The sequence below is a fragment of the Argopecten irradians genome, chromosome 5 (genome assembly GCF_041381155.1).
Source record: "Argopecten irradians isolate NY chromosome 5, Ai_NY, whole genome shotgun sequence".
Taxonomy (NCBI): Eukaryota; Metazoa; Mollusca; class Bivalvia; order Pectinida; family Pectinidae; genus Argopecten; species Argopecten irradians.
Window position 1 is genome coordinate 43,004,265 of NC_091138.1, and position 63,437 is coordinate 43,067,701.

The 63,437-nt window shown below is 34.2% G+C and overlaps 2 protein-coding genes across 3 annotated transcripts; one reads left to right on the forward strand and one right to left on the reverse strand.

The window, feature by feature from the left end:
- Window positions 1-565: 565 nt before the first annotated feature.
- Window positions 566-10,772, forward strand: LOC138323942 (mitotic checkpoint serine/threonine-protein kinase BUB1-like). Its single transcript, XM_069268893.1, has 8 exons — window positions 566-944; window positions 1,735-1,856; window positions 2,814-2,900; window positions 3,203-3,292; window positions 3,498-3,652; window positions 7,002-7,191; window positions 9,121-9,227; window positions 9,497-10,772. Exons 1-8 carry the CDS (start codon window positions 593-595, stop codon window positions 9,675-9,677), a joined length of 1,284 nt encoding a protein of 427 aa, XP_069124994.1. The 5' UTR covers window positions 566-592; the 3' UTR covers window positions 9,678-10,772.
- Window positions 10,773-13,247: 2,475 nt separating this feature from the next.
- On the reverse strand, window positions 13,248-57,248 carry LOC138323943 (inositol polyphosphate multikinase-like). Of its 2 annotated transcripts, none has more exons than XM_069268894.1 (6): window positions 57,060-57,248; window positions 32,817-32,930; window positions 21,667-21,849; window positions 19,834-20,006; window positions 18,572-18,656; window positions 13,248-17,954 (listed from the first exon to the last, which is right to left on the reverse strand). In XM_069268894.1, exons 2-6 carry the CDS (start codon window positions 32,914-32,916, stop codon window positions 17,470-17,472), a joined length of 1,026 nt encoding a protein of 341 aa, XP_069124995.1. In that variant the 5' UTR covers window positions 32,917-32,930; window positions 57,060-57,248; the 3' UTR covers window positions 13,248-17,469. The 2 variants fall into 2 exon arrangements, with proteins under 2 accessions (XP_069124995.1, XP_069124996.1); XM_069268895.1 differs by lacking the exon at window positions 57,060-57,248 and adding an exon at window positions 46,695-46,927.
- Window positions 57,249-63,437: the final 6,189 nt, after the last annotated feature.

Below are 63,437 nucleotides of genomic sequence, written 5' to 3' on the forward strand. Positions count from 1 at the left end.
ATAGAATTACCTTTGCCTGTGTTATATGTGATGAATAGCATTCACGACCGGAATGCATGAAGCATGATTTTTGGTTTGACAACTATCTGTAAATTCATTTTCATTTTATATTTAGAATTTCCCAGATATTTTATTCAAATAACCAGAGGTCATGTAAAAAGTCTATTCAAATACACGGAGTTAAAAAACAAAGAAAAAGAAGGAAAAAATCGGGACCGCAGAATTTTATACAAATAATCGAAATATATTCCAATAACCGTTATTCAATTAAGTGGAGTCCTCTGTACCATGATTTTCCTTGTATTACACCACACTGGAGTATAGCCTGCATGAAGTAAAATAATATTTTCTATGATTTTGTGGATTATTGGTATGAACCTTAAAGTGCAAGCGTAGTGTGCATTAAAAATAATGGCATAGGGGTCTGTTATGATAAAATGATTTCATTTGAGAAAAAATGGTGGAATGTATTTCCTATAAGAATTATTTGACAACGTTATAGTGGTCAACAAGTATTTCCTATAAAATGATTTGATATTATTATAATAGCGTTGTATATTGATTTTATTTTGACGCCTTCTACAGTCCTATTATGGAAGGAAGTAACGAGGAATCGTCAGTTGGAGATTGTGTGATGCCGTCAAACAGGACACGAAATGCCTCCGCTGACCAGAAACCGAACAGCCATTACCCAACTGACATGGACAACCACAACGAATCTGTCCCCCATATTGATACGTCTGGTTACATGCCTCACGAACTGGATGAGAAGACCGAGGCACTGCTGTCCATGTCTATACGCATTGACCCACAGAATCCATTCGACAGTGACACCATTCAAGAATTTCTATCAAATTTGCCCCAGCCCCTGAGTACCTTTTCCAACTATGTTGACTGCCATGATGAGGAAATGGAGCCTGTCACACAAACAATTGTCAGCTTTGGTAAGGAGATTCTTGGTAATACAGTAAAACCTGCCAAAACCGAGCATTATCTAAATCTGGATCCCTCTCTAATCCAGCCTAATTGTACATTCTTTACCTCCATATTTCCAATATTTAAAACCTTTATAATCTTAACACCTGGCCTTACCGGCCAAACATACTGGTCCTGTTGACGTCATAGACACTGGCGCGTCGGACTCTTTGTTCGTCTTTCTCACCAGAAGCTGTGACAAGTTTAAGATTGCGGTTCCGGTAAATAAAACAGTTGTTTCATGCCATTTCAGTCAAAACACTTTCCCCTGGGTGTTGGGATCAACTCTATAAGTTCCCTGTGGCCTTGAGAAACAGTTTATTGGGTTGGTCCCAACATTGAGGGGAAAGAGTTTTGACTGTTGACTGATAAGGCATGAAGCAAATGTATATTGTTTTAATATACCCCTATACAATCGTTTCTATATAAACTCTATTGACAACAATGCAAATAATTAAACTGTTCCATCAAGCGGTCCAAAGAATTGTTAAAATTGACTGTTAAAATATTCTGTTGGACCGGAGTGACGTCACAATGAGGTATAACAAAACAATTATCGAATGGGTTTTCGGGCAACAAATGATTAGTTGGACCCTCATACAAACTGTTGCCCTCGGCCGACAGTTCGTCTTCCGGTCCAACAAATGATCTCTTGCCCTCAACCCCAGTCAATAACTGTATATTGCAAACTTCATTTGTTCATTATATCCACAGGAATACCCTATTAAGATTTTTTTATGTCCTTTTTTACGGTGACAGGTGGCGATCTGTATTCGGTGGAGAAATTGATTGGGAAGGGAGGCTATGCCACTGTCTACAAAGCCTCGACAATGAATTTTTCATCCTCTGGGGATATGCAGGAAGATATATCTGCTATGAAGGTGAGATCTTTAATTTCCTCCCTCTTTTGTAGCCACAAAGGCTTACACTGTTAATAAAATGTATCTTATACTTTAGAAAGTTTTGTTCAGATGAAACTTTTAATCTGTTTAAATCGCCAGGCAGCCATTTCGATTTTTAGTGGTTTGTGTTATTTTGAAATAATTCAGCTCTATTGGTAAATGTAACAGAATTGTAGCATTTGAGATTTTCTGTATTCATCAAATCAGGCCAAAAAAAAATATGTCTGTTCAGGGTTACCTGACTGACCCTAATTTTTTACCCTGACCCTAATTTTTTTTCCACTTTTCTACGAAAAGGCCATCATTTTGTCTTGACATCCTCGAAACCATTAACCTCCTTTCATTGCTTTCTAACAACTAGTTACGTCATGTTGACATAATGGATTTCCTTTCCCTCAGAGCTAATTATAGGTACTCCAGGTCATAACAAACTTTTCATGTCAAGTACATGACATTGTTTTGTGTATATTAAAGATGCTCCAATGCCAACAGAGCATAAAAGATACTCATCATTTGAAGCAGTGAACAATAATTTGTGTTTAATTATACACATATATGTCTAATAAACAATACAAAAAAAATTAAAATGAAATGATTTATATTGCTTTTCAATTTGGTGAATGCGCAATCAGTACTTCATTCCATATAGGACATAGTGCCATGGAATTTTTTCAGGATGCAATTAATTATTTTTAATATTTTCATCTTAAAGTAAAATTAGAGGCTCAGATTTTTCAATTGTGGTAATGTTGTAAAGTAATATGTTTAACTGAAATAATTACTAAATCACCTGTTCCTGTTTTTGATGGAGAAAAAATACCATTTGTCATTGATGGTACATCTTTAACTGTCTTTACAATTTTAAGACTCCTTATCAAAGTTTTCCTTTGTGCCGTTTTATGTATTAACCCTTAAGTCAAACAATTGTCTCAACAGATAGAAAAGCCAGGGAACCCATGGGAGTTCTACATATGTTCTGTGATATCAGAAAGGCTGAGAAATCTCTCATCACTTGTCGATGTGGTGAGTCATCAGAATCCTTTGTTAATAAATTCAATGAAAAGCTCAGGAATCACCCCCTCGATAGATCACATAGGTTTTCAACGGGCACTCCAGTTTCCTCCCAATATAAGACCCATCATGTATTAAAGTACAAAGTTTGTATAAGTTATATAAACTTCTTTTCTTTTTCCATGTAAAATACTGGTAAATAAAAGTTTATGTTTATATATTTAATATGATAGAACCCATTACAAATATTTATTTAAGTTGTTTAAAACCATCCTAGATAAGATTTATGTGTTGGTTGTTTTTGCATTTTTCAGTCACAGGCAATGATGTCGATTCAGAAAGGGTATTTCTTCCAGAATGCTAGCTGTTTGGTCACAGAATACTTTGCACAAGGCACAATGCTGGTAAATATATTCAATATTTTTTGTTTTTAAACCAGAGGGGAAATAATTCTCAGATGAAAAAGACGAGCTGCTGTATGTTGAAAGGTTTTCTTTTACATGGAATTTTACCACCTTTTTAATCAGATTGTATTTTAATCACTCTGATTATGATATGATAATACCTATAAATACATGATATTTTCAATATGTTTAACACTTTTGTCAGGATCTTGTGAACTTGGTGAGGAAGTTGAAGATACAGGTTCATCAGAGTATAGCTATGTACTGGGCTATCGAGTTGATCCGGGTGGTGGAAAGTCTACAGAAATGTGATATTATACACGGTGATATCAAACCAGACAACTTTCTGGTACGGGGCCTGTAAGTATACAGGGAAATGGTTGGTTTATTGATAGTAATTGTAATTACTACTGTAAGTTCTGTTAACTGTACCTCCATCATTTATGTCTATTAGCATATAGTTCCAAACACATCCAAGTTTTCAAGGTTTAAAGTCCCAACTTCCGTATCTGTCTGAATTTTTATTTTCCTGATTAAGAAGAATTTTGAGAGAAAAAATTGTTGTAAAACATGTAAAAATAGGACTTAATCAAAGTCGATAACGATTCGGAAACTTTTGATAAAACATCAAATAGATATTGAAAATGGCTTAGTGGGACCCATTTTTCAATGATAGCCGACATTGTTACGTCGTTGCCGAGAACAGCATGTGACTGCATAAATATGTCTCTCCGACCTCTTCTGAGAATGGGTCCTGAACTTTCTAACTCCCATTCAGCAACAATCACAACGTCTATGGCAACCAGTTTCAAATGAAGGGATGTTTACAAGCATCGACTTTCAACAAATGTTATACCAAAGTTGTTCAGAAATAATAATTCAGAAATAATAATGTGGTCAAATCTAACTTGACTTTTTGCAGCTAGTTATGTATAGTGTGATTTTAAGAAAAACTCTACAGGCCAAAAGTTTACACTACATAATGACTCTGTTTTGGTTGATGTAATGGTAACATGATTCATTGGCCTCTCGATAGTCCAGACTCTTTCATATAAATGAATGACCTTGACCTTTATTCAAGGTCACAAGGGTCAAATAGGCTAAAATCTTTTCAGTAACAAAGAGTCCTAGAGACCTGATATTAGGCCTGTTGCTTCCAAATTTGTTAAAATTATTGACACTGACCTTCATTCAAGGTTACAGAGATAAAAAAGGCTAAAATCTTTTAAGAGACGGACGGTCTATAAAAGAAGGCTAAAATCTTTTAAGGTAGACGGACGGTCTACCTTAAAAGATTCCGTCAAAAAAACGTCCGTTAAAAAGTTGCCGAAAATGCCGTTAGCCTTATTCGTGAAAAAAACGCTCGGAAAAGTAAATGATGAGATATTGCAGTGTTGAAATGACATATATCACTGAAACAGCTTAGATTGCAAGCAAGAAAAAGATGTTTATTCATATGACTTTATTTTATTATTTAAAGAAAATTTTCTCAAATGAAAAAGCATATTGCGATGTGTTTTTTCGTTAAAAATTAACGTTTTGTATGTATTCAGAGCTGGAATATATCATATCTGTTAAGATTATAACTTCATGAAAATACAGTGCAGTTAATGCCACAGACAAATTTCTTTACAAATCAGCTTTGAATTGAAAATTGGTTTTCTTCAAGAAACGAAATTATCGCAACTTTTTACTTTACTCCTACTCAAACGAAAATTCGCGACGTTACTTACAAATGTGTTAACAATTAGACGTTACGTTTCATTTACGTTTACTCGTAAACGTTATGATCATGATCCTGGAGAGCACATTGATGATTTTTATCTTTTCCAAATAAATTTTCATACGGTATATTAATCTAATGCTGCTTAAGCTTACAAATATACCAATTTAAAAGATAACTACTCAAAACCACTATGTAATCTGAAAAATATTCGCCTTCAGATTAATGTTAATGTGAAATTTGGTGATTTCCTGACCCTACGGCCGGTCCACGTTGCGGCCCCGGAAAGTCCTTTTTGATGGAATTAGAGGTAATTTATTATCACTGAATTAATCCTTAAGCTAAAGCGTCTGTGATGGTTTACTTCGTCATTCTGGATCCACCTAGTAGTATGTATGAGTTAAGCCTACATACTATTCCAGCAATGCTGTTGACAATGCTTAATTTTATGATCTATGTTGAAGTTTATACTATGCAAAAAAAACATATTACATAACAAATGGTGTAACATAGTCTCAACGTTCCCAAGGATTAAAATGTTCTGACAAACAAAATTTTATTGTTCTGCAAATCTCAATTAATACAAAAAAGTCAACCACTTTTTATATATACATGTACATACTACATACATTTTATGTCGACTTGTAAAAATAAACATGTCATCTCTGTAATATGAATGGAAACAAAGTCTTGCGACGAAGATGTTACACCATCTTCATGTTCCAAGTTCATGACAAATTGGGAGTAAATGCAAACGTTTCCTCAAAAAACAATTGAATAGTGTGCACGAATATGAATTACCTCCCTTGTGTCTTGCCGATGTACATATATAATAATATTAATATTATATACATGTATTTTATTCTTTATACTACTTTGATTTTTCAATTACCGTAGGTAACTCATATCTTTATCAATCCAAGGTTTTACTATGTTATGTGTAACTACTTACTTAATCAATACATGATTTTGCTGCCAATATTGTCATTTTAGCTGCTATTTTCTTCAAAGGTCACAATGAATGATCTCTAGTGCAAAACTTTGTTGATCGTAATAATGGGCTATCTAATCCGGATGACCAGAATTATCTGTAAGAGTGCCTACGTTTGTTGTTGGAAGCGCCCGTTTAAAACAGGCGAAAAGCAAAATGACTTTATTTTTTCATTCAAGATGTATTTTGGTGATCCACTTTGACCTTTACTACCTTGGTTCACATCAGGTGATATACTAGATCAATTGCATAACTTTCTATGAGCCAATTCTGAATATAAAGATATACCAAAAAAGTACAAGGGTATTTACAGTCCGAATAGGAAGGTGTTGTCAAGGATTTCATCATTTTTTAGCTCACCGGCCAGCAAGACAACTGAGCTCATAGCCAAGCATCTGTCGTCCATCTGTCGTCCGGGTCTGTCGGCTGCCCGTAACTTTTCCATTTAAACAACTTCTTCTCCAAAACTTGGAGACTGTTAAGGAGTCCTGAAAATTTGGACTTATAGCTATGCTGGGATGAAGGGCTACCAAGTTTGTTCAAATGAATGACCTTGACCATCATTCAAGGTCACAGGGGCCAAATAGGTGAAAATCTTTAACAGACTTCTTCTAAATAACCAAGAGGCCTAGAGACCTGAAATTGGGCCTGTGACATGCTGGATGAAGGGCTACCAAGTTTGTTTCAAATGAAGACCTTGACCTTCATTCAAGTCACAGGGGTCAAATAGGCTGAAATATCTTGTTAATACTTCTGCTTCATAACCAAGAGGCCTAGAGAGATACTTAGCGTGTAACATGCTGGGATGAAGGACTACCAAGCTTGTTCAAATGAATGACCTTGACTTTCATTCAATGACTCAGACTTAATTGACAATAACAAAGAGATCTATAGCCTGATAGTAGGCATGTAGCTTGCTAGTCTGAGTTCATAATGAATTTGAAATTGAAGTTTAAAAATAGAGTTTTAGTATCAAGACACTTCTGTATTTACAGACAAGCTCTCCCTATGAGTTCTGACCCAGATGTAGTATTTGGAGGTCAGTTTCGGCCGTTTCATCTGATCGATTTTGGACAAAGTATTGATATGACCAAATACCCCCCTGGTACCACTTTCATGGCCACGGTGAAGACGTCAGGATTCCAATGCATTGAGATGAAGACTAACATGCCTTGGACTTATCAGGTAAAATTGAATTATTGTAGAATTGTTTTGTTGAACAAAGGCATCCTCTCACAAGAAACTTAACCTAAATGTATAACATTGATCAGACCAGTAAAGGAAAATGGCTCCTTAATGAGTTTCAATATAACAATGCAGGTGGACTTTTTGTGCACCTGAGACGAAGTCTCAAGTGACCTATTCTAATCGCCTTTTGTCCGTCGTCGTGCGTCGTCTTTAATTTACATTTTCGACTTCTTCTCAAAAACCGCTGTAGCAATTTCAGTGATATTTTGCATAAACCTAGCTTCTAAGGCATAAGGCCAATCACAATTGAGAATCATATGACCCCCACCCCCCAGGGGGCTGTGGGAGGGGCCAAAAGGGGTAAAATTAACTAAAACTTCAAAAATCTTCTCAAGGCCCTCTACAAAAATTGTGAATTATATGACCCTTGGGTCTCGGGTTTCCCCCTGGGGAGGGGGTTAAGTTTACTATAGTTCATATAGTGAAAACACATTTTGGAGCATTATTTGGTCATTAAGAATAGAAAATTAGTCAAATGTTGTCAGAATTATCCCTATGAGATGGCCATTGAACCATATTAACAAATTTTCCATGACTGACCCCCAGGGGCCTTAGGGGCGGGGCCAAAAGGGGTCAAATAGGCTAAAACTTCAAAAATCTTCTTCTGATATTCTAGAACTGGTAGAATCAAATACTCTTTATAGATGGAAAGTTCTTAAGGTTCTTTACAAAAATTGTGAATTATTTGACCCTGGGGTCTCATGTTCCCCCTGGGGAGGAGGTCAACTTTACTATAGTTTATATGAAGAAAAAAACACATTTATGAACGTTATTTGCTTTTTTTTATAGTCAAACTGGGTTAGAATTTTTAGCCTGAGATAGCATTTTAACATCATATCCATATTGGTCCTGGCCGACCCCCGGGGCCAAAAGGGGTCAAATTGGCTAACTTACCAAAAATCTTTCTTCTGAATTCACAGATACGATGGAACCAAATAATCTTCATAGATTGAAAGGTTTTAAGGCCCTTTACAAAATGTGTGAATTTCATAGCCCTGGGATCTCAGATTTTCCCCTTGGAAGGGAGTCAAATTTACTATAGTTTATTCAGGAAAAACACATTTATGAACATTATTTGCTTAGTTTTAATAGAAAATGAGTCAAACTGGGTTAGAATTGTTAGCCTGAAATAGCATTTTAACACCATATCCATATTGGTCCTGGCTGACCACCAGGGATCAGAGGGGTGGGGCCAAAATGGATCAAAATGGCTAAAATTTCAAAAATCTTCTTCTGAATTCACAGGTTTGATAGAACAAAATACTCTTCATAGATTGAAAAGTGACATTTATAAAATCACTGACACTGACTAACTTCTAGTTTGGTTTTGTTGTTTAACGTTGGCGAAGCAAATTGGAATTTTAAGCATAAGGTTTGGTAACATAATACACTAACTATATCAAAATGAAAAACAAAAAATAGAAATTCTAATACGAAGGTTCAACTTCAAAGTTTGTTCTAATTCGTAAATACTTTTTAATACAACGCAACTAGCGTTTGTATTATTGCTATCCGGTTTACCATTATGTGTAGGACTTTGTAGGACTTGCTCTACAATGACATCTAGTGGTGACCTCTTAAACCATATCATTCATAAACTTCCATTCATTCCTTACAGATAGGTATTGATTGTAACGTCGTGTGTTTGCGAGCGTAACGTCATACTTTTCGGAGAAAACAATGTGAATTGCGTTCACAAATTAATGACATAAAAATTGATACCTTCTCGCAAGGGAGCTAACTCTGTAATATGCAATGACCGAATACAACTGTTAAGTTTATACATTAATGTCAGGTTTTGTGATCTTTGAATAAGAAAAATAAATGTTACAATTAAACATGTTTCTGTATCCTATCCCTCTACAGACGGACATGTTTGGCCTGGCCGGTACTCTACATGTGTTGTTGTTTGGGCAGTACATGAAGGTGTACAAGACGAAGGATGAATGGCGGATGAACAGCACCATCAATAGGTCAGTGCATAGGATGTGTTTAGATCATCTCAGGGCCACCATTTTTTTTATCAGTTATACCTATCAAAACGACAGTCAGGTTCTGCTTGTGTCCAGTTGTGGCAATTGAAATTCTGGAAAAGCCTTGTATTCTAAAAAGTATAGTTCTAAAAATAAATTCACTATTTCCAATTAATAGAGTTTTTGTGATAATTACTTAATAAAACATGCGAGAGATACAGGCCCCCTGGGCCTTTTATTAATTTTCAATATATTTTTTGTTCTCACAGGAGCTGGACTACTTTGTGGAAGTCGTTTTTCCACACCATGCTAAACGTCCCAAGCTGCTTTGAGTTACCTGATCTGGGTGAGATTCGACGCCAGTTTGAATCTTATTTCATAGAAAATCTTCTGAAGGGCTTCAACAAACAGCAAGGTGATTTACAAATGCTACTGCTGAACCAGGGATAAACTGGAGTAGAACTTCAGTAAAACAAGCCAAAAGGTTGCTTTTGTACAACGGATACCTTCAGGAAACATCTGCATTTATGAAAATATCGAACCAAGCACGTAAAAAAATAACTGTTTAACTCGTTCACCCCTGAAATTGAAAAATGGACTAGTCTATTTTGTGTTTCAGAAGAGCCCAAATCTGTCTTCAGGGGTGGATGAGTTAAAAAAAAAGGATTAAACTGTTATGTCATAACTATAGAGCTGAAAAAAAGACATCAAGCAAACCAGTTGACTATGAGATTATTTGACAATATCTTTAGAGTCAGATCTATCAAAGTAAGGTCTGGGCTACCTTTCATTCAACCATATTAGACTATTCTTGATTAAAGACTGGACCAGTCCATTACGAAATTTCAGGGGTGAATGAGTTAATTATATTGGTTTTCAGAACCAAACTCGTTGATTTTAAATGTTATTTTTATCCATCATGCTTACAATTAAGAGAGCTGAGTAATTTATTTTGTTAACGTAATGATCATGTTACGTTGTATTATTAAGGATTTCACAGATTAGTCTATAAAGGTTGAATAGATAAGAGAAACATTTACAAGTATTCAGAAGGAGAAAACTGAATGAATGGTGTGTGAATTGTGAGTGTGATGAATGGTAGAAATGAATGGAAAATGTTGTTCATTTAAAGTATTTTAACATGTACCTCTCTCCAAAGCTTGTATTTTAAGTTAAGTTTATATTACAAAATATTATGTTGTATGTAAACAATATTATTGAACTGGTTAATGTTGGAAGCAGATGCAACATGTTCTTGGAATTGAGTCGATCCATATATATTGACAATTACAAAATAAACCAGGTGAATAAGCATTCTGGGTATCCAGTATAGGATATCTTCTCGTTTCAGTTTATAGTAAAAATGATTAAAGTATAAGGGGAGAATACTCTTAAAACAGAATACACTTTTCCTTTCTAAATCTTTTGTCTTTCATTCTGTTTTTTCTGAATCTTCGGTCGATGTACTAGCCTTCCACTTCCCTTTATCTGTCACTGGTTTGTATAGGTACTTTTAACGTAATGTAATAAAATATAAACTGCTAACTGAATTGTTGATTGTTCTTTAGCCTCAATAGATGTCATTGAAGTCAAAGTCACAGTTGACCTAAATAACTGGACAGTCTCCCAGGACAGGCACCTTGCACTACATACAAGCTACACACCGCATACGTGGGAGGTAGACCCTTGCTGTTGATAGGGCGTTAGTCAATCAAAGAAACAAACAACATTTTGTGAAGTGTTCTGTATCGCTCGTTGTGTATTACCAGTAGATACACAGTGCATCTAGGCAAAGAAAAGTTTGAAAAAAGCCTAATATTATAGGCAGGTTTAGCAGACCACTTGGCCAGGGGATATATCTGTATACTCTATAACATGAAATGTCTGTGGTTTAGAAAACTATTGTTTTTATGGTTGCTGTAAAACTACCAATCTAGAAACCACTTATTTTGTATTACATGGTACATGTATTGTCACTAAAATTGCTTCATTTGCTAATCATGAATATTTCTGTCCATGAATTGATATCAAATCTCTGAACCACAAGAGAAAGTACATAAATATTTCATGATATACACGTACAGCATGTGTTCTTCACAAATGTGAATGCTCAACTCAAAGCTGAGATTGAATTACAATTTTAGAGTTTGTCTGGCAAATCAAAACAAGAATCATATTTTAGTACACCATCTCAGCTACAATGAGAAAGATTTAGACTCGCTTATAAGTTTGATCACAGGCTTTTGACTTTAGATAATTACAATTTAAGAGTTTGTCTGGCAAATCAAAACAAGAATAATATTTTAGGACACCATCTCAGCTACCTTGAGAAAGATTTAGACTCGCTTATAAATTTGATCACAGGCTTTGACTTTAGATATACAAATACTTCTATATATATGTGTGTGTGATTAATACCTTATTGACTTTCACATGTGCATTACGACTTTTTTTGTTCAAAACATTGTCTGATTTTAGCTTTTGTCCACATTAAGTCGCACTGGAAGGCACCATTTCCAATTTTCAAGGAATAAAGTAGCTGCTTATACTCCGAAAAATATGGTAACACTGCACAGTATTACATATATAAGGAGGTGCCTGTATATCTATAGAGTCAAAAGCCTGTGTTTAAAGCCCCACTACTTATCCGAAACAAAATTAAAATTTTCTTAAAAAGAAAAATAGCATAAAAGTATAAACATGTATATTGATAGCCTATTATAAGGATACAGCACCAAAGAAATGCAATATTTCCTGTGTAATCTATGTTACCAGTAAAGATTCATTTTGCTGTTTTGTCGTCTGACGAAGGGATTGTCAACTAACACACAGTGATTAGGATTACGGAGGGAAACATAAAATGACCCGCGGTCAGCGCCCGAAATAAACGCCTGTCCGTCTACCCATGGCTGGCAATTTTATTGTCGGGCAGACAATTTTTACAATGTAACTGGTCCTTTGACCGGAAACTTTTGGTCCAGATAGAAGATATATATTACATAAATGGCAGAAGAATCGTAGAAAGGTCGGAGATCAACCTGTACAAAACAAATTTTCGTAATATTCTGGTTTTCAGCCAATTTTATTGAAAACTTACGATACTAATCCAGATATGCAGATATATTTTGTTAGTAAAAATATTACTTTGCAAGTAAATATATAAACTACAAAGATGAATTGTAACTTTGTAAGGACCATGCCTTTTGGGGTTAGCCAGTCCTTATGACCAGCAGGAAAAAATCTTTTAAGGGAGAACACTGCCTGTGGTATAAAAATAATATTTAATTTTTAATTAATTGATCAGAAGGTGATCATGAGTGTTGTATTAATGATAAGCTCATAAAATTTGTGAACTTGATTTGCCCTCTTCTACTTCTAGAATATAACTTGTATTCTGCTATACGAGATTTGTTGCTCTTCTGCTTCAGGAAGCTCTCTTCTTAAAAGAGCACAAATCCAGTTGAGCTAGTGGGCCTTAATTCAGAAGGTCACAGTTGTACATAGCTGCAACATTGTAGCTCAAAAGACTCTTGCTGTAGGGTAGAAAATGGTGTTGTCTTTAGAGCTATAATTGGTGCCTATTACGTACTGCTAATGGAGCAAAGTAATGATTATGAAAATCATTATTAAAATGTTTGTATGCAATTTATCATACTTATTTTACATCGCTTACCTACTAGGCTGGCAATAGAATTGAACCGCATAAAATATCAAATTCTCGTCGAGGCTTAATTTTTTTACATAATACATATGAAGGTCTTTCAGAGAGAATTGATACGGTAAGTCCACAAAAATTGAATCTGACGTCTTGTGAGCGGTACGGTAGATATTAAGAATGGTAGCTATGTTTGTTTTGGACAATATTAATATGTAAATGGACATATACCCATAAAATAATTGGAGCCCCTCAAAAAAGTAAAGAAAATTGTGGCCGAGTGATTTTCGGAGGCAGTGCTCCACCATTTTGTACCTGACCGAAAGTATATTCTTCTAGTTTGTACAGATAACAACACAAAGCAATGTATTATTGTCCTATTTAATGGTGATACCGATGATATCAGATTTAGCCGAGTAGCCACAAGAACACAGATGGACAGTACCTGGTAAATATAAATAGAGCAGTATATGTATATCATCGTATTAAAAATAATCTCACAAATATTTACAAAGAATTTATACGGTACAAAATATCATCTCTTTGATAATTCTACAAAGGATTTCATAAGGTATAAGTCTATTAAACCATTATACAACCACATACCTTGAAAATTGTTAAAACTTCAAGGTAGATCTGTTAAAATGCGCAAAATATCCTCAAGTATGAATGTAAAATAACTATTTTGAACATTAATTTTTCACATTTCTTTCCGAAATGAAAGTAAACTCAACACAGCCATATAACAGAGAGTAATTAAACAGCAGTTTTCATTATGAATATCCAAAATTTATACACAGTATATATCTATTCATGATACAACATCTTCTTGATCTCCCGATCATCAGCAGAAAACTTCATTCATTCACACATAACTCCCAAAGGTCAACTACCATACAGTACAAGTAAGCACAGTAAATTTTTGTTATACCAATAACTGATGGGCTGATCCGAATCTGCAGTACAGACAATTATTATCCACATATTATAATGTATAACTATTCATGCAGTATTTTATTAATTTTTTTTTACAATTTTAGAGGGGAAAAGATTTTCAAGTATTTTCCTTTTTTTAAACATTTGCAAAAGCGTCAAAGCTGCAATATCATACAATGAAATTGACCACAAATTAAAAATTTGTGGCTATGAGAAGATGATAGGTAATTATGATAAGCTACAACGTCGGAAACCCACAAGTCACCGGTCTATTGTTTGTGATAGAGTGGTGACTTATTAGTTTCCAACGATGGGTAAGCTACGGTTATGGAATAGGATGATCTTTCGTGCATCTCTCAGTTAAATTACTTTAATTAAATTAAATTTTAATTTTTTTTAAATAAGTTTGATTTAGACAAGTCTTCTGTTTAGTATTGAGTTATCTCCCCTTGCAGAAACATTGGGACATTAATTGTATTGTCATGTGTTTACAGGTTCAACTTCATATTTTCAGTGACCATGTTTCACTCAAAAAGTAATAACATCACAGTCGACACCTTTCTGCAAGGGCAGATAACTCTGTTACAAAGACAGAATAAGATCTATTCATCAATATACCTAATATGGACCTCGATACCCAGGCCTTGACAAATAAAATAGTTGTTCCCTTTCCCTTTTGAGAAAAGTCCCAATAGGCCTGTCACAACACCTTTTTGTATGGTGACATTTATATGGTTAACTAACAATAATTCTAATATTGTTTTAAAGATGCTCCACCACCGACACAGTATAAACCATACTCATCATTTGAACAATATTTGGTGTTTAAATAATCGTGTATATGTCTAATTAACTCAAAAAATAATAAAACATAAATCATTTTGATTTAAGTGCATGCACGATCAGTTCGGGCATAGTGCCATGGACTTTTTTCAGGACACAATTCATTATCTTTGATATTTTTATCTTGAAATTAAATTAGAAGCTCAAGTTTTTCAATGGTGGTAATGGTGTAAAGTAACTTTTGTAAATGAAGAAAAATACTAATTTGTCTGCTACTGTTTTTGATAGAGAAAAAATACCATTTGTCAGTGGTGGAGCATATCTTTAAATGATATTTGTACAAAAGTCTTTTAACCCCTTTCTACACAGACACTGATTTATATGATAACTAACAATAATCCTATTAGATTTTGAAGTGATATTTGCACAAAAGAAATCTTTTAGGTATATTTACAGTATTCTTACTGTAATCAATAAATTTACAAATACAGTCAACATAATGCCCGATTGCAGTCTGTCATGTCCAACAAACATCAAAATCAACGCTTAAGATTGTTTGAATTATTAAATTGCCTTTTATCCATTGTAATGTGCTCCAAGAGCTATCATATTAAATTATTTTGGCAAACTGTATATTTAATTTTGCAATTCAATATCAAATTGGTGCACCGATTATATTTTCATTGCAAAAATACTTCTAGAAAGACTACAATTTTGGTTAAATAAATACACTTCAAAGTTTGAAGTAATATAACATATTCAATGTTTAAAAATATATGAAGCAAACAGCATTAAGTTTATATAATGTTATTTTCACAAAATTATCTTCGTTTTGCAATGAAATAGCGAGGTACATGTATATATATATGGGGAATGATATTGTCTATTTTTCACAAAACACTTGTCTAAATAAATGAGAAAAACAAGAGAGCAAAATCCTTATAAAATTTCCAAGAAATTTCAATTCTACTAAAATTGACAGAAAAATGCTTTAACTTACTTGGTATTAACTAATACCTATAATATCAAAAATAAATCCATGACAATATATTGTAATAATAAAGGTTCTTAATGTACATTTAGTATGAAATCCTCATTTGGATTGCTTACAAATTACATAATCTTCAGCCTTCTGGTATCTTCCCAATACAAAAGATCTAAGTTGGAGATAATCTTTTTCTTGATATTACGACTTTCATTCAACACTGAAAACACATTTGAACTATTCAAGTTCTATGCATGGGACATCTCATAATAAAATTTCAGAGGTGAACAAATTACTATTACAATGTAAACTTACATCTTATATTAATTTCTTTAAGTCAAATAATGGAATTAATATCTATTTTACTATTTGAGCAAATGAAATACATATTCTTTTGTAAATTAGACATAAAAAGAGACTTCTGTCTCAACACAATTCTACAGTACAAAATACATAACTACAAGGTGCCATTACTCAAAACACAAACTGAAGAAAAAAAAATGTAACTAAAAATAGTTTTCCTGACCTTTACCATATTTGCCGTACTTAGCGCCCCTCCCCCCCCCCTTTAATCATCCCTTTCCCTAAAAGTACCACTCCCTTCTCTTGAAGGAAAGAAGGCTATTTTTACTGTGACACATTAATGAATTCAGAAAGAGTTAAGAATGGCTGACTTTTAAGAGGTTTTTCGTCCACAACTAAATCCCAAATAAGCGTCCCCTTTTGTTACAATTTTTTAAGCGTCCTGGGCGATAATTATTTGAATATGGTATGTACCTACACCATATATAAACACACACATATAACATTACATACAAGCTGTGTGTCGTAACAGCTATAAAACAATTAACAAATGAGTAGTCCAATCAACATATGAAAAGTTATTTGTAGATTCGTTCATAATTATCCTTAAAGCTCTCTGTTTTATTGTGTCATATACTCTGACTAATTGTCATTGGAATTCTTATCATTGAAAGTAACGACTATTTCAGAAATGAATATAGAATCATTTTCCTTCCAATTAATTCAATGAAGAATTTGTGATGGTAATTCAAAGTTTCGCCCTTCTCTTATCGAAATGGTAATAACTTCATTTGTTTGCACATTTCTCATTTGTGAAATTCCTCAAATTGACCAAAGTGACTTAAAAAAAAACCATACACTGCGTACGACAATGGTTTTTTGAATCCAATTTTAAATCTTGGTAAATGTGTATTTCAGACAATCATCCGAATTTGGACCTATAATCAATATGTAAAATGATACAAAAACAATAATTATTTAAACGAAAACAAATGATACGACTACGGTAATTTAAAGCTAAAAATCCAGCAGAGATCAGATTTGAAGTAAGTCATATTACACCTAATTAGTTTACTGATGAAGTCTTGTACAGTCAAACCTGTCTTGACCGTCACCTCTACATAAAGATCACCTGCATCATAGGACCATTTTATACATCATTCACCCCTGATGACGCATTTAGACTCTTCTAAATCAAAGATTACATTTGTCCATTGTGAAATTTCAGGGATGTCCCATTCACCCCTGAAGATAAATTTAGACTCTTCTCAATCAAAGACTATACCAGTCCATTGCGAAGTTTCAGGGGTAAATGAGTTCAGGTTAGCAAATTTCAACACCATTTGACCTGTATACCAAGACCACTTGGTGATACATGTATAGTTTTTAAAACTGGGTTGACTGTATTTATTTTTCATATTTCAAGAATTATGATAACAAAATAAATAAAAAAAATGATAGAAGAATAAAATGATTCTTATTTATAAATATTTAAATAATCACATAATGGATTCTACCACTTAATAATCACAGAAGAGTTATCCATTCTTGAACACTATTGGAATGTGCAGAATCCAACCTCAAGATGGCATATCCAATAGACACTGGAAATGTTTAATTAAGTTTTGTAAACCAAACAAGTAATTACTGTCCTCTTCTTGCGAGGGAAAGACGTGAGTGAAATCTATCATTCTTATCTCTACCAAAGGATTTTCACTGTCCTCGTTTCGTTTTAAAGGAATTTTGGCACCTATATCTCCGTTCACTATGTGCAAAGAGTCTATAGATTTGGTAGTATCTTCAGCTTCATTTTCCGTGAGAGGAGAGTTCGATCTGAGAGTGTTTTCTCTGTTTTTCTCCGAACTTGTTTGGTCAGCTTTGACACTGGTAGTGCTGTCTGGTTTGTGTCGGACCTCGCCTTCATACACTATCAGAATTGAGCTCGCATAAAATGCATAAATCCGTTGTTCTAAAAACCAGGTTTCGAGTCCTTTAAGCTTTTCCACGACAACTTTCAGAACATCCTTTCTCATTCCCTTGTCAATCAAGAAAAACTTGCCTAGCCCTGAAAATAAATGATATTGTTATATAGTGTATGAAGATGTACAGGAGGGGGCGGTGGTTGGTTCAAGATCCCAAAACGACGTGGGTAAGGTACAATTTACAGTCAATTAGTCCCACCTTCCGGTGATTCCGACGTCACAATCCATAAATTGTTCTTTACTCACATCATTTTGGGATCTCAAAACCCCCTTATTTATTTTTCGATTGGTCCTAAAATACAAAATGCACAAAGGGACCGAATTAAAGGTTACTTTAGAGATTTCTAAGAAAGATTGGAAATCAAAAATTGTGATGGCTATAAAACCAAGAGGCCCATGAGCCTTGGTAGTCACCTGAGATCTGATACAGAGTGTAACAGGGATGTGTAAACGTTATATCATGGCCTTTTGCATATTTAGGTCAAGTCTGCATGAATACAAAATAAAACTTATTCAAAAGTCTCTTCAAACTAAACTAAATTCAAACAAATTAATTTGGTTTCGAATTATAATAAAATGTGTATCTCAACAGCAGTAATATTTCGGATAAAATATCATGACCTTGGCCAATCAAGACCTTGATCAATAACAACTATGACCTTGAACTTTGCAGTTACTTCAATGTGACCTTGACACTTACCCTGTGTAACCATGGTGTCCTCAAACAGCTTCTTACAGTAGTATTTGTCATACTTTACAGTCTTATTTAATACCGGGTCAAACACCTGAGATAAGATAAGAATATAAATATACCCGAGTAAATAGATCAATCTTTGTATAATCATCATTGCTCATTTTATCTAGATGTTCCAATTATCAATTAGTCAAGAATTCTTTTTGTTACTAAGTTACATTATTTATAAAACAGTCAAGTTGCACCAGTTATAGTTTTGTTTTTTGTTTTGAAAATAAAACATGATTGACATATCACAAACAGAAATGTATTAAAAACCCTCTACCTCTTGGTTTGTATTTTCTACTAGATAATATACAAGAAAGAAATTACAATACTAAGTAAACAAATTCTCCAAAAGGTAATGTCAATCACATAATAAATGGTGCCCATTAATGTTCCATACCGTATGTTCGGTAAATTTCATTTTTTATCAATTGTTTTTTGCTCAGATATGGGCTTTTAATTTAAAGCTTTATAAATGAATCTAAATCAGTAAGACTACATGTAACTTATTCACATCTGGGCTCATTTACATACAAGAGATCCCAGAGGGACTTTGGCGCCCACCAAAGAATGATCTATGTCTGACAAATGAAAGAGGGATCTTTTCTCTGCTATTCAAACTTAAACTTCTTTTCTCTGCTTTTTAAATTAAACTTCTTCTCTATGCATTTTCAAACTAAAAAAGATGTTGGCCGGTCAGCCATCTTGTTGACTGATCGGTCCCAAAATGCAATAGGCAGAACTTAGGGGCCCTAGAAGAACCTACAGGAAAATATTTGATAAAAATAACTCCTTCTGAGAAATAGGGGTAACAAACTGGTATCAAAATCCAGGATTGTGGCCTGTCAGCTATCTTGTTGAGGGATTGAACCCAAAATGCAATATGCACAACTAGGGCCTTAGGGAAACCTACATGTGAAATTTGAGAATGATCCCTTCAGTATATCCTGAGAAATAGCGGTAAATAGAATTGTTAACGGACGGAAGGATGGGCGGACAGACCACAGACCATGGACGAAAGGCACAAAATACACCTTTTAAAATATATCATGTACCACAGTACTAATGTTTCTGAAAATCTAACATTATACTCACAAACATATAACACAACAAACAACCTACAAGGGCAGACAACTCCGTAATAAACAAAAAACAAAATGCTTGGATTACCTATTCAAAATTTAATTTCTTTTAATTCCCTTACACAAGTTCAAGCTTCCTACCTGCATGCCTGAGAGTTGATATCCCAGTTTCATAACTGGAGGAAACTTCGCAACTTCTAGGGCGATTTTTTCCGGAGGTGCCTCTGGATCGTATGTTCTTTGTCCCATCTTGATGTCAAGGACGCTCGGCTTACTGAGGCGATGCATCAGATTCTCTAACTTCAGGTAACTCACTAGAAAATAAGTCACATGATATTTAAATAAGGAAGTAAATTTTACTGTAGATTACAGTATATCTTAATACCTCAGATGCATATAGAAATATCTACGATCTTAATTGTCGGAGTTTTCATTTCAAATCATGAAGTTTTATTAAACAAGTTTTCATTTTTTCAAGCTTTTGCTTACAAAAATATTGATTTATTGTTTCTGTCATAATTTCACAATGGATTTCCTGGCTAGCACAGTAAAGTGGCTATGATATTCACCCCGGAATGCTGAAAATCAAATTCATTTAATGATGCTACATCGCAGATGAGTGGTATTTTTTCTCTATCAAAAAAAGGAGCAGATGAATGAATATTTTCTTCAGTTACAAAAGTTACATACTTTACATCATAACTACCATTGAAAAGTTTGAGCTTCTCTTTCTAATTCAAGATACAGATATTAAAAATAATTCATTGCGTCCCGAAAATAATCCATGGCAGCTGTGCCCTATATGGAATGAAGTACTAATTGTGCATGTAACAAAAGCAAAATAAATTATTTTATATATATTTTTGTGTTAATATATATACATGATTGCACATCATTTAATGTTCAGATGATGGGTATCGTTTATGCTCAGTTGGCGGTGGAACATCTTTAAGGTACATTTTGTATTATGATTGTAAACGTTAATGAGAAAATGAAGCGAAGCTGCGTATTATATGTCATGTTTACATACAAACAGATCCGCAATGTCTGCAAGGCGGAAAAAACAACACAAAGAGCCTGTCATGTCCCACCCCTGTGATTAACTAGAGTGACTAAACTGCAGAGGTGAAAAGTTAAACAGAACGGTGACAAGAGCGTGATCACCCGGGGGAATTTGGTAGCTTTCACAACTACACTACAAAGACTGGACACTATACTGTTCCTTTAGGGCAGAAAACATTGCAGGTTTACAATACTCCACCCTAACTCACTTATAAGGCCAGAAAATGTCTCCCTTCATAGGGCCAGAAAATATCTCACTTTATAAGGTCAGAAAATATCTCACTTCATAAGGTCAGAAAATATCTCACTTCATAAAGTCAGAAAATATCTCACTTCATAAGGTCAGAAAAATATCTCACTTCATAAGGTCAGAAAATATCTCACTTCATAAGGTCAGAAAATATCTAAGTGGTCTTAAAGTTAATATGTAGTTGCACAAAATCTTCTTTAAACTGTACGTGTCTCTGTCTTGTTTCATATCCATGATATAAACCTTAATAAATACCGCAGAAGACAGATCCTAGGATTACAATTTGTGTCTTATCCCAATTGTAGGTAAAATATGTTTAAATCAATAAATAATGTAAATCTTTTTCTAATTACGAGCTCAACATGGTACTCATACACCAACTTACTTTTGCGAGCAATTCACTTTCATGAATTTTGCATTACACGTAAATATCGAAAGTTTACTTCTGCGAATTACCCAATTACAGTATATTTATTGATAGGAATTTCCATTCAATTTTTCAATCTGTGAATTTTAATCTTTACTAAATTGTTTTGAAATGAAAATCATGAAATTCAGTAGCCGTTAAAGAAAGCTATGTGCATGATGGAAAGAAGGGCTTACAGAAAGACAAGAATTAAGATCTCTCTAGACACAACAAATTGTTTCCACATTAGACCTACCATTTGGATTGTCAGAACACTGCACTATGCCAGAGAATTTGGGGACGAACTGTCGTAGGTTAATTAAGGTTTTGTTGGAGCAGTTCTCATCGAAGGCTGTAGTATAGAAGTCCATCTCTCTCTGGCCGCGAGGCGGACCCTGGACCGGCTTGAGGACTGTCCCATCTTCATGTTGTAGACAACCTGTAACATAGAAAACATGACGCTATCAACTGTACTGTGAAACGCTCTGTATTCATTAGGATCCTCCTGACGACCAGAAGATGAACCACAACACACATGAACTTGTAGCAGGACGTTGGTTCTTAAGAATTTCTCCTTTTGGAGTTTTTCTTTTTGTTCACCTAAAGCATGATAAAGTTTGGTCCATTACTGCACACTTGCTAATATTCGCAGGGTTTTCAATTTCGCTAAATTCACAGATTCATCCGAATTCTCAAAATTTGATACCTCACAAAACTGATCAAATTAAAATCATGGTTTACATATTATTTCCTATCGTATGATTGACAATTTCAAAGGCTATATTAAGATGATTCATGAAAAATAAACTCCAGTGAATAAGCTCAAACAGAAAATCTCCAAAATTTGCGGCTGCAAAATTTTACACCTATATGGTACCTCATAACATGATGTTGTACAATGCAGCTGATAAGAGGGGAAGCTGCATTAGCCATTGTTCTTCAATTCTAATTTTTTTTTTTCAAATTATGTTTTTAAACAATAACAATGGAAAAGGCTGAATCATATATGTCTTCAGTTTAAATTCATGTAGCCTAAAGTATATGTTAACGATGTTAAATAGTATCCAATGTCTGAATGTAGCCTTGAATTACTGTTTATGAAATTGTTATCTGCTTTTTGTTTTTAACTGACAAAAGAGTTGGCCTGTGAAATAAAGCCATGAATCGGCATTTGATTGTAATATATGTTCCAGTTCTGTGTACAGTCAAACCTGTTCATAAAGTGATAGTCCACCCATAAGTGACAAAGAAGAAATGAATTTTATAGCCATTAAAAGGACAATTCAGTCTAAGAGAACATTAAAATTTGTACATATATCGAAAAAAACCCAGTTCTAATGGAAATTAGATCAGTCGATTTTACTGTGATATGCCAGAAACACCCATGGTGGTGAAATGCGTGTGAAATGTTCATACTCGCTCACTGTCCGCCATTTAACATTGTGGTCGAACATCTCGTATGCCGAACCCTGTCCCTTGCTCATAGAGTAATGCAATTTTTGTCTAGAACTGCTCAAATTGCTCTGACAGTAGTGTGTTTACCTAAATAGGTGAATTGTCTTGTCTAAAAAGTCATTTTATCACCTCCTCAGTGGTTATGTAGTTCATTTGTTTAACGTGCGCAACTTTAGCTCGGGTATGGGTACAGCGTACATATATTGTGCCTGCTTAATCATATTGATCAACGATTTGTAATTACAACGGTATCAATTAAAATACTTAACAATGACGTGGAATTTGTCAATATTTTGTGTTATATATGTTTCATAAGAAATGTAGAACAATACATTTATGCCATATTTTGCTTCTTGGTTATGTAAAAGAATTAGCCTGAGTGAGTTTTCCCTTTAAGTCTTTATGAGGAAACTTGAGTTGATATTCACCATTTTGAACCCATTTTGTTCCTTTTAAGAAGGTTACGAGTGCTAATATACAGAGATGATCACTTAAAACAGATGTTACAGTATGGATATTGCAATAATTGTACAAACAACTATTTCACCAAATTATATGAATAAGTTAACTCAATAACCCCCGAAAATTCATAATGAACTGTTCCAACCTTTGTAACAGAAGAGTCCAAATGTGTATACAGGGGTCAATAAGTTAATGACACTTTTTAGTAACCTTGTTAATGTCACAATAACTAATGATGCTAGTGAAAACTAGAACACTGACACGTCAGAAAGGGCCCCGCTATGTGTCTGACGTGCTTAAGTGGAAAAGTAGTATTTTGACAACGAATTCTTCCGTGTTAGCTATATGTTGCTAATAAATAATTAATGTCAACATTAATTGGGAAACCGATGATGGTACATTATTATAATTCTTTGGAAAAAGTCTTCCAAGTATTTAACTTGAATCCTGATTCCAAGCTAACATTACATTAAGAGCATACAATTAACTCAAATAAATTTGACCTTGACCTTTGACTTAGTAACCTTGGCCCATGACCTTACCTTTGGACAGTCAACTCCTTGTTTAATTCTGAACAACTTTGCATCATAATGTTATAACAAATGTTTATCAGTTAAGAGCAACAACATTGTGATTTTTTTAAATGTTAAAATCCAAGATGGCCGATTTTTTAATTTAATTTCAGCCTGAAAAATTACCAAGCAGATCTAGGATGGATGGGGAATCATCATGTAAAATATGGGGAAAATACTCCACTCCCTTCCATCATTAATGTGCAAAAGAAAAAAAACGGACAGACGGACGGACGGACAGACAGACAGACGGACGGACGGACGGACGGACAACCTGATTACTATAGGGCACCCACATCTCGATGCGGGGCCCTAATTAAGAAAGGGGAAAAATCGTCTAAGAATAGAAACTAGATATGAACTTGTTTTGCTTACGTTTTCATAAAATCAGTTTCAGAAAAGTATATATGTAACAGGAGAGAAGAAAATGTAGCGACCAGATCCGGACTCAAACTCAGGACCTCTGAACACTAGTCAGATTCTCTACCAATTATAAGAATTAGATGATTATAGATTTCAATTTCAACGGGATTTTATTGATATTATACACATCAAATGGATAGGAGATCAGTCTACATGACATTAATAAATGATATATGTATCACGAGGTATGTGACCATACGAAACGTATCACTATATTTTGATAGACACTTCGAATTTTGTCGTTGTAAATGTGTTGTTAGTTTGATTGTATTAATGGAATATTTTTACTTTTGCTTCCACTCATTACAAAAGATGGCTACTTTTATTCATATCCCATGTTCCATTACTAGATTTAGTAGACAGAAACTTGAAATAAGACCAGCAAGTGACCTTATAAGCAACAGGCGCTGACACAAGTTTAGCATTTTGCTCTTCATGGGATTCCGCCATTTTGTTACTAACCAACATTCGGCCGACGTTGACCAAGAGTATCTAGATAATCCAGTGCTCAATTTTTGTTTTTAGGTATTGATACTAAATTGCACACGTTGCATCGATGCACCACCAAGCCATGTAATACATTGATGCATCTGTGAAATATTACACCTCTACATATTTATAATGAGTCTAGTAATATAATAAATGGTTTATGTAAATCATCTGAACTGCTCTATTAATAGATAACACTACAATGAGTCAGACAAGCTGAAACTTATTTATGACCCGATATTGATAGGATATGTACCTCATATTTGGACAACACATACACGGTTATAAAGCCGTATACAAATATTGTACCCCAGGTATGAATTAAACCAATAACTAAACAAGAATTGATCAAACATCCAAATATATATGACACAGCACACCAAGAAACACATATAGGTCATGGATTCAAATTTACCACACCAGGCAAATTACCTTATGTGAAATCAATATAAACGATCAGAAACCTTTCTGCTCGGATGAATACATTAAGACTTGGAGTTATAGCTGAAGAATCTATTCATGCTAACTTTCTATAAGGCACAGAGCTATACTAACAGGAATGTAAGAACAGAATCATAATTAAGTTGGTTTATACCAGTTTTTTATGTGAAGTAGTTCCTAGTTTGATATAGTGTATAATAAAGGCAGCTAATATTGATTCCCTATAACGATTTAAGTGATCTGTGAAAAACCTTCGGCTTGAAGGTAACAATGTCAGCAAGGCTTTAGGTATAGCATCCAGAGTAATTTCAGGCAAACCTAATTGTTGCTTCATATTATATAGTTAAAAACATTTTGGATTGATAATCAGGGATTCTTAATATTTGACAAATAGGCATCCTTATCCCAATAAGCGTCACTATTCCAATAAGCAAAAACCTTCATTTATAAAGCCTAAGTTTCACTGATCTCGAATTAAATGCAGACTGAAAATATGAAAACCTTACATTGAATGTATATATTTAATTTCTTTTGCGAATTAATTATGGCTTTCTTTGTGCCATGTTTTCTAAAAGGCTAATCCAAATTTGGTTCTATCAAATGCCCCCTTATTTTTTCAATGTTTGAAGCACCCTCTGCGCTTATTGTGTCAAACATGTTGATGGTAAAATATCATTTCATCCTTCGGAATGAATTTCACCCCCGGAGTTTAATAATGGACTGTTCCAGTCCTTAAAATTAAGTCTTAAAATGAGTCCAAATATGTCTCCAGGGGTGAATCAGGTTGACAGTTGACTAGCACCAAAGAAATTTAATTTCCATTAAATTAAAGTTAATGTAGGGCCATATAATAAGATCCAAATGGATGTTTAATTTGACCTGTGCGTTAATTCTAAAATTATGTTTGTATTATTTCATCAAAACGTATGGGATCAGTCTGTGAATTTTCACAATTTACGTACGTATTATCAATCAAATTGTCACTCAACATTGATTTTTAAAAATTTAGCAAAGAGATAAAATCGCACATTCGCAATTATATAATAGCTTAATATAAAGCAACATACAGAAATTGCAATTAATGCCATTTAAATTTCAGCACAAAATTTCTGATTAAAATAATTACGATACAATCATATAACATGATTGTCATTAAATTGATATGTACATTTAGAGTACTTCAAAATCATACCTATGATTTAAAAAATATTCCATCTTTCCTCGGCCGTGAATTTATTATATAATCTAAAACCTGTGTCAAACTTTTAAAGTCACATCTAAGTGTTAAAATTAAGCCAAAGTATTCGATCTCCGTTGTTGGAACATTCGGTTTGAAATCTGGACTCCAGGGAATCAACCTGTGTTAATTTAAGTTAATTCAATGGTAGTTAAACCTGTCTATAAAGACTACTCGAGAGACAAAGAAAGAAAGGTCTTAATAACAGAATGGTCCTTGTACAAAGGTCAAATTGTGTTGAAATTGAACATTTGGTACCATCTGTGAGTAAAGCAGTCTTTATGTTTATAAAGTGGTCTTTATACAGAGGTGGTCTCTAAGCTATAAAGCATTCAAGGGACAGAGGACAAAATGGTCTTATTAGCCAGGCGGTCTTTATACAGAGTTCAAATTGTGTTGAAATTGGTAATTGGGGTCCTATAAAAGTAGTCTTATTAAGCAGGTCATCTTTATACAGAGGTTGTCAATAAGCTAAAAGACATCCAAGGGACAGAGGACAAAATGGTTTTATTAGCCAGGTGGTCTCTATACAGAGGTCAAATTGTGTTAAGTTGGTAATTCCCAGAGATCCCAGAAAAGTGGTCTTATTAAGCAGGTGGTCCTGTGCAACAGTCTGGTTTCCAATGTCCAAGAAAGACAGAATACAATAACCCTCTAAAACATCAAACGCTGCGCCACAAGTCTAGTCCCTGAACTAAGAGATAAGATATATGAAGAACGTCTCAAAAGCCTCGGTTTATCATCTTTGGAGTATAGACATGATAGAGCTAACATGATAAATATATACAAGATCTGTAATGGAGCAGTTGCCACTACACCAGATAAACTCACTATCATGTTAGGTTAAAATGACCAATCTACTTGAGAGCACAGTAGTAAACGATACAAAAAGCGGTTCAGAACAAAGCTTGGTGAAAACTCCTTCTCCAACCTTGTCACATACAACTGGAATAAATTATCAGCAACAGTTGTAACTACCAAGACCCTGAACACTTTTCAAATCACATCTGAATACAGACTAGAAACAACACTCTTCAAAATGAGCCCATCATGCTATAATGCAGGAACCATCCGAGCAGCCATACCGGTTTAGTATAGTATTTTGACCCCCATGGTAGAATGACCCTGTGGTCAAAATACCATTATGGGTCAATATACCTTGATCCAAAATACCATGCTACACTGGTACAACCAGTAGTAGAAGATACGTCAATAGTAATCTCAGACTAATGGTATGACCTTAACAAAGGTGAGTTAACGGTGAGTTTTATACAGAGGTGGTCACTAAAGTTTAGGTTTTATTAGTTTAATGTCCTATTATAACAGCCTGGTTCCTGTAAGAACATGCAAAATTTGTTGGTGGAGGAAAGCCGGAGTATCCAGAGAAAAACCACTGACCAGCAGTCAGTACCTTGCGAATGCCCCACATGGGATTCGAACTCAGCGACGCAGCGGTGAAAGGCTTGTGGTAATATGTTGAGACATTTTGTCAAAGTCAAAGGGCAGGTTTAACCCTAAAATGGTAAGTATTTTACATTTACCTGTACAGCCAAGCAAAACCTACTGTGTAATTTTTAGCGGCGCATTTTGATTGTCAGCTGATAACGGGGTCTGTTTGTATAATGATTCACCTTTCCCACCCTGCGCTGCACCTTTTGTCACATAAAGTACCCATGAATGGCTTATTACACTACACAAGTCATGGAAAATCAATGGCACAATCTTTAAGAAGTGAACTTTTCTCTGCTGCGTATACTTTCATTCCATTAGCCTATAAGTTTACAATTGTGCAATCAAAATGAATCATTCTGTTCATCTAGATTACACATACTACATTATACAAGGAAAATTTCATCCATGTTTCATTGTAATTCTTCTGGCATTTCTAATAGGAGTAGCTTAAGGTTTTGTTGAAATCCCTCGAGTACATTATAGGAATAGTAGTTGGTTTATCATTGATAGACAACCTAAATCCAGTACAACCCCCCCCCCTTCCTAACTTCATTGTTGGGGGTGGGGGTATATAATTACCTAACAGCTCTTGATCACAAATTCATGTATTTGCAGGGATACCTACTATGTTGAAATTAACAAAGAAGTGAAATATAAACTACAGTCTGTCTGATATGCAAACATGGCCCTGAAAACTGTTGAAAGCATAATATCTATATAGAAGAATTAAGGTTTTTTTAAAAGCTTCACAATTTAACATAGACATGAATGAAGAATTTTCAAAAGAACATTAGATAGCACTGTAAGGCGTGGGTAATAATCATGGTAATTGTAAAGATATGTGAAATAATAAGATGTCATAATTTACTACTGACAGTAAAATAATGACAACACTACTCGACCTTCTCCCGATAATCAACAGGTATTCTGTAACGCTTATGCTTATGCCTCTAATGTAACCTACTTTTATTGTCATTCCGCCATACTTGAAAATAGCGTTCTCCAAATTCACCTCAGTTAACTGCTCACCGACTGACAACCTCGAGTTGACCTCCTGGAAATCCTTTCATATCTTTTTGCGAACATAAAAGCTAAATGAATTGGATAAGTCTTTCCCATAATTGAAAAAAATAATGTACAAGGAAGTGGCATTTACTTAGCTCAGTCACCCCAGAAAACACATTTAGACTCTTCTAAATCAAAGAATAGAATGTTCAGTTCCTTGTGAAATTTTAGAGAAAAGTAAGTCCTGAATTATATACCTTATCTACAAAAATCGTTTCTAAATATTTCTTTTAATAAACTTCTGTGAATCACGTTTCACTTATTAGCATCAATTATATACAAGCACGTCTAGTCTAATTATAGAATATCAATACATTTTTCTTTGACTGCATGTCATTGGATCTAAATACGCTGATAAAACATACGTGACTACGAAGGTATATTGATTACAAAGGAAGTTTTAGAAATCCATTATACCATATAGAGATGATGTATTAATATATATAATGAACAAAAACAGTCTTTAATGAGCTTACATTTCTTCCTGTACTATTAGTACAGGTATACAGTCGAGACTGTCTGAGCGACCCCCTGTATGTAGCGACTCCCTGTCTTATGTGACCTTACTTGAGACCCCCTACGTATTACACATTAAAAGTCTGTCTTGAGCGACTTTTCATTCGCCTTGGGCCATAATTATGATCAAGACAGAGGCATACACTATCATTATACCACAAGCAATTTTCTATCAAATTTTGTCTTCCATTTGAACTCCAACAGTACCTTGAGGTCAATACCCGGCCACTACAGACGTCAAACTCATTAATTCCTCATCTCGTGCAATTTCTGCATATAGGTATAACCTGTGATGAAATGATGATTTTCTGACAAATACATTAATCATACCTTCCTGGCATGACCAGATAATATAAAACCTGCTCCCACACAGAAAACCAATTACATGTCAGCTAGTAACTTGAATACGTCAGTAATGAAACTTGTAATTCCGACAGATAAGATGATGTAGAACTCGACCAAGACTAAGAACCGATTCATGCCTTTCTTACTTACAATTAGCAAGCAGAAATCCTGCTTTAACTGTTTTTTGTTGGGTTTTTTTAAACAAATTTCTGACTTTGAACTTTGGAGGGTAAGGAATCTTCCCTCACTTCATAGCAGGGGTGTTAATAGCATGCCTATGATATAGGTAGCTTAGGGCCCAGTTTCACGAAGATTCCTTAAATTATAGGAATCCCTTAATTTAAAATTCTCTATAGGAAAGCATTACAGATTTCAAGGATGGCTACTTTTTTCCTTAACAGTAATGCTTTTCTAAGGGGAAATTTAAGATAAGGAATTCCTTAAAGTTAAGGAATGATCATGAAACTGGACTTAGCTGGGATCAAATAACCAACCCCACTCGAAATAGAAAATACCCAGAATTTAAATTCTGTCTAAAAATTTCCATTTGATAACTATAGTTGGTCTTCAAACACTTCCTGAAAGGATCAATTATATACATTATGATAATTTTTAATGAGACAATTTATGCGTGGTAAAGTTGTTTTTGATAGACAAAATTATACAATTTCACTCAGGCAGATTTGGCAAAATTGCTGGGAAAAAACCCTTACCAAAATCCCAAAATCAATCCACTCAATACCCCAGACAAAACTTTAAAAGCATTGTTCATAGGATGGTTTCTATTCTAATATTTGATGCTCATACTGTACATCATTCGCAGGCGATGGTGAACGGCATTAAACTGATTAAATAATAATAAATAATAAATTGTTTGTGCAACAATCCCAAGTGGTTATGATGTCCTGACATATTATTACCACAAGCCCACCACCTCTGGGTCGCGAGTTCAAATCCCATGCATGGGATTTACTAAGCTGCTGGTTTTTTCTCGGGGTACTCTGGCTTTCCTCTATCTATATATAAAGCTAGCATGTCTTTAATGACTATATATATATACATATATGGCTATGGGTTAAGGAAGTAATATCAACGGTTGTTTTCCATATAACACTAGATTCGTATAGACATTTGTCTGTAGGATGCGGATTACTTAAAGAAGTAAATGTAGGGCAAAGAAGAAATCTAACAGTGTGGGGTATATATATATATATATATGGCTAGTTATAGAACATTCAACCGAACAAACCAAATAATCAAATACATACACATATATTTATCCTTAACAAATAGCCAGGTTTTTATCACTAGAAAATGATCTTTCTTAAAAGCTCAGTTGTGTCGAATGACTCTGCTTATGAATTACATAATAAATTTGGTAAACCAGGTAGAATTGTTTCGGAGAGCAGAGACACACCTCTATAGTCGACTTTAAATAGCCTTGACTCTAGACAATGATACCCTATTGTCTCATAAGTGCCACAATCAAGTCAACCGTACATTAAATTGACTTATTTACAGACTTAAGCAGGAACCTAACTACTTCACCCTGTTAGATTGACACAGAAATTTTGTAAACTGTCACTTAGATAATTACAAACAATTTTAAAATAATTTTGTTTTCAACCCTTAAAACAGTTAATTACTGCAATGTGTTCATTATCATAAAGATTACGCTTTATAAGATTAAATCAAAAGAGCTCTTCTAAATCATTCATACGTTCATGTAACTTGTAAGATTTTATTCTACACCGAGTGCATATTTTCATATCTATGAAACTTTTACCAACAAAAGTTATCTAACTACACTGGAACATAAATCCTAATTAGAAAACAAGTAAATCGAATTAAGAATAAAATTTTTCAATTTGATATTTTCATCATTAAAGAAATTGTAGGCTCTGACTTGCCTTCCTTCCTCCAAACGTAAGATAACAATACTGAAATCTTGGCCAAATATTAAGTACAGCAAATTCAAGTACAACTATACTACAGTTCTAGGGAGACTATCAGATTATCAATAAAACTATAAATTAAACCTTGTGTTAGGCCTTTTGAGATTCCATTGATGGTATTGTTTTTTATCATTAAATAAATCACATTTATTAGGTCAATCAGGGCCATTACAAGCCGAGTATTCATAGTAAATATGATTCACAACTGATTCATATCAGTGACATAATTACTACAGGGTTTTTAAATGTTGAGGGAGAGGGGGGGGGGTTTTTAAAATATTCATTTATTTACCAGTATTTATTTTTATCTATTTATTATTATTTACTAGAGATATCAGTATTTATTTATTGATTTGTTATGTTTGATTCAGTTGCATTGATGTTAGAAGCAGTCAATTTCAACATTTTTTTAACATTGAGGGGGAGGAGACAGGGGTTAAATTATCTATTTATTTATCTACTTACTGGTATTTATTTATTTATTTATTCATTTTTATTTATCTTTATTTATTTGTCATGATTGGTTTGAGTCAGTTACATCATATTATAGGAACAATCAAAATTTTTAAAAAAAATCTTGATTTACAGTGAAATCTGCCTTAGTGACTACCTTTATATGAGTACCACCTGATTATTAAGACGACTTTCTTAAGATATCTATATAATGGTCATTTATAACACAATATGACCTGTGTATAAAAAGCCACTTGGCTATAGTGACCACTTTTCCCTTGTCCTTTCACTGGTAGTCTTTATAGACAGGTTTGACTGGATTTATGGAATCTGTTATTTAATGTTCAATCTTTGCCTCTTTTTGTGCTTTAACCCCTGAAATCATAATGGACTGGTCTAGTCTTTGATTTAGAAGAGCCTAATAGTGTCTTCAGGGTGGAGGAGGGGATAAGTGAAGGGGCAAACTTTAATACTGTCTTTTTCAGTGAAATACATCCAAGTATGGTGGTCTAATGAAATAGTATTGAATATTTGACCTTACCTAGCTTTGTCTTGCCCTCCCCATACTTGTGTCCAGCCACCTGATTGGCTAAGGGTTTCGTCCCCGGGGGTAGCGGCGGAATAGCCACAGAAGCTGACATTCTTGTTCCTTTATCTGGAATAAAAAATACAGAAGTTTGATTTATCAATATATGTAATTATGAACGGATTTCTTTGACCAAAACCTCTCAAATATAAATCAGATTTATAATATGACACTACTGATCGAGCCCATATTCTATTAATTCAGCAGATTACATTGCATTATGACAACTGTTCATTCTACTTTAAGTTTGAATTATCAAATATATATTAGTATTTCTATCATTAATCTCTAAAAAAACTTCGCTCTACTTTTCCAGCTACACAAATCACTTCAAAGTACTTCACAATATTCTGTAGCTAAGAAATTAACAATATAGCCTTTCTTCCGAACTTTGGTACACAAATTCATTTGATATTTCCAACCCTGATATCTGCGATATTAGTAATTTCATTGACACCTGTTCTTTTTAATCTAATCATATTATCTATGCCTGGTCTGAGTTCTTTTCAGTTTTATAATATGATTTTATATTACATAAAGGCAAAGTGATATCTAATGCCAAGATAAACTTAAACTTCTATACACCCCTGATGACACATTAGACTCTTCCGTTTTTAAGACTGGAACAGTTCATAATGAAAACTTAGGGGTGCAGAATGGGTTAGATAATGCAAAACAATCTAATCAATACTTTGAATTTAACTTGTACAATTATCAGTATCTCCAAACCAATCAATAATTGATTATAATCAATTATCAAATTTTAAATGCAAGACTGCGGTTAAGCTCATATTGTGTCTCCATTCCAATATTTATATTAGTTTATTAATTATAGTGCTATCTTACAGAAGCATACTTATATGAACTGCCTAATCAGACTTTTTTTTTCAAAATGCCCCCACCTGGTCAAATTATATACTGAAAATGAACATGTTGATGGAACATAGAGGTATTCTTAATAAGCTTGTATGCAGACATATTTTAAAGAAATGAAAACTTTACATGACAAAAGTTTCTATGCTAAACAGAAGCTGCATTCAGGTGCCATAATACACATACAGTCATGAACTTGGATTGAGTGTACTGTGTATATATCAATATTGATAATTGCTGCATCTATTCTAACTAAAATGCTTGATTGATTATCTGTGTTCATACATTTCCACCCGTGAAGGTATACAAATTTCTTATATTCACAACTGAAACTCGATATAAAGATTTTCTATCAAATTACCGGTAATTTAATATATAATTTAATTCATATTTTTAATATGGAACCTAACTTGAAATATTGGTGTTCTGTTTGTTCCAATGATTTTAAAAAGAATGTACACCTTTCAGACCATATCAATATAATTTGACTATAATGACATTTCATGAAATTTAAAAGCAAGATAAGGACTATGTATGGTTTGTGCCTTATTTGGTGCATTTGCATATCTTTATGGTTACCATGGCACTTAAAACGGTAAAATTAGAAAACTTTCATTACAACTGAATCAGGGATGTTCTAATTAAATATTTCAAAAACAACAATTTAATGTACTTTCTAACACTTAGTTTTAAAAATCAATGAAAAATACCCAAACCATACATTAGTCATTTAAATGATGAAATATGAAAGTCTTTTGGTATCTACCTTAGCTGTTGTAAACAAGCCACTCATTACCATACCATATATCATTGGTTGAAGGATATCATTCTTCAAACAAAATTTCAATACATCATGTAGACTATCCCCTAATACCTTAAACAAATACGCTCTATATACTGCAGCAAAGCAAACCCTTAAATGTAGGGGCGTGTCTCAGCTATACTTCAAGTGTGTAGACTAAAATACATAATGCATGTCAAATACCGTATTTTCCCTAATGAGGGCGCCGGGCGCGGGTAAATGGCCTAGGGGGGCGCCGTTATTTGAGACCATTTTTAGATGTTTTTTTCTGAAACAGACTATAGTCATCTTGCTTTTAGTTTCGTATTTTTCTGAAACTTACTATAGCCAAATTACGTTTTGAAGTCAAGTAAGTATTGAAATTACATAATTATGAAGAAATGTTTGAACCAGAAGTATTAAACATTGGTTAAATATGTATGTTTCACGGAATTTTGGCATTTTATGCTAGCCTGTTTGTTTACCATGCGTACACAAAATGGCGGACGGTGCTTTCGATCGCTACTTTCGTTTTGTGGCAGATGGGAAATACCGACAAGAGCACACAATTAAATGCTTAAAAATGATAACATGCCTGTTATTTAGTAACCTTTATCATAGACATACAGTAAGTATTCATAAAACCTGTATAGACATCGCTAAAATGTTGTTGCCAGTTAGTCTTCATCCATACACGTGTGTGGGGCATTCAAGTGACACGTTTTGTTTTGAACATGGAATTCTCGCTGTTTCTATGTGTAAACACTTGGCAAAGATGTCCTAAGTTACCCAGTGCAATACATTTATAGCTGATCGGATATCTGTTAAGCATCAGATTGATGTGAAACAGTATTTTATTAGCGTCTGCAAAGACAAATCGTCACAATCTGGCACAAAAATTGAATGAAATTAGCTGATTTTTTTCAGCAAAAAACGTGGGGGCGCCCTTATTAGAGGAGGCGCTCTTAATAGGGAAAATACGGTAATATCCAGTCATCCATTCCTTGCAGAGTAAGCAAATGGAATAAGATAGTAACTAGAACTGTCAGAAGGCCTACTTATATCCCCATCCCCACCCCCCACCCCTCATTCAGGCGGCCAATTTATGTCCCTATCCCAAACCCTTCATCCTCATCCAACATAGCTTGCCCTGTAAAGAACGGTGTTTCACTTGTTAACACATGACGTCACAATCAATATTACTACCCACAAGGGCTGATAACTATGTGATTTCGAAATTGAATACATAATAACAGCAGGAAGATAATTATAGCAGTTGTGGGCTTGTTCAATAAAGCAATAATTCATTTCATTGTGTCCAAGTTGAAATTAACTAGTAACTGACATGGATTCAATTTGACATTCATAATGGTGTAATTACCGATTATCTAACACACTTCACACTAGGAAATTACATGAACACCTTATGTTGGAATATATATCTAGAACATTAACTTCAGAAATCTGCATAGGAAAACCAACCCTTAATTTTTCAAAAATATCATAATTTTCCTAATTAGGAAAAAAAACTTTACCAAACTCATCAATGCTAAACAAACAGACAATAACAATACAGTTTGATTACAGGGGTTTGTAAAGATAAACTGAATGAAAATAACAATTATCCAGAAATCAATATATATATGTTTGAGATCAATATACCTGTGTATAACGATTACCTGTCTATAATGACCATTTCCTTGTGTTCTCAAATGTTAAATTATTGTATAATAAACCCTTACATAACAACCACTTGTACAATGCGACCAACGACTGAAACATTTATCTGTAGTAAACATAACACAAACAACAGTCATTAATCATTTGAAATCTTTTGTTGCCGACCTCGTGTCACGAACTCGCGGAACAACACCTCCAAATGATACTAATCACCTGACAGAATGTATATACAGCTCATCTCACCCTTAATAATTAAGTCTGTTGTTACACGAGACCATACAACACCGGTCTATTAAACTCTAATATCCCTCAGGAGTTTTGTCAATGACATCTCCGCGACAGGGAGTAACCTAACCTGTATCACACACAAAATGAAACAATGTAGTGCAGCACCCTGCATGCCTCCCTAAGAATTATTAATCGTTGTTAGAATCAGCAGTAGACCAGAATTAGAAATATACAATATCAACCAACAGAACAAATCAGGAAGTATATGGATGTTATATTTAATTAATTACAGTAAACATACCACTAATTATTTTAGCGCAGTCAAATATTAGTGAAAATGTGTGAAAATGTGAATCATTATTTATGAGCATGGATTGACATTATAACGCAATTCAGTGATTTAATATCGGATATACCCTTTTACAACAAATATTTAGAGCTGTACATGAATAACTGCTTCAACGACAGCGTGAAAAGTGCTGTTAATAAAACTATATATACAGTTAAAATAAACATGTTTTAAGATGCTCCACCATTGAAAATTGGTATTTTTTCACTATCAAAAACAGGAGCAGACGATTTAGTATTTTTCTTCAGTTGCAAAAGTTACTAACTATACACAATGACAACTATTGGAAAGTTTGAACTTCTAATTTTACTTCAAGTTAAAGTATTAAAAATAATAATTAATTACATCCCGAGAAAATCCAATAGGACTATGTCCTATATGGAATGAAGTACTGATTGTGCATATACCAGAAGCAAAATGCCTTATTTTATATTACTTTTTGTGTCAATAAAATATACACGATTAAACATCAATTATTGACCAAATTGATGAGTATCATTTATGCTCTGTCAGCGGTGGAGCTTCACTGCATTTTTTTGACAATATTGTTTTATCTATAACAAGAGGCCCTGCTGTACAGAGAATGAAACAAAAACATATAAATACTAGTAGAGAAGAAGATTTTTGAAATTTTAGTCAATTTTACACCTTTTGGCCCATCCCACAGCCCCCTGGGGGATGGGGACCATTTAATTCACAATTTTGATTGGTCTTATGCCTTAAAACGTTTGAGCAAAATTTCATTGAAATTGCTTCGGCAGTTTTGGAGAAGAAGTCCAAAATGTAAAAAGTTTATCGTTGCACGACGGACGATGGACGACGGACAAAAGGCGATTAGAATAGGTCACCTGCAATGAGACGAAAGAGATAATTCAGTCTGAGAGTGCATTAAACATTGTGCTTATATCTGCGATAGATCTGTTATTTTAATGGAGTTACATGTATTTTAAGTTGATATCAATGTGACTTGTCTCCAAATGTCTACAGAAACAGTTTGTATCATATAAGATATATATATAGTGATTCCAATATATTCTGTAAAATCACCAGTATATTATTTAGGAACGCTGAAAAGCATACAGTCTGTTAGAAAGCTACCAGTACATGATAATTAATTGCTCTTCAAGACCAGTTATTCATATTTCCCAGCCACAAGACAATGTATTGAATTTCTGGAAAATTGATTTATTTCTTCCTAACAGGTAGTCGACACATTGGCTCTATCGACAGAAATGAGTTGATTCGGCCCTGTAAACAGGTTTCTGTTATTGACGAACATTTCGCTATTTGACGTCAATAGCTACAACTATTCTCTAAGTTAGAAATTAGAATACATTAAGGACGCTCTCATAATGAACATGGCTTAATAAACATGCTGTCGTGATGTGTAAACATCAATAATGCTACTGGCACAAACACGTACTACACGGCATGAATGGACAGCTACAGACTTGATCTTATTCCAATTCATAGCTAGTTATCACTAAATCACAAATCCCTGTGTCTCAAAATTACAAATCCCTATGTCATTCAATCACAAATCCATGTGTTTTTGTCTTTTTGAAGATGACAGTAAAGAACATTTAAAGTTCTGAATATAGTATATTCACCCCTTAAGAAAAACCTTAACCCTTCATAATACTCAGGAGGTCAATTAGTTCATTATATTTTAGAGATTAATTAAAATAAGGCTCAATTTCCTGAGTAAAAAACGGATATAATTAAATCATTTTTTCTTTATTTTTTTTTTAATTTTTGCAACAATAATGTTCAGGGTCAAGTTTTTTCCCCTTACAAACTTAGCATTGACTACATAATAACATACATAATTCCATGCAATAATCTTTTCTTTTTCTGTGGCATCTGATTTGCAAACACAATCAATGTCGCCAAAAAAGCAAATAAACCAATGAATATGTTCCATGTTTCTTGAACATATTTTTTGTGTAAGAGTATGTAACCCTGTGGTGAATACTAGCAGTAATATATACCTCTCGGCTAGAGATATCTTCTCTTTAATTAGCTTGATCCGTTTAAAACATCTTGTGAGCCAGAGGTCATAAGTTTAATCCTTAAGCGGAAGCAGCGATTATTTGGAAATTTACATAAAACCATTTGCTTTGTTGTTACAAAAATAAAACTGTAAAAACTTACTGTATATTGATGATTTGAGCCTGCATGTCCACCAATAGAACCATGAAATGATGAAATTAACTTGAGTGTAATAAACGACAGCCTGTATATATGAGTATTATAACTCTGCTAACAGAATTCATCCAGCCTTTCTAGTTGACAGTCTTTACTGTATGTAATTTACAGCCAGTTCTGACTGGCAGAAACCTCTTTACCAATGCTTCGTTAAACAGCTGAAGTTATTGAAAGGACACTGCTTGCTGACTTCTGAGTTCTGACCAATACAAAACTAATCAATTCTACCACACATGTAAACAACACATCATCATTCAGGTATCAATTGGTTCATATTTTCATGGAATCAATGTACGCTACAAGAAAATCCTTGTGAACATCAAAAGCTAATTCTATTCTTTTATTACCTTGTGCATTTTGGTCATCATTAAATGGACCTTACATATTTTTCATAGTTTTGGCATTCAGTTCAATATTTTTTAATACATGTACCGTACTGGCAGGATGTTTTTATGGAAATATTACATACATGCATAAATGGCTGCAAAGATTTGATTCCTGAAATAGCTAATAAATGGTTGAAATATGTATAATTATATCCTTGAACCTAGATTTTATATTATTATGTGATTATCAAATTTGTTCTTGAGATTTAAGATATAATTACAATACATGCATCTCTCCTAATTACAATGACTTTCTTTTTTAATTACGATGTTTCCCTTCAAATTACAATGCATCTCTCCCATTTTGGATGTAACGCTCCTAAATAATATGTATATCTCCTAATTACGAGTATATTTCCTAATTACGACAGTTTAACATAAGGGTCATTTGATGTTAAGGATGCGCCGGGCCAGGTTTTGAAGGTGAAGGAAAGCCAGAGTACCCAGAGAAAACCCATTCACCTGCAGTCTGTAGCTGACAGGTGACTCACATGAGATTTAAACTCACGACACAGAGATGGAAGGCTTATGGCAATGTGTCATGTCATTTTAATCACTTGGTCACCACGGCCTCAACAAGGAGAATAAATTATATATTAAATATTTTATACATGCATATATATCTGGTAGTTTAAAAGGCCAAATGAAATAGTTTATCAATTGTATAAACAACAGAATTATGTTATTATTAGTAATTATCATTTTAAGCCTGTCGCAAGATAAATGAAAACAGTAGCTGATTATCAAGGTTCAGAAGCCAGGTAGTCACAAAGTAACAACATACTCCGACAAACACGATATTTCCACGTACGGTATTTCAATACACCTTAATCCGAAAAGAGGATTTGTTCTTTAATATGACATCAAGATTATGTACGTGGAAGTGAACCTGTGAATCATATCCCGAGTAAAAGCCATGTCACATTTCAAATTACACCATGTTATAAACACATTCACCCTTGAAGATGCATTTAGACTCTTCTTAATCAAAGACTAGACCAGTCCATTATGAAATGTTGGGGGTTAATGTGATAAGTTTGTGTCCTGTACATGTTCAGATTTTTTAACTTGTTATGTAAAGTTATTTGCCATTAACTAGAAGCGCCATAGTCTATAAAAGTTGTAGTTTCTGTTGGGGCAAAACTAAATCTTAAAAGAACTACTGATATTGATGTTTGATCAATATAAGGTGGGAGATTAGGTTGAATGAAAAATAATTCATTATGACAGAAACAGAGTTAACGCAGGGTAAATACGGTAATGATGAAACTCAAAAGAGTGATGATGAGTCATATGCTTTATATTACATAATATATTTCTTTTCAGAAATACATCTGAACATCATAAATCTCACAGAGTATATAAAGATGTCATTGTGTCAAGGTTTTAAATTTATAGACATTTTTTTATATTCTGTATTCATTATAAACATAATGCATTTCATTTTATCTTTCTATTACCTGGTGTTTCTAATTCCGGCGATTGTAAATTCTTGAATGGACGGATTGTTCATACACACATTTTATAACTGTAAACATATAGATGATTATGTATGTAAGGAGAAAATTTATGCCAATTCAATTACATGTACTGAAGGTATAATTAGCAGGGGGAAATCCAATCACTCCGTGTAATATTATAAACTTATGGCTATGCAAAATGTTACAGGAATATTTATTGCAAAAAGAACAACATACTTGCCAACTTTTTGAAATTCCCATGGGGGTAATTTCATGTGTTTTAAACTTTCGACCTCAAGAAAGTCTACTATGTAACCCCCTATGAAGAAATTAAAGGTTGATTTTTGCATACTTTGACCTGTTCTTTCTGATGGTATAGTCAGATTTTTTACATTTTGAATATTAAAGATTTTGGACATGCTAAAATGGCCTAAAAAGGGGGTCCAAAATCGGGAGTCTCCCTCCAAAATAGGGAGGGTTGGCAAGTATGGAACAACATCGCAAAATTAACACTCGCTAATACAGTTTCTCAGTTAACAAGGCTGCATTATTCTATGAAAGAGCTAGATCCAATGATAATTGTCATAAAAATATTTTAAAAAGAATGCAGAGCTTGGATGAACAAAATGGATGTCTGATATACATCTGCAGTAACTTGACCGTGAAGTAATTTTGATAAAACATCTTTAAAATAATGTATTATCGATTTTAAAGAAGACGGTTCTTTTGTGTTTACTTTATTATGCCTATACAATGGTGAATATAGAGAATACATGGTTAAAGTATCTTACAATACAAGGTTTATTTTGGTGCGAGACTTAGGAAAGCCGAGATGACGAGGCTTTGCCGAGTAATCTCTGCTTTCCGTGTCGAGCACCAAAATGTTTCTGGCAATCTGGCCAAATTTGGTTACAATCCATGCAGAACTCTAAAACAAGTAGCAATTTATATGATTTACCTCTATTTCCCCTATTGGGCCCCGCCCCTCCTGCCCCTGGGGGGTCGGAGCCAAAATTTATACAAGTTCTGTTCCCCTTTCCCCCCAAGGATGTTTCTGGTCAAATTTGGTTACAATCCATGCAGAACTCTATGACTAGAAATGATTTAAAGGAAATGTTGACAGACGGACGGACGGCGGACGACGACGGACGCAGCGCCATGACCATGACCTTCGAATTTAAACATAAATCTTACTTCAAATAATTTTACAAATATTTACAATATGAAACATGTTTAACTATTTTTTGGCCTACGGTATATGGAAATATTATAACAGTTACATTGATAAAATATGTTGTAAATTCACCTGTGAAATACCCCTTATGGTTATAATTATCTTGTTTAAATATTGATTCTGTTAATTCAAACTAACAAAAGATAAACTAACAAAAGACCAGCATTTATAAGAAGCACAAGGCTCCGAGGTAAACAATTAATATTAATTGTTGTTTTAATTGACAACTTTAGAAATGTGGACCCTAAGGTCAGCTTCATGAGAATTTTTGGAGTTTTTTGGAAGAAGTCGTTCAGGACCATAAGAAGCCTTATATACTAATTATATATAAGACGGTGGATAGGGATGAATTGAAAGTCAGTAGGAGGGCACGTGGTGGCCGAATAATTAAGTGGTCGCAACATATTAACCACAAGCCCTCCACCTCTGGGTCGCGAATTTGAATCCCATGTGGGATATATACCAGGTAATGACTGCTGGTTGGTGGTTTTTCTCCAGGTACTCTGGTTTTCCTCCACCAATAAACCTGGCACATCCTTACAATGACCCTGGTTGTTAGTAGGATGGTAAACTGATAAAATCCAAATTGAAAGCCTATCTTAATATGTTCACACCTGTTTGTACAAAGTGCTTGGTTAATATCATCAAAGAAACTAGCCCGTTTGAGAAGGGGTGACTTTATCTGAATCAGAGTAATTGTACTTGCACTTTTGAAGAAAAAAAAAATTGACATAAGTTTGGACCCAAATCTTACCAGAGACATATCAGAAAAATATCTATGTAATGTGGTTATTCAGCATAAAGTAATCGGTGACAAGCAAGCGTAAGTGTAAATATCTATCTGAAACAAGAGCACAGTTGATGCAGATTATTGATCATGACAAGAATTCTTCTGATTTTATTAAATTTCTTTTTATTTTATTTCTGGATTTATAAGCACTCATAATAATTTAGTTACATAATGCAAATATTGTAGGATAATTAGTACATTTTAGGGATAATTGACAATTTTCTAAGAATAATTTACCCGAGCATATGTCTAATTGAAGCACTGTGTATCTGCATGTAACAACGGCAAGGCAATTATGTATTGAATAATGAATATGAACAAAAATTGTGAAGAGCCCTGTACAATTCCTAGCCTCCAGAGAAAAACCATTGACCACACCAGGAATTTGAAGTAATCAACCTAGTTCTGCCAGGATCAAAGTATCAGATAATATAAATGACATTATCAATCATATGAACCAGCTCAGATCATAAAACTTTTTTAGGCTGCTTCATTTCTCTCCCGAAGCAAATTCTTTTATCCTATATAACATAACACTATGAAATAAAGCTGAGAAATAACCATGTTCTAAAGACTTGAAAAAAGGAGAGGGGGCTTATTGCAGAAAAGAGGCTTAATTATTGCAGAGAAGGAAGAATTGCCAAGTGGGCGCTTATAATTATGAGTGAATTAGAGTAAAACAATTATCTTTGACCATGTATAGGTCAAGTAATAACCACATCCTAAATGACTTAAAAGGGGGAGTAGGCTTATTGCAATGAAATGGCTTATTGCTGATAAAAGGCTTATTGCAATTGAGGATTGGAAGAGTATTACAATAATACAATTATCTTTGATCATATAAAGGTGGAGTAATAACCATATCTAAAAGATTCAGTAAAAAGGGAAATTGCTTATTAGAGAAAGGGTTTATTGTCTAGCGGGGCTTATTGCCTAAAGGGGCTTATTGCCAGTGAATTACGATGATACTTTTACATTTGACTTGATCATATAAAGTCTGACTGATAACCAAGTGAAACTAAAGACCTTGAGTAGCTATATAGGGTACACCTGATCTATCCATCAACCTTTCCTATTGGAGACTTCATTGGCTCAAATATCACTCAGATCTTTCTCCTACCATTCAGCTTCAAATTTCAAATATGGTAACAACTACCACTGAACAGTCACCCCTAAAGACACATTTAGGCTCTTCTAAATCAAAGCCTAGACCAGTCTATTATGAAATTTTGGGGGTGAATGAGTCAAAGCTGGATTAAAGTCAATGCCACATTGTTAAGAGTGATTATAACTAGGTCAAGTAGTAATTGAAAAGAAATGTTTTAATCTTTTTATCAAAGTGAAGAAATATAATGTTACACATAGAGTCGGCAAAATTCAACCTTTCTTCTTAGTGTGCTCTTCTAAATCAAAGACAAGACCAGACCAATATGAAATTTCAGGGGTGAATGAGTATATATTTTTGAATCAAGATTTGATTGGTTTAAAGTCCTATTTAAGAGTCAGGGTCATTTCAGGATGTGCCAGCTAGGTTAAGGAGGTAGAGGAAAGTCGGAGTACACAGAGAAAAACCATCAACCCTCAGTCAGTACCTGAAAACAGCCCACATGGGATTCTAACTCCAACCCAAAGGTGGAGGGCTTGTGGTAATAAATATGTCAGGAGATTATAACTAAACTTGAACTAAATAAATTATTTATATATCGGTAACCCATAAACATATCATAAATGCTTGGAAATGATTGACTGCATTCATTAGATAGTACAGCACACATGTTAATTAGTTGATTCATTAGCAATCTGTAATGATTGGTGTCTATATGGTAGATGGGTAGGTATTAAGATGTTTCAGTAAATCGCCACTAGCCCTCCTTCTAGCTTGCAGTTGTCAGGTACTGACTGGAGATTGTTGGATTTTCTCCAGGAACTGTTTTCTTTTAAACCTGGCAAAACATTTTGAACTTGATTGCTAATGATCTGACACCAACATCCCCACCCTACACCGCCACACCCCTACCTCCACATGTAACTGAGCAGCGTGAGGTGTATAGGCTTACAAATATTAAGCTCAACACAGTATTGAAAAGAAAACCTTTAAAAACATATCCAGGTACTTACATAGCCAAAATGAAATTGATCTTGCTTTTTAAATATTGAACAGGTAATCAAAGCCTACACATGCATGATGTCACAGACAAGTTCATAATGGGACGCACATAAGTGCTTAAAATATATTTTCTAAAGGTAGGGCCCAAGTATTTAGTTAATTACTACCTAAACTCAGGTGAAAATGATTTTACCTACGAAGTTTTTGCTTATACTTTTTACTGGTGATATTTAATTTGTATTAGGTTACTTTAATGATTTTGTGATTAATTATTGGGTTATCACAAAGATAACGAGATGATTCGTTTATCAATTTATCGCTGATCACATTACAAACCATGAAAATCATAACAAAGGTTGGAAAACACTTATTATGTTATCAAAGAGTACTTTGAAAATTATTCATTTACCGTAGAGAGTAAGAAAATTTATAGTGAAACACTACACAAGGTATTCCACAGAGCTATCTCGTAACTTATTGTTATTCAATCTGAAGACAAATAAGTTCAGAGTCAAAACTTATAACAGGCGTGACACTTATCAAACAAGATAAACATTCACAAACACAGGACAATTGAGGTTTACTGAAGTGTTATGAGAAAAATTAAAAGGAAACAAGCAAGAAATGATAATAAAAAGATTTTTTTTTGTTACAATATCCTACACCATTTAATTTCACCATGTTTTTGGTACGCCTAAAAATGATTTTATAATATAAAAACTTTTACATTAATATGAAGTGTTAATACTGTATTGCGTATTCTATATTAGACAGTGGTCAAGGACTCAAGATCAGTGGTCAAAACATTTCATTCTTTTGTGGTTTGTATATTTCAAATCCTTGAGTCAGTGGGCAGTATATATACCATATTTTTTTTATAAAATGGTGTTATATATACACAGTGGAACTCGGTTAATACGAACTCGAAGGGACCGAGATAAAACTATGAGTTATCCAAGTGTTTGAATTAAGCGAGTTCTCATGTCTAATTACGATCTCTTTACTTGGTATATATAGACTAGTTCCATGTCTTAAAATGATGTGAACAAGAGAGATGTCAAAATCGCCGATTGTAGTTGCAAAATTATAACAATAAAACCGAGATATATATTTTGAAATGCTGTTCTACAGAAGATTTATGGGGAAAAATCAGCATTTTCGGCGAACTCGTTGTCCACAAAATCTCATTTCGAGTTATAAGAACATTTTATGTATGATTTTTGTAATTCGGACCCACAATTTACTGCGTATTATCCGAGTTTTTCGAGTTTTCTGAATTCGAATTATCCGAGTTCTTTAAACAAAGATAAAGAGGGAATTCGGCCGGGACTGGCAAAGTACTTCGTATTAAGCCGGGTTGTCGAATTATCCGAGTTCGTATCAACCAAGTTCCACTGTATAATTATATTATAACAGTGATCAAGTACCCATGATCAATGGTCAAAACATTTCATTCTTTTGTGGTTCATGTGTTTCAAATCCTTGATTTAGAGGCATTATATATTCATCATCATATTTGCTCATATAGTGCATATTATATATATATATATAGATATTAACGAATTTTGAATTTTAAAACATATAACAGAAATTCAAAAATGTAAATAAATAAACACTGGAAATGATGTTTGATATTCATAGAACATACCACATGACATAGTTTATTAAAGTGTAGAAGTATTAAAAGATTTAGCTAGCTGATGAAAAATAACATTTGAAACTTGTGTGTATACATACCTTCGTGTTGAGTTTAATTTTTTCTGTAAAGCCTTTTAGAATGAACTTGAACACACAGTGATAATATATATACTGTATTTCCAAAGTGAAGTATTCAAGTGGTCAAGTGGATGACCGACCCTTTGAACACATGACACCACTTAAAATTTTTATGAAATCCAGCCGAACATTATTTGTCCACCCTCACGACCGCGACGACAGAGTTGGTGGAGTGTTGTGTGTATATGTCCCCGAAGAGAACTGTGACACTGTAGTATAGGTGTGCTATATTGTAGGTGTATATTAACTCCCTCTGAGTCCCTATAACACAACAAACCCGGCGCTATTCATAATCTCTTTCTTCATACATCAAGTATGTCCCTTCCAGTATTTACATGAAATACTAACAAACATAATAAGCCATTATACTTAGCTAGCTACTTTAACATGATGACTTCATAATGCATAAGTCCACGAAAGCTATAAACATATGACAGTCTGGCTTCCTTCAGATAAATAAATATTCCAAAATGCTGTTGAATTTATTTCTATTTCCTATGATTTTTTATGGAAAATTAGAAAAACTGGTTTAAATTTTGGCTGTTTTTATATCATATACATTTAGTAAAGTGTAAAATAAGTTCAGAACTTAATTCCTTAATAGAAGATGACAATGCTTAAAATATTTTATAGGATGACTATTTAAAAGAATAAACTTATATACAGTATATAGGTGACATACATGTACTAATGTACCTGCAATTTGATACAAGGTAAAACGAAAGAGAACTGTTCTACATATTGTCTATAATCTTCAATTAAAGTTTGTCTATAATCTTCAAATAAAGTAACTCAATTGAATTCATTGACATTTTTGTCTATTAGTTCAAATCTTAAATCAAGAGGATGATAAAAAAGTAGGCAGATGAATGAATTTCAGGTTAAAATATGTTAAGGAGGCCCACTACCTTTCCGGAACAAAATTTAAAGGTTTCTTAAAAACATTAATAAAAAAAGAAAATATATATCGATGGCTTAAGATGAGGTTACAACACCAAACATATGCGAGATTTCCTGTCTAATGTACGATAACAGTGGAGATTCATTTCGCTGTTTTGTCGTCTGGCGCAGTGATAATCAACTACCGCGCTGCATTTAGGACGACGGCGAGAAACATAAAACGACCAGCGTTATGAAAATTAACATTTTATTTATTCTAATTAAACAGTTCTGAAGGTGATAAGTGTGCTAGTAAACATATGGTTAATAACTTCTGCGATTCTACAAAATTATTGATCTTGTTTTACATTCCTATTTTAAAAATGAAAAGCCGTTTCGGAAAAGTAGTGGCCCTTTAAGTTTCCTTTTAATATTTCCCTGAACTATTCTTAAACAAGCCAAAGTCTAAACTTAAAGGCGATCATTTTGATCCTAATTTCTTCTGTTTGATATCTCATGATTTCAGGGTCATCTTCATGTAAATACTAATAACATTTAATTAACAATTATCATAATGATGAAACAATCCAAATGAGGACAAATATTGCATTCTTCTATAGATGTTCTTTGAAAAATAATGATTTAATTAAAGATGCTCCACCGCTGACAAATGACATTTTTTCGCTATGAACAACAGGAGCAGACGAATAAGTATTTTTCTTCAGTTAAAAAAGTTACTTACTTTACACTATTACCACCATTGAAAAGTTTGAGTTGCTCATTTTACTCATTTTCAAGTTAAAAATATGAAAAAATAATTAATTGCATCCCAAAAAAATTCTGTGACACTATGTCCTATATGGAATGCAGTATTGATTGCGCATGCACCAAAAGCAAAATAAATTATCTCATATTATTTTTTGTGTTAATTAGACATATATATCCACAATTAAACACCAATCATTGTTCAATTGATGAGTATCATTTATGCCTTGTCAGCGGTAGAGCATCTTTAACGGGCACCTGAACATTTTATTACTTAACACTCAATGCCGAAGGGTATTTGTTTTCTCTTTGAAAACAGGAGCAGACGAATAAGTGTTTTTCTTTTTCTTCAGTTACAAAAGTTACTTACTTTACATCATTATTTAATACTACAAATGAAAAGTCTGTGCTTCTTATTTTACTTTTTAATTGCTTCACGAATAAAATTCTGTTGCACTATGTTCTGTTATGGAAGGAGTAATAATTGTGCATGTACCAAAAGCAAAGCAAATTATTTAATATATATTTTTGTGTTAATTTGACATATATATATATACATGATTTAACACCAATTTTTGTTCAAATGATGAGTATTGTGAATGCTCTGTTTGGCTGTGGAACATTTTTATATATATATAATCATGTTCTATTCGAAAATAAAATTATAAAAAAAGCATATATATATATATATACAACACCAGTATATAGACCACATGTTCCATATATTTTATAGACTTAGTCAATACTCTTTGTAAATAAAATATGGTATATCTGCATGCCTTATCATTTCCTAAATGCAGATAATAATATTGAATCAATAAACCCCTTTATTTTGTTCTTTGATGAATACATATTGCTTCAAATAATTCAAAGAATGAATTTGACAAATATGCAACCACAAACTAATAGTAAAATATCCATATTTAGATATATCCATTGTATATAATGTAGTGTACATGTGTACATACCGGTATATGTTTGTCATACATGTAATACAGGTAGAAAATAGCATGGGTTTCATTATCTTCCAGGAGAGGCGGTACAAGTGCAATTTCAGGGGGTACATTTCTATACCATCTGTATGCTATCTAATGTAATTTAGCCCAAATCAGATGTTACCACAGCTAGGTTTAACCAGCAAAAAGTACTGGTGTCATATCAAATTTGTATCCCCCATCAAAAAAGCATCCGGATACTTTTTTGATTGGGGATACTTTTTTTATATGACACCGGGTATCGCCTGATATTGAAACCCCTGAAACAGAAATGTGCATGTTCATTGTATGTATAAGATATTACATTTCTTTTTATACTAGCCTCAATCACATTCCTTTTTCATGTACAATTTGCATGTCTCTATAACAACAAGTATCATTATGTGTAGAGGCCCTCACCCTGTCACACGTACATGTTCCGATTTGCAATTAATTACAATGCACATTGTAGGTACAGACGTGTTTTCCAGTGCTTGAAAGAAAAAAATGTCATAATCGGTGCAAAATCATCTTTTATTTCCACCATCCAGTCTTCAATATGGTCTAAGGTCGTCAATGAACTTTCAATCAACGATCCTGTGCATTGTTATTTTGCATGGAACATAGATGAGCCTATATAACGGTGATACAAAAAACCCACACAGAAGTCCAATCATGACTGCCGGCGCCATCTTTGAAATGTTGGTTATTTAGTGTAAACATTTTCTGTCTGGATATGGGTTGTGGGGATTGTCAACCATCTACTGTAAGTAGAAAACCTTCTTTATCTTGTTCAGTTTTTTCGTTGTAGTATGTACAAATGAGTTTGTCAAAATTAGATAAAACTATCGAGAAACTCGGGAGAGAACTTTTGACGGACGGTGGAGACACCAACATCAAACCAATCCTTATATCTGATAGTAAAGGGTTTTCCCTGAGAAATTCTTATATTGGGGCACGCTTTCCGCTCGAGCTTTGGTGTATCCCGGGCGCTAGGACCAAGGACCTCGTCGACCTGATAAGCGAGAGACTTTCCAAAGCTGTGTGTAGGCACAAATCAATAATATTGTATTTATGGTCAGGAACATGTGACATTGGCTAAATATGGCAAATACATTTGTCTACGTGAACCAAACTCTGACATAGTCGTAAATACAAATAGTGGACGAGTACCATAGGGCAATTTCCCTAACAGAAACATACGGTAACAAAGTGTCATTATGTCTAATAGATTGCCCCACTTTTAGTGCCGCGACATGGAATCTATCCAAGGGACTACCAAATGATCCCGATGATTTATCGACAGATGACAAAGAAATAACCAGACAAGTTCGGCTATTAAATACGTACATCGAACAAATTAATCTTAGTAATAACCAAACGAACCTGTTCCTGTACAGTCATATGGTTAATAGTCGAAAATCATCAAAACGGCAAAAAACCAGGTACTCGATAAATATAAAACTCCTGCGAGATGGTGTTCACCCGGGCGTGAAGTTGGCGACTGTTTGGACCAACAAGATTTTGTGTCACGCTCTTAATATCAAACAAGACAAGCTCTCAATGAGCAATCCGTCACATGTATAATACCTACAAAGCCAGAAGATGTACTTGTTCTTGGTGTGAGCTCGGAGGAGGACTGTGACTTTTAACTAACGTCCACTGATAGGAGTTGATGACAGTAGTTTTGTTTTTTCTGTACACACTGCAATCCATAACTGGAAAGTTTTGAGTAGGTGGGTAATACCCGCCACCATTATATTGCATTATATTACATTATATTATATTATATTATATTGAAAACTGAAATTAATACTTTTGTGAGTGCATTATTTGTCAAACTAACCAGTCATTACTCTATATGTCTAACTATGTACCAGCTTTAGATAAATCCAGATAAAGGATTGTGACCTTATTTAACTCTATACATCTATATATTGTATATTATTCGTGTGTAGGTGGGTTTACCTGTCACCACGTTACTCCCTGCTTGTTGTATATATATAACTGACTTGGATACCTTAAGTCACTTTCTATTCCTCTCTATTAAATAATAAGGTAAATGAGTGTACTACATAAATAGCACATTGATAATCGATACTCTTGCATAAGGAATATTTTGACATATACTAATCTGTAAACATGGTGACACCCAAAATGAGTTAATAATGTACATGTTCCACTAAGTAGGTGGGAAATACCCGCCACTCACTGATTACGACCTATTTTTGTATTCTTGTATTTGCTTGTTTATAGTTTACATAAATATTTTACAAGTATACACAAATTTATACATACTAGGACTGTGCTGTATCAGTATCTGTGTAGGTGGGGTTACCTGCCACCCCTTACTGTGACCAGATCTCTGTATGGATTTTTGTACTATCAGTAACCATAGTTAATGTCCAATGTTTTTGGAGACCATTACACATGAAGTGTAGGTAGGTTTCGACCTGCCACAATCAAGTGCTAATTACTAATTACTACTTTATTTAAATCTGTAATATTCGACATCCTGATCAACATATTTGTGGTTTTTTGTCTCTCATCAGTCCAACAACAGTACCTGTTTGTCAATATCTATATAATAGCCTAAAACATGAGTTGGTGAGATTTAACTCGTCACTCTGCTAGTCAAATACAGTTAATATTAATACTTACATTCACAAACATGACGGACAAACAATCAGCTTTACCAGTGAGACCGGTGGACACAAAAACAGATAAACAAAATCCCAAAAGGGCACGACAAGGCTCTGAGAATGAAATATGTGGGCGCTGTGATTCAAGGCTTGATACCAACTCAAAAGCTCTTCGCTGTTATCTATGTGAACAGTATTTTTGTCAGCGTTGTTCGGGTATCTCAGATAATATGTACAGTTGTATAGTAAATGGTGAACTTGAAAATTTCCTTTGGACGTGCTCAACATGTGCCAGGTTACAACCAACATTGATAGGGATGGGTTCAGACCTAAGGAAACTCTGTGACAATACCAATCACCGTTTCAACAAAATTGAGTCTCGTTTGGATAAACTTGAAATAGACCGTAAGGATCAATTTGAATCTGGAATGAATAGTATCAAAGAAACTGTGACATCAGACATTACAAGAGATTTCAAAACACAGATACAAGAGTTAGTTGATGAACGTCACAAAGAGTTAGAGGAGCGCAAGAACAAGAGACTAAATATCATACTGTTCAATGTCCCGGAAAAGACTGACCAGAACAACATGGACAGGAAAACCAATGACCAGAAGGATATAGACGATCTGACACAAAGCCTAATCGGTAAAAACATCAAAATTACCACTCAATTCAGAATGGGAAAGTACAATTCTGCCAAGACCCGACCTCTTCTTATAGTAATGATAGAAAAGTCAGAGAAGAAGGCACTCCTTGAAAATGCTCGACATATATCGGATAAGGCTCCGACTCGTTTGAAAAAGGTTATCCTGAAAAGTGACCAAACTAAAACACAGCGAGAAGAAAGAAAGAAAAAGAGAGAAGAAATAGGAGCACCTAAACACCCTCCCTCTAATAGTGCTGAAACAATACCAAAAGATATAGAACTGTTTACACCGAGACGTCAATCTAAAGGCACTCAAGGTAGAGAAAGACTAAACCTACAGTCAAGCAACACAACAAAGGGGCCCAGGACTACACTTCCAAATATACCTCATCTCCCTAAAGGAGTTATTACCAAAGAATCCTTAGATACTATATCCATCAGCCCTATAGATCCAACTATGGCGACAAGTCTCTCTAACCATGATACCTCAATGTCAGATGATCTATACTCGCAAGAGACACTACTAGATCATAGAGATGACGTAACCTTCCCATATATGGAAACATCAACCTTCGGGGACACAACAGGAAACACTACAGTAACTGAGGTCACAGATGATGAACCAACATCACCAACAGTAGAGAGGGCATAGGAAACAGATTTTACCCATTTTAACCGCTACCAAGGATTGGCAAACCTTAAAGTTTTATACAGTAATGTGGACACGTTAACACTATCAAAGAAAACTGAACTGGAAGTAGCAATTAAAGAAAAAAAACCGGACATAATATGTGTAACGGAAATATATCCAAAATATTCCCTTGATGTCGTCAACAACCAGTCATATTCTATCGATAACTACAGTGTTCATTTTGGAAAATCTTCAAACAAGAGAGGTGTGGCCATTTATATTAGATCATCTATTACCCATGACGCAGTAGACATTAATACCACCTTCGACGAATATGTTATTTGTAGAATAAACCTAAGAAGAGGAGATAATTTAGCCATATGTTGTATTTATAGAAGCCCTAGCAGTAATGAAGATAACAACAATAAACTAGTAAATCTACTGGAAAGCATCTCTAATGGTAACTTCTCTCACATATTACTGGTGGGTGATTTCAACTGTAAAGAAATCGACTGGAATACCAACACAACCTCTGTAGGTGATGCACATATCGCCACGAGGTTGTTGGAGGTAACAAGGGACTGCTTTTACACCCAACATGTCAAAAGACCGACAAGAATTAGGGAGAACCAGATTCCATCTTTACTCGACCTCATCCTAACAAATGAAGAAGGAATGATTACAAACATCAAGTTCAATCCAGGTCTAGGCAAAAGTGATCACCTAATGTTAGAATTTGACATTTTATGCTATGCTGAAATCCTGGAACAAAACATCGATAAACGCAACTTTCTTAAAGGTAATTACGTATCTATTAACAAAGAGTTGGCTGAACACGCATCAGAAGATACTACAAATATGGATGCGAATGAAAATTGGACACACCTTATGAATATTTTATCTACCAGTATTGAAAAACATGTACCATTATACAAGAGGCGATCCAATGATATCCGCAAACCATATATCAATAAAGATGCAATATCTGCTGTAAAGAAGAAACACCAAGAATGGACAAAGTATCTCCACTGCAAAAACAGAAAACAACTATCAATCATACAAAATTGCCAGGAACAAAGCCACAAGACTGTTGCGATTATCACAAAGATCTTACGAAAAATCCATAGCTGAAAACATAAAGGATAGCCCAAAACTCTTCTGGAACTATGTCAGATCAAAAACTAAGACAAAATCTACCATCACCAGAGTCAATTATCCAAATGGAGACCTAACAAAAACAGATAAAGAAACAGCCGAAGTTATGAACGATTTTTTTGTCAGTGTATTTGTGGAAGACGGGAATACCAATTTACCCCCGTTACCCAGGAGGAATATAACGAGTCCACTGATAGATTTTGAAATCACGGAGGAAATAGTACTAAAGGCACTATCTAAGCAAAAACCAAATAAATCACCTGGTCCGGACGGAATTCACCCGAAACTTCTACTAGAAACAAAGGACATCATAGTAAAGCCTTTAACCTCACTTTTCAAAAAATCAATTGAAGAAAGTGTAGTGCCAAAACAATGGACCACAGCAAATGTTTGCCCAATACACAAGAAAGGATCAACAAAGGATCCAAATAACTATCGTCCTATAAGTCTGTTACCTGTACCCTGTAAAATCTTGCAGAGGATATTACGTGACAATATCATGGAACACCTAAAGATCAACAATCTACTGTCACCAGAACAACATGGATTTACGCCAGGCAAGTCTTGCACGACACAGCTCCTGGAGGTATTAGAACACTGGACACAGGCCCTTGACAACAACAACAACGTCGATGTTATTTATTTGGATTTTAGTAAAGCCTTTGACAAAGTGTCCCATAGACTCCTCATATACAAATTAAAATCCTATGGAATTGGAGGCAAAATCCTGTCATGGATTCAACAATTTCTGTCAGGACTACAACAAAAGGTTATTATAAATGGAACAAGCTCCAAAACCAAAAAAGTAAAAAGCGGTGTACCTCAAGGAAGTGTACTCGGGCCCATACTATTTCTAATTTATGTCAATGACATCCCAGAGATAGTGAATTGTGTTACCAAACTATTCGCGGATGATACCAAATTGTATTCAAAAATCAACAACACATTACAGGACTGTGAAGAGCTACAGACAAATATTGACAGGATCTCCGATTGGACGGACCTCTGGTTAATGAAACTAAATAAAGAAAAATGCAAGCATATGGAAATTGGGAATATCCCCATTAACAGACAATACACCATAAAGGACGGCGACAGCAGAATACGACTTGGGAAAACCAACAGTGAAAAAAAAGATCTGGGAGTCACAATAGATAATACCCTGAAGTTTACAAATCAAGTGAATAAAGCTTCAACAAAGGGAAACCAAATCATGGGTATCATTTTTAGAACTTTCACTTATCTAGACAACCAAACTTTTAAAACACTGTATAAGACTCTGGTTAGACCTCATTTGGAATACTGTTCTGTCGTTTGGTCTCCCTGGATTAAAAAAGATATAAAAACCATCGAAAACGTCCAACGAAGAGGCACAAAAAGACTAGTAAACCTCAAAGATCTCTCCTATCCGGACCCGACTGAAGACCCTGGGTATCCCAACACTGGAATATAGAAGACTGAGGGCCGATATGGTGGAGACCTTCAAAATTATCAACAAAATCGATATTGTTACTAGTGAGAACATGTGTACTGCAATGAGACACACAGGTACAAGAGGTCATAATAAAAAACTCTACAAGAAACCCTTTCGTCTCAACTCGGCAAGAAATGTTTTCAGTAACAGGATAGTGGAGTCCTGGAATTCTCTCCCTGTTGATGTGGTCAATGCTGAAAACCTGAATATTTTCAAAAATAGGCTAAACAAGCACTGGAAAAACCACGTCACGAAGTTTTCACCATCAACCTAGGAAAGACATTATATTATACTTAAACCTAGGACATGCTATTAAGGATTTAAGCAATCTTTTTAATATTTTACCATTATTGTAAATATCACTATACATCTTTACAAGCCGCTTGTGGCTTTCCAATGATGTTGGACTGATGATGAGAAATGAGAAACACATTTAAAAAGCTTGTGACATATATATTGTTCATCAACTTAGTTATAGAACTTCTGCAAATATTAATAGTCTGCGGCCTTATTTATAAGACATTACTTAAACATTACATTTTAACCGATTTACCACTGAAATGTCATAATGGAATGGTGACTGGTCTAGACTTTGATTTAGAAGAGTCTAAATGTGTCTTCAGCCAAGTTCAGGGGTGAATGAGTGAACGCACATCTGCATGCACACACGTCCGTGTTCTATTTATGTATCTTTTGTTTATCTGGAGTCATACATTGTACATAAATATACAACATGTCTCTATCGGATATACTGAAAATGAGACAATGTTGCACATTCAAAATTTCCAACTGCACAGCAGGCCAAACAATGGACCTACAGTGATTTGTGTTGACAGACGACATGCTTGTCAAAAGTCAGATGATAAAACCTCAAAATGGTGATTCAATCATGTGAATCAGAATAAATAGGACGAATACGTGTGTAGCGGAACCACGAAATATTCTGGTTAACCGATGGATGTCAAAGTATTGTTAATTGACATACACATGCGTGTGGTCGTTGCCAAGAGCTGTGACACAAATAGTTTTTAACTTCAAGTCTATATTTAGAAATCTAAATCAAAATCACGACAAAACTGTTTCGTTTCATATTTCATATGTCCATTGTAAAATGCAAAGTCGGTGTTAATTTTTAATTAGAAATAAGTGTGACTTACCTGTATGTTTTATTCCATTATATCTTAACCGACGATTAACGCAGTGAGTGGAACAAAAGCTGTCCAAACAAGTTTATCGGAAAGTGTCCATGATGTTTACGTCAGGTATACTTCCGGGAAGATAACTCTATGCAATCTACACATTGAACCGAAAATTCCACTTTCACTTTCCATACTGTATATATTACAACTGAAGACTAAACATTAATATATGTCTTATCTAATTCTATATAAATTATCAATATTCAACTATATTTATCACTTTGAAGAATATTTTTTGATTGAATAAAGCTTTTGAAATCCAGGATTACTATGTTTTGAATATATATACTGCAAAGCTTAAGGTTGACAGAGTTTTCGCGCTTGATCAACAATTACTACTCTCTCTCAGTAGCCCGAGATAATCTGGCCCTGACACCAGACTTTGACACTATGACAGACTAATAAGAATGGTATCAGGACCAGAGTATCTCAGTCTACTTTTTCATGTATGCATTTAAAAGATTAAGTCCATTAAAGACTCAATACTTTTGTCCGAAATGGGAATGTAAAAAAAAAAAAGATTGATAATTCTGTAGAATCGCAAAAATTATGAACACATCGTAAACATCACACTAATCATCGCCTTATGAATTTTTTCAAAAGTTTATTTTCATAACGCGGGTCGTCTTATGATTTGCCGCCGTCGTCCTAATTACTGCGCATTAGCGTTCTGTGCCTAACGGCAAAAACAGCAAATTGAATCATAACTGTTACATGTAACATAGGTTACACAGGAAATCTCGCAATCTTATTTTAGGACATCGATATATATTTTTTGATCTGCCACCGAATTGCCGACTTACGACTTAATGATGTCGACATAATTAAGGCATTATGTCGACATCATATAGGAAGATGTCGACATAAACAGAAGAATATGTCGACTTACCACATGTACCTGTCCACGTAATGATTCCAAGATAATTATGTAGAAAGTCGGTAACTCGGCGATTAATCGTGTTTATGCTCGGGTGTGACACCGACTTGTCAGTTATTGATGTCGACATCTAAACTAAAAGATGTCGACATCTGTCTTGAAAGTGGAAATCAAAGGCCACTCTTTCATGACGCACTGTGTATATGCAGCAAGGCACCATACAGCAGAGATCGACGTTGATTTTGTTAATTCAGGTTTTTATTTATTTGATTTCAAAATTAAAAATTGTGATCCTGCACATCCCGGCCATGCAGCTGTAATTAACATACGTGTACGTAGCTGTTAGTCCGAGCTGAGGAAGTTAGAGTGCAAGAGGACTCTGCTTTGTACAACGAATTTCCATCCTCTTGACCATAATAATTTATTAATATAGGGGTACATTGTATATAACCGTGGGTTGGAAATTCGTTTAAAATCTGTGTGTGTGTTTGTTGATTGGCATTCGTACCAAGTCCATGTAGTACATACCGTACTATACTATATTAAAAGAATGAATGAAAATTTAAAAAAAAAATGCAAAACAATGATTTTTTTCTTTTTTTTGTTTTCTTGCGAAGAAACCAGCTTTACTTGTTAACTTGCCCTGTCTATATATAAATACATAAATATTTACATCCCTCGATACACTTATATAAAGGCACAACGAATTTTCCTTACGGTCAACCTTTCGACTAAAAATCCTCCCGGAACGCAGTTTTATTAGGATTTATTAGGACAATTGATGGATGCAGGCTGGAAGCCTCTATATCCATATCAACAATATATACATTCATAAAATAAGTAAATAAATTCCAGTATATCAATGGCTATGATCCGACAATATAGACTATTAGATTTTAAAACAAATGTTTTTCCAGTGTTCATCTAACATTACTTCAAAGTTGTTTACAGTATCTGCATCTATAATATGTTGCGGCAATTTATTCCATATGTCTACTATTCTGTTACTGAAGATATTTCTTTCTTAATTCTAAATTGCAACGTTTCTTAAAAATTTTCTCAGAGTGACCTGTCGTTCTGCCTGTACTGTCCATTTGCAAAAAGTTCTCAGTTACTCTACGATCATATTATGTTTTTTTATTTTAAAAACATTTATAATGTCCCCTCTAGTTCTCCGATGTTGTAAAGTTGGAAGATTTAGTCTTTCTAAGCGTTCCTCGTATGTTAGGTTTTTGAGCTTTTAAGCTCCAAACTCGGGATACATAGATCTGCATCTATTTTTCGTTGTAAAAACACGCGTTCATTGTAGTCAAACGTAGTAAAAAAAGTCACGTGCTTATACTTCATTCAGGCCATTGGCCAGAGTATACAATTGTATTATGGGTAACTAGTGATCACGTGATTGTGTGTTTACTTCCAAATATGGTGATAGTTTGCTTGCCATTTCTTCGGAAAAATTGATCTATTTGAAAACATTTGAACTCCAAAATGTTATTAATATTGCATGCATATCATTTTGACTTGCACATATGCACTGTTTACTATAAATAATGAACTGAAATGAGTTATAAAACTGACATTTCCTCGTTTTGTAAATAAATGATATAATGCGAATTGACCAATTCAATAGGTCTAACCGTCTAATCTAGGATCAGCGAAGATCGGCTACTCCCGGCTAAATTCGTAGAATTATAAATTTATATGAAGATATATAATTACCTGCTTTAGGTTTCAGAACAGATACATATAACACAGAGAAAATAAGATTACTAAATACCAGGTCAGAGAAATCACTCTATTTGGAAGTAAACACAATCATGTGATCACTAGTTACCCGTATTACAATTCCATATTTATTTCGGCCAATGGCATGAATGAGGTATAAGCACGTGACTTGTTTTTCTACGTTTGACTACAAAGAACACGTGTTTTGTGCCATTATTCGGCAAATCCCCCGCGGATCGTGGTTTCATTTACACCATTTGAAATTGCTAAGCAATACTATCATTTCATAGTTTAATTTCCAAATTCTTTCCAAACAAATGGTTAGCTTCCGCGTAGCCCACTTAGCTTTTTGGGAATCTAATACATGTACTTGTACACATGCTAAGGAAAATGATGTGCATGCACGGGCTAATGTGCTAAATTGGGACCTACATTATGCTTCGGTAGGTTCCGTACGAAAATACTAGATACTACAGGTTATTAGTATATCATTTTGTTTGTCAGAATTACTCTTCATAGATTGAAAGGTCTCAAGGCCCTCTACCAATTTTATGAATTTCATGGCCCTGCATGGGGTCTCGGAATTTTCCCCAGGGGAGAGGGTCAAATTTACCATAGTTTATATATGGAAACACATTTACGAGCATTATTTGCTCGATTTTCATAGGAAATGTAGCAGATGTAATGGAATCAACATAATGGCAACAGAATTGTCCGTCTGACTGTGTTTTGAGCTACACAAGCGCGTGGGAGCAGTAGACAGGTAAGTCAAATAGTCAGACTAAATTGAATACAGATAAACACTTTGTTGATAGATCAATAATATGAGAGCCATTAAAATTTAATCTGTTGAAAAAGATTTGGTTACATTGTAAATACTATATCACCAATGCTAGGAGATGCGCACGTCAGTAAATGAGTTTATTTTTATTTCAAATTCTTTAAAGCAATGTTGGTTTTTCCTAAGTTGGACATTGAAATGGTGGAAGAAGTTTTTTTCATGTCCTTGACATTGCAGTCTTTACAAAGAAATGAGTCAACGCCCAGTGCTTCAAAGCAGAAATATATATAATATTAAGTATATGTGTTTCTGTTCAAAGGGTATCAAGGTGATGAAATACAAGTACAAACACATAACGTCAGCTGATGAAGCATATGTAGTATAGAAAAGAAAATATATCTGTCTTAATTCTTAAGGATTCAATAATTTGGGCTTTGAAGTTGCATTTTAATGCTAAAAAAAACCAATAAAGAATCCGGAACTTTGATCAAGTACATATGAATGTTTTAAAGATGCTCCATCGCCGATAGAACATAAATGATACACATCATTTGAACAATAATTGGTGTTTAATCGTGTGTATATATGTCTAATTAACACACAAAAAAAAAAAATAATTAATTACTCTGCAACCAGTACTTCATTTCATATAGGACATAGTGCGACGGATTTTTTTCGGGATGCAATTAATCATTTTTAATATTTTTATCTTCAAGTAAAATGAAAAGCTGAAACTTTTCAATGGCGGTAATGATGTAAAGTCAGTAACTTTTGTAACTGAAGAAAAATTCGAAATCGTCTGCTTTTGTTTTTGATAGATAAAAAAATTAATCATTTGTCAGCGGTGGATCATCTTTAAATGGGAGCATAAAATATTTACATCAAAAGCTTTTTGTGTGAAGTCATAAAAGTTAACATTCTCATAATCTATTAATTTCACAATTTCAAAATAGAAATTATCTGCGATCTTTTCATGGAGGCTGATGTTAAAGGACCAGAATCTTAAGGTAGGAAGAAGGGAGACAACCTTCAGCGCCTGTCAACGAGACATTTCTTAGGACACCTTCCATCCAACTAGGCCATGGGCTAGGAGGGTCCCACATGCACCCCCCCCCCAAACCTCCGAACCAATATTTTTCTGAACCCTTATGACCCACTGATCACAAATCAAAATGTTAACATTGCATAAGTTGGGATGAACTTCCGGTTATGACGTCATCAAGATGGCCGCCATCTCGAATTTCACTAAAAATTGAAAAATAGTCATAACATTAACATTTTTCAACCGAAGTAGACAAATGAGGTATCAAAATGACCACAATAGAACAACAAATACATATCAGGACCAAAAAATCCAATATATGTAGTGATTTCTACGCAGGAAATGAAAAAATCGGATTTAAAGCTCAAAAATGGTGATTTTTCAGAAATTTTTCATATTTTGTTTGACGCAGCAAAAATGTTTCCCAACAACAATCTATTATTTCTAATAAGTTTTTTGACCACTTACCAATCAGTTTAAACAACAACAACAACAAAAACCAATGTTAACATTGTATAGGTTCCGGTTATGACGTCATCAAGATGGCCACCATCTCGAATTTCACTAAAAATGGAGAATAGTCATAACACTGATATTTTTCAATTAAAGTAGACAAATGTGGTATCAAAATGACCACAATAGAACGACAAATACATATCAGGACCAAATAATCCAAAATGTGCAGTGATTTGTACGGAAGAAATAAAAAATAAGCTTTTAAGCTCAAAAATGGTGATTTTTGAGCAAATTTTTCATACTTGGCTTGACGCAGCAGAAATGTTTCCCAACTACAAATTATTACTCGTAATCAGTTATATAAACTCCTATCCATCATTAAAAACAAAAACAACAACAAAAATATATAGAAATGCAAAAAAAAGAGAATTATTGTTATACCCTCAATTTTGTAGATTAGCAGCGTCTCAAAAATAACACAACACCTACTGATAGCGTAACAAAAAATAACACAACACCTACTGATAGCGTAACAAATGTAACCTAAGGTAAGCCTGTATTTCCGTTAATATCATTAACAGTTTCCAAAGCGTTTGTGTCTTTAAAAATGAGCACATTCATTGTTTATTTCCTATGCATAGCATAAGCAAAATGTCAGATGGTTACTACAATGTCACTAATATGTCTTTCACTGGTTCTCAATGATAACCATTATCGTTGTGCGTGCTTTCTCGCCTCACTGACCTATCCACTGAAGAGACTCGGCATATCTGGTAGCTGGTACATGCAGTCCAAATCAGAGTACTCGATATATCAGTATCCAATTCGTCGAAAGCCAGATCGACGTCTTCGATGTCGATGAGCTCATGTGACACTGCATTACCAGTGTTGTTCTAGCCTTTTATGACCCATCTATGGCCAGAGTTCATATCAAGAAAAACAGGTTCAGGGATGTGGGATCTCTTTCAGATTCTAACATATCGTACGTATATGCTGTTTCAGACTTCTCCGGCACAATGGAAATTACACCAGATGCACATTCTTCCAATGGTGGAATTGGTTCTCCTTAGCACATAACTCCATAATTCGTATGAAGTACTATTCATCAATCTTGTGGACCCTCGTGCAACCATAAATGGCACAGGTGATATCATCGAGGTCATTAATGAGGGTATACATGTTAAATGTTTTTCATTGGTCTGACTTTTCCCACTCTCTTGAAGGTGCTGGTTGTGTCACATCTGGTGTATGCGCAAAGAGACCATTGAAGACTCTCCAGTAAAAAGTTCTCTAAAGTGCTTTCCAGACTTGGCAAAGAGTGATACTTCACTGCAGACCTCATTTATGACCTCAAAGAATCCACCTGTGCCACCTATGGTCACTGAGGTTCACAAGAATGAGGAATTGTGCTTCATATGAATTAAGGAGAACCAACTCAATCCTCCGCAGAATGTT

What these genes read in the sequence shown, in the direction of transcription:
- LOC138323942 (XM_069268893.1), top strand. Translation starts at nt 593, where the DNA reads ATGGAAGGAAGTAACGAGGAATCGTCAGTTGGAGATTGTGTGATGCCG. An exon ending in TCTCATCACTTGTCGATGTG is followed by an intron (nt 2,901 to 3,202) that starts GTGAGTCATCAG and finishes TGCATTTTTCAG; the next exon opens with TCACAGGCAATGATGTCGAT. An exon ending in TTGCACAAGGCACAATGCTG is followed by an intron (nt 3,293 to 3,497) that starts GTAAATATATTC and finishes CACTTTTGTCAG; the next exon opens with GATCTTGTGAACTTGGTGAG.
- LOC138323943 (XM_069268894.1), bottom strand. Translation starts at nt 32,916, where the DNA reads ATGTCAGCTTCTGTGGCTATTCCGCCGCTACCCCCGGGGACGAAACCC. An exon ending in GGAGGGCAAGACAAAGCTAG is followed by an intron (nt 21,850 to 32,816) that starts GTAAGGTCAAAT and finishes TCTATGTTACAG; the next exon opens with GTTGTCTACAACATGAAGAT. An exon ending in GTGTTCTGACAATCCAAATG is followed by an intron (nt 20,007 to 21,666) that starts GTAGGTCTAATG and finishes CTTATTTTCTAG; the next exon opens with TGAGTTACCTGAAGTTAGAG.